The sequence below is a fragment of the Haemorhous mexicanus genome, chromosome 9 (assembly GCF_027477595.1).
Source record: "Haemorhous mexicanus isolate bHaeMex1 chromosome 9, bHaeMex1.pri, whole genome shotgun sequence".
Classification (NCBI taxonomy): domain Eukaryota; kingdom Metazoa; phylum Chordata; class Aves; order Passeriformes; family Fringillidae; genus Haemorhous; species Haemorhous mexicanus.
Genome location: NC_082349.1, coordinates 16058903 through 16130991, shown reverse-complemented (window position 1 = coordinate 16130991; position 72089 = coordinate 16058903). Strand labels below are relative to the sequence as shown.

Here is a 72089-nt window from a genome sequence, read left to right as displayed (position 1 = left end):
GGTTTGGGGACTCTTTTGCACTCGAATTTAAGGCTTTGGGTTTGGTTTGTTTTTTCAAACTGAACATTATGGGTGTGTTAAGGCATGGACAGCACAGACCAGTAAAAAAAAGACTTTTGTGCTGAAGGCATGCAACTCTGCAATTTCCACTTTATTCCCAGTTTCCACCATAAGCACAGTGAGCAGTTTGCTGTGAGTCATGGCACAGATATTAAGTCCAGAAGCTGCCAGTCCTTGCCAGCAGTCTCAGCAGTGCTCTCTGTGGGAGGGGAGGTGGGCTGGCTCTCTATCCAAGCAAGGGGGAATATCAGCAGTAGGGACTCCTCCCTTTTGAGAGCTGTTGCAAACATCCTGTTTTAGTGGATGGAACCCAAAGGGATCTGCACTCCTAGCAAGCCTCTCCCATCCCCTTAGTCTAGGAGAGAGAAAGGAAGGTGTGAGAGACACCTGTCACATTCCCTCAGTTGAGACTGAGAGGAAACCAGTTACAGGGATCACCACTCCCCAAGGCTGGTGTAAAAGCATCCTATACAGCAGAAGCAGGACACTTGTACTGAGCTGCTTTCAGGTACCTCACCTGGGTGAGGAGACCAGGATTTTATTCTGTTTGCTTTGCTGAGATACAATTGCCTGGCTGACCACACTGCACCAGCTATGGGTGATTTACAATAGGTTTGGAAGCTCTTGGACTGAGCTAACTGATAACAAGCTACTGGCACTAAAGGCACCTTGAAGGACCAGCCACATTTTCCTGGAAAGACAAGAGGAACATCAGTCCTGAAGAAGCTCCCTGTGTTGACTCTGGAAAGAAGAAAGAGCATTTGATCCTTCTAGGACACCAAAGGTCTGGGAACAGGATGATGCTGTTTGGAACAAAATGGAGTGTTTCCACTCCTCCATCAGATGCAGCTACTGTTCAATAAATTTCTGTCCAAGAAGGACCACTAAGTACTACTACATATTTCACATGATCTTTGGCACCAAGGGATCTGGCTCTAGCTCTTTTCTCTGTGAAGAGTTTCCTCTGGCCACTCTGTTCTTTCAGTCACACCAACCAACCACAGCAGGCAGGATCAGTACTGGGAGCTGGCTGAATTGTAGCACAGCTCACAGATGGCATTAAACTCCAGTCTTCCTGTGCCATTAGAACAGCTCTGCCCCGTGTCTCATTGGTCAGCAATAATCTTTGTGGGGGTCGGACTGCAGGCTTCAGAGTGAACCGGTAAGATCATAAATTTTAAATTAGATGAAGACACAGGGTTGTGTGCCTGTGCCTTTGGTGTATGTGGAGAAACCACTCTCTCCTAACACCACCAGCCAGACATTTCTTATAAGCTCTTACCACAGTTAAAATGTAAAGCAATGGATTGTTTTCTTTCTGCTGTTGGGTGAAGACCACTCAAGCCCTGAGCTGACTGTGCTCTTTAGTGGCACCACGGGTTTCACTCACCAGGCAGCAACAGTTTAACCAGTCAGGATACACAGGAATAGACTGAAGTTTTCTTTGAATGGTCACAGGAAGCTACAGTTACCAGGGATGTTACAGATGGTTCCTTCCTCTTCCTTAATTGCAGCAGGTCTTGGGCAGAGACATCACATGACCAGATAGAAATATGCAATTGGGACAGAAGACAAAAGTATCTTACATTGTGCATAAATAAGGTAAGTTCTCTAAACATCTCTAAGCCATTTGTCAGCCCACAGACCTGCAAAGCTTCAAGACAAACAGGCACACATTGAGAGGTATTTAACAACAGTTAAAAAAATAAAAATGAAACAAAAATCCACCATTAAGAACAAAAAAACCAGTTTTGTCTTGAAGAACTGAATAAGTCTGTCTTGTGACAATTTATTCCAGCAAAAAGTAAAGCACATTTGCTGATACAAACATCACTTGGCCAGTGATTTACTTTGCTCAAATAGTCTTGAAGCACCAAGTGACATTTGTGATAATGTCATAAGGGGAAAATGTTTAGCTGCCTCCTGGACTTACCTGGCATGTGAAAGATGTAATTCTAAAGATAACAACAATGATATTCCATTTATACATCTCCTGCTATCCAAATGAATTCTTCTGGTTTTCTAACTACACAGGAGTGTCTGTAACCATAAAGCTACAGCCAGTACTGGAGACTAACAGCTTAAAATGGGAAATCAGAATTTCACCCGCTCAGCATCCAGTATCTGAACCACACGAGGTGCAATGTGCTTAACCACAGCTCAGCCTCTGAGCTGGGAGAGCCCTTGGCATGTTTATTGCAGGCTGAGCACACACATCCTCAGGATCAGGCTTTCACCTTGCCTGTGCAGACAGCAATCCCAGCAAAGATGTCATTTACAAAGAGTTCACCTAAGTCAACGCCACTTAACCTGGGAAGAAAGAGAAGTCTATTAAATCACCAGAGCTTCTCCCAGCAGCATAATGGTTCCAGCACAAACCCTGGCCATATCTGCCTTCTGTTCACCAGGGAGAAGCATTGGCATCACTGTTAAAAGCCACCTGTGTGGCTGTGGAGTCCAGGTTACACCCCATCACTTTAGACACATACAAATGATATGTCTTATCACTCAAATGCTTTCTCTAGAGCATGCACATCTCCAGAAGGCATTTCAAATCTTAGGTCAGTTAAACTGTCCTTTTTAACAATCTCTCCCTCCCCCACAGCTAGAAAGCCAAGGGTGATGTAGTGTCCTCGAACAGATCCCTAATGCTTGGTGGCAGAAGTCACTTTTCATTTGATGCCCCCAGTTCAGAGAAGCAAAATGGCATTTCTTGGCTAGTGATGAATCAGAAAATACCTGTTTATCTAACCTTAAATGCCAACTCACACCTCTTCAAGGGTTCCTGTGTGATCAGCCAGTCCAGGTGGGCTGCCTCCTGGCCATCTGCATCCCTGGCCCTGTGGAGGCTGCAGGGAGCTGCTGGCCTGTCCGAGGCTGCTGGAAGCCCTGGCAAAGCCAGGGCAAAGCCTTGCAAACAATTGAGAACCAACAGCAGCACAAGAGAAGGTTTTGCCTCGAGCACCATGACAGGACTCCACAGGTGCCCAGCCATACAGATCTACTGAGACTCTGCAGCAACAAGAGATTTTTGCCAAATAAAATACTAATGCTGAGATGACTGCTTGAGAATCAGTAGTAATAAAAAAGAAAAAAAAAATAAAAGAGAAGGGCTAATAGACAAGTGAACCTATTCATGTTTTATTCTTTTGCAATGATATAAAATTTAAAATATTAATTTATGTACATTCAAAAGGCTAAGGATAGAAGATGGGGCTGCAGGGTGCAATTTCTGCAAATTTGAAATAATATATCCATCTCACACCAATTCATATTCATTGGTGGAATAAATCCTTACATTTCTTTCAAAAAATTCTCATCAACTCATACATTGTTCCAGGCCCCGGACCAGCGAACAGATCTGCCAACTTCAGTCGGAGATCGCTGCTGGCAGGGTCGGAGGGACCCGCCTGTCGGTCCGTGCGTGCGCGGAGCCCGTGCGAACATTTGGTCAAACGCTGCCCTCTAGCGAAGCTCTGGCTCCGGGGAGCGCAGACCGCGCCGGCCGCGTGGTCTGAGCGAGAAACTTCATCAAAATAACCAAAGTGCTCACCAGCCCAGACAAAGGAGTCCAAAGTGATGTCTCATTCATTAGTAGAAATTCTTGCCTTGTTCTATCATTGCTGGTGATTTTTTGTCCGTGACTATTTTATGAGCATCTGAGTTAAGTGCATTTAGCCACTACTATGTGTTCTGTACCCTCCCTGTCTCCAGCACCTTGCTGTCAGACATTTGGATTTCTTATCTTCAGTTTTAAAAATATGTTTCACCATTCTTGAGACTCTCCAACAGCCTGTTCAGAGTTAAAGTCTGAACCTTAAATTAGCCTGCAAGACAGCAGAGTTCAACGGCATTATGTAGAAACAAATGTGTGAGGGAAACAAATAACAGTGAAAAATGTCTACCACCATGTCTGATTCATATTATTTTTTCTCCCTTTCTCTTGAAAGGAATATCTCCCACACTGCACTTGCTTACACAATTTAGCTTCTGCTTCCTACCCATTGATGAAAAGAACTGCACTGACAGAGTCAGAAAAAAAGAATGGGATTCTCATAAACCATAGGCATAATTAGAAAAACCCCAAAACCCACAAACTACACCTCTCCAGCTCCCACAATAACATGCATTTAATAGATTCCAACCTGTCAACATTGACACTAGCTCAATATTTTAGTAGTATTGGTTTTATTTCCCCATCAAGTACTAATATCACTCATTAAGGGTAGACTTGGTTGCCTTATAGTTTATGAGTAGCATTTAAGTCAAGGGGTTTGTTTTTCATGGGATAATTTTCTTTTAAGTGCACACTGGTAATGTGCTCCAACACTCAGCTTTCCTCCTTTTGCATATTGCTTATGCTAAGTAAGTTCTTTCAGCAATAAAATAACAACCCACCACTTATCACTGCAGTCCAAAACTCCATGTGTAACAGGGTCATAAGCAAGCATTTCTTTGAGGTTGTGCCTCCCAGTATTTTCTTGAAAAACAGAACACTTGTGTTTCATTAGAGGTATATGAAATAAAACATGTAACATTAAAAATTACCTTTCCAGTCACTGCTACCAAATAGATATTCTGCCCACTAGAGTGGTAGGCAGTCATGTGAATTAGTTTGAAGCCTCATCCTCCAATCCATCTTAGAGATATATTGATTCATAAGGTGGGAGGTTTCAAATCTTGGCAGCTGCTTGATTTTTTTTCTTCCACAATATCAACATGCTGAAGATTTTCACTGCAAAGGAAAAACAATGACAGATAATGGCAGGGCTTCAGAAGAACTGGCAGCTCTAAGGGCATCCAGTTCCGGGTGGCTACCCCCATACAGCTTTGGGACATCTGCCTTTTAGAAGATGCTTAGCACTTACCTCTTCAAAAATAGGTTCTTTTTAAGCTTCTCAGATGAAATACTACCCAACAGAGATGCATGGTGGCACAGCACATTTTTGAAACTGCTGGTGTGGCAGCTTTGATTTTAGCTTTATATCTACATCTGAAAAAGCCAGGAATGATGAAAATAACCTCAACAACAAAAACAACAAACTGGAAGAAATAGGGAAAATATATTTAAGAAAATAGAAAATTCAGGTTTTTGTTCAAATTATTTCAGGCTAAATATACACCATTATCATGTAAAAAGATCTGCTACATGTGTCAAAAACCAGGCTTTCTATAATGCAAATATCTGTGGAAGGTGATGCACAAAAATGCAGCACTGGCAGTGCCTGCTCCTTCATGACCATCATGGGCCACTCAGTCCTTAGACCTCTGACGTGACTGTGTTGAAGGGATTTTTCAGGAGGGTAGGCAGTAACACAGCTGCATGACTGGAATAAAAGCAGGAAACAGAAGCCAAAAGACAGACCAAAATACTATCCAAATACATAAAGTTTCAATAATCTGTTTTATGTTTCTGTAAGAGTGCAGAGCAAGTGTAGGAATCATTTTCAGTTTTGACAGAAGACTTCTTTTTCCTTTCTTTCATCCTGCCTTCTAGGCAACAAGAGAGCCCTCAGCAGCACTGCAGCCTCAAAATGACAGCTTGCTCCCTCTCCAGTGAATGTGAGTGTGACCAGGAGCCAGGGACAAAGATGCCTGGATGGATCATTAGCTTTGCTTGGTAAAGGCCTGGTGCTGGCAGGGAGAGCAAAGAAAAAATGGATCCATAGCTCCCCAAACACCCACTAAAAGGAGCTCATGGACTGCACTGTAGAATTAAACAGACCTAATTATGGCATAGGGAGATTAATGAACTCCATAATTGGTGCAACGTGGGATGTGCTGGCATCCCACACAATGAAGAAACCCTGGGTGAACAGGACTTTGCTCTTGCAGAAAGACTCCCAGCACTGTGTGTGGGATGCAGTGCAACAAGCCTTGGCCCCACCTCACCCACCTGAGTGGCTGGCTATGACCTGAGCAACACAATATGCAAGGCAACTGATCCCTAGTGCCAGTTCTTGTGGGTTTATTTCAAATTACATCAGTTTTAGATAATTTCTTGCCTGTGGTTCTCTGTCAGCACAGAGGGGTTTTACAGAGACTGAATCAGAGCTGAAATGAGGGCTTTGCTGGAAATGATTCTGCCCAGTTGGTGCAGTGGCTCGTTAAAGTCTGCCTCCAGCCAGCTGCAGCCCCCTACCCCTGCTCCTTCTGATGCCCAAGCTGTGTCACTTACACAGAACTTCTGCTATTCCCCCCTGCCCAGCCAGGCATGGATCTGCCACTGTCCATGAAGCTTAGTGTCATTGGTTTGAGGGGGGCCCTGGGCAGAAGCATGTACCCAATGCTCACCCTCCTCCTGGAGCATGGGGAGCTGCACAAAGAGCTGGAGAGCTCTGCTCTTTTCTACACACTGTTTCCTGTCTGACCAGCACAAAAATTAACAATCCAGTTTGTGCTGGGCTTCTGGGCTGGCTAGACACCTGGTAACTCCAGGACCTCCCTGCCCACCAAAACTTCACTGCAATTAGATTTTTCTTTCCTGAATGTCACCAGTTACAGGTTATGCCACTACTCACAAAACACCATTCTTACCCCACAACTAAGCATTGAAATGCTTTGCATGTTTCAAAGCAGCACATTACAACAAGTACTGGATGCAGTTTAACCAACCTTGAAAAACCCACACCAGCAGCCATAAGTAAATTGATTTTTCTGAATATTTCCTTGAGAAGAGTGTCAAAAGGAACATTTCTCCACTTGTACAGAGACAACTTCCATCCTGACAGCTCTGCAGCACGACCCAAAGGAGGTTGAGGGATCTGTCTTCCTCCAAGGTCTTTTGAGCACTGAGATCACACATCCCAGGCCTTTCAGTTTTCACATTTACTCAAGACTCCTTAACTAATCTGTATTCCTGTAAACACTGGAGATAGAACTTCCTAATCCACATAAATATGAGAAGAGAGAAGTCAAATCAGGGGTTAAATTGTATATGGGTCAGATATTCGAAGTAAATCAAGAATGATTTTGCATATACCGTTTCCAAAGTTTGTCAGTAAAACCTCCCAATACAGCTAATTATTCCATTAGCTAACCAAAAAACTTCATCCTCCCTCCTCCTTTAAGGTGGATTTTCAGTAATGGCACAGGTAGTCAAGCACCTTATAGAATTCATTGCTGACCCTATGCTTCCACATCAGTTCCTCTGCTGTCTGTTGCCTGTTCAGAGTGAAAATCCATGATCCACCTCACAACTGGCAGCATTCTGGCAGGCATCAGACACACTTGGCATGGTTAGGAGCAGCATCCCTTCCATGAGTTAGGCTCATATGCTTTTCTTCCCCTTAGGGTACACAGGTAGATGGTTTAACTCTATTTGGACTAGGCTGTAGGTTTCAAAGATGGAATGTATTTGTACATATGGATGCACGTGCATGTTTATAAAACACAGCTATTGAAGTCATATAAAAACTCTGCATAAAGTCTTTTTCTCCTGCAAAATGATATTTAGTTAATATTAAAATACTAAGACAGTAAAATCATCACTGTCAAATAGCTATCAAATGGAGTACTGTCTCCTACTTACTCTTCAAAGAGTGACAAAAATCCCTTGATTGCAGCAGAAGAAACAGACATCTAAATAGCCACTACCTGCCAAATATGTTGTCCTGTTAGCATTTTGCAATTAAAAAGAATTAAAATAATACAGAAAGAGCAATTAGATCTTATTACAGACTCTTTTTGGCTTTGTTTATTAGTTTCCATTATTTTCTGAGACCTGTTAAGAAAATTATGTAAATGTTGAGTGTTGTCTAATTTTTACCAAAGGAAAACACTGATTTGTTTGAAAATTTACTTAAGAAAATGCTTCCAGGTTAAGACCTTGTATGCCAAGTTTCAGCCCAGAGTGAATTTTTATGACCGAGTTATAAACCTTTGAAAATAAGAAACTAATACTGCAAGGATTTAAAATGATAGAAAATGTTTCACATAATATAAATCTATAAGCAGAGCATTATATTTAAGTCTTAATATCTACATAGTTGGATTATCTTATATCTTGACAATCATACTAAGTAATCTTGCCTCCTTTCCCGTTCTTCTGATTCAGTGTTTCATTCTTATGCATTAACAATGCTCTGGGCCATAAAATACTGTATTAATATTAGTTTGTCACAGTAGACTAAATTTAGAACAACTCATTAATATGGGAGAGTAAAAGGCATTCTGCCAGGAGTGTGAGTGACTCTACAAGCTCTTAAGGCTATAAGTTATGCAGATATGCCACTTGAACTAGAGAGCTAGCAATTCCTTTTGTTATTAATAAGAGATTCTATTAGTTGAAGCCATTTCTATTTCTAATTAAGAAATGTGGGAAAAGGCAATTTTACCATTGGATGTATCTCTGATGTGCAGCCAGAATAAGCCACACACCATCTTTCTCTGCTTTCTGGGCAGATAGGATTAGCAGCACATGCACAGAATGGATTTTCCCCTGCAGTACACAGGAAAAAACAAATGTACTGTGGTATTTTCTTTGGTACAATCTTAATCTGTGCATCAGGAAGAAAGTCCAGTGAGCAGAGCTGTTTCAAAACAGATCTGATAATGTTTAGAACTGCCCCAGTGAAGAAAGTTTCCATTTTTCACAAATACAGTCTTTCATTCGTATAGTTTCATGCCAGTAATGCCTTCTCAAAGGTTGTCAAATATTAATTTTTTTAAATTTAGTCCCTTGCTAAGCTACAAATATTCATGTTTAACACCAAGTAGCAGTTCAGGGGCTGACAACAGTATGTACCTTTTGAATGATGCATAGAAAGCAGCAGTTAGCACAAAGACAAAGCCACCAGATTGGTCTCAGGGAAACCCAGTGCCTGAATTTTTCATGATTCCTCCAGCACTTAAAGAATAAGAAACTGGCTACTACTGTTGGGAGATCAGCGTTGTGAAGGTCAGAGCCCAAAAACATGCAAGTGAATCAGGTTTTGCCTGGGGAAAGTGAAAAGGGATTTAAGCTGCTTAAGAGAATTATAAAGAGTTTTTTAATGCATTTTACAAACACTGTGGTAGCAAAACAATAGCTATAAAAATGAGGAGAATCATATCCACCTACCATTCATTGCTTGTAAGTCACAAAAGACAGAGCAAAGACCTTTTCTTTATGTCTGAAGGCTTAAAACTTCCGGAGATGGTTCTTTTACTTACAGACTGCTCTTACCTTTCTTTTGCCCTTTAAGGCCTGTAGCAACTTCAGATGAAAATTGATAAATAGGAATTGTGAAATAAATTCAGTAATTTATCTATGCTTAAAAATGCAGTAAAGTGATGTCTTCATTACCCCACAGCCCCTCTGTCTTGTGTATCTGTTTATTTTCCATAGCAGACAAACTTTACTTGATCTCATAATTATTTCTAGATAGTATAAATTGATTCCGGGGGGAATTAAAAAAAAAAAAAAAAAAAAAGAAGAAAAAGAAAAATAACAGAAACTGCTTAGAAAAACATTACACTGTTTAAGCAACTGATGGCTTCACCTGTCATCATCTAGTTAAGCTCTTAATGAGTTATTTTCTATTCTTGGTCACATCTGATTTTTTTTTTTTTTTTTTAACACAAGTCCCTTTGAACAGCTGGGAGTTACAGCATCCTTTGATCACAGTATTCTGAATTTTCAGTCAAAATGAGGACATTTTTGTCCTTACTTGGGCTATTTTTACAAGACTATTTCCTCAAGTATGTTTTTGGACATTACTTTGCGGGCATACAAGGAAGCAGAACAATTAATGTATACATTTTTACATAAATGTTTATAAATTTAGTAAAGGGAAAGAGCTTTGCCACAAGAAACCTCAGCTCTTTTGAAGGCAGTTTTCTAATGATGACCCTTGGCATGCTAGCCCACATGGGATTCCTCTGAGAAGAGTCTGATGAAAATTAGTCTATTCTCATTTCAAACAGAATTTTGCTGAAGTCCTGATCAGAGCATCAGCATGGAGTCCAGGGAGACAACACACGCTACTTGATTCACTCCACAGCCTCCCTCTCCTGGTAATTGTTGCAGGAACACATAGTGACAAGACTATAGGATGTGAGGGGTCTGGATGTACTCAGGCTGTTACTCTCTGTTTAAAGATTTAAACCATCAGGGTATGATAAGGCTTTTTGATGTTCATTGAACATGGAGCTTGGGTACAGAAGAAGGGGAAAGGGCTTCACCGGAAGGCAATCATCTTTCAGAGCCACAGTAAGACTGAGAGAGGTGGGAAAATCTCAGTCTCAGCATAGACATGGAACAAAGGGAGATGAAAGGGCTAGGGTGAAGAAGGGGCCAGATCTGGCTGTGAGGCAGAACTTGCACTAAAAGATAGTTCGATGCCTTAAAAATCAGAAAAAACATTTAGTGTTCTTGCTCCATTAACATACACTTTTGGCTAAAATTTAACTATTCTGCACATTTTTTACAGTTTATGTTGACACTATGTTTAAACAATGCCTCTGGCTTATTTTGAAATTATTTAATGAATGTACTTTGTCAGATGAACATCATTTCCTAATTATACAGGGAAGCATTAAGTGAAGAGCTATTTTAAAGCATGGATAGGATCATTTCTTTCCTAAGGGACAAACCAAAACCAGGCTGGTGCTTGCATCACCGTGTGATGGGAATGACTGGGGAGGGGAGTGCACACACAGAAATTTTCCTGGTATTGACAAAGCAAGGCATCTTAAGACAAACATGAAGAGGCATCACCATCACCAGGTAAGGCTGGTACAACACCGTTTCATCATCCAGAAGAGAATGACTATTTCTGAGGATAATTACGGGCCTAATCCTGCACCATGAATGGTGATGAGCACTTTCGATTCTCATTAGCTTTAAAGGGAGATGAGAGGAATCAGTGGGTCACAGGATCAGGCTCTAAAATGAAAGAGAGATTTGAAGGAGTCATCTACACAATTTCATAGACTAGGAGGAAAAGAAAGGCAGTTTGATCTGAGCATCACTTGTATGCTCTGGGAGTTTCACAGCACCTCTGCTGTACAGCACAGTAATTTTGTAGGTCCAACAGGCATTTGCCAGCATTAGCTGCTCTGAAATAAGGGAGAAGGTAAAGGATTCACATAGAAAGCTGAGTGTTAAGCTGATCAAAGTTAGAGATACAGGGATTTATATGCACCTTTCTAGCTAAGAAACACTACCTGCTTTTTTTATACTAATCTCAGTGGGCCAAATTTATCCTGATGTAACTCAAAGCATATCAGAAGAACTACTGCAGAGATAAAGCAGACCCAGTCTCCCTGTGATGTTATTTATAATCTGTATGTTTTGCTCTATAAGAGCATACATACTTGGAGGGTTGCCTAACTGCAGTCACTTACAAGGGTGCAAGAGTCTATTGACTTCAGCAAAGCTAATTCTGAGTTTGATGAAGGAGATTCACATCAAAGGAGTAACACGGGCTATTCCTAAAAATCATTCCTATAAATTCACTGATGTTCTTAACTTGGCATTAAGGGCTGCATTGATGCTTACATAGGCTGTGCATTCCCCTTCAAGTCTGAAGTCTGACATCCTTTCTCTAACAGCTGAATGCCTTGTATGCATGTGTTCTGAAACTTGGTCCTGCAGAGTGGACATACTGTGACCAGTCTGCTTCTGTGAAAATGCTTAGCACACATTTGGTTGCCTTTCAAATCCAAGGCTGGCATTTTCAGAAGCATTTAAGAGACTCGGGCATGTAAATCCTACTGAAAGTCAGTGAGATGTCTTCCTAAATCAGTTAGGTTTTCTGAACACTAGATCCTCTTGCCCTTCAGTAAGAGTTGGCTGCCTCCCAGCTAAGGCTTTGAAAAATCTAGCCAACAAAAAAAACACTGACACAAAATCAGCACAAACAATAGACAAAAGTTGTGTAAACTGAGTCTTTCCATGATCAGTCCACTTAGACAATGGCAAGATATCTCAGAAACAATTACCTTCTATCCAGGACCCTCTCTAGATTTTATGAGGAAAGGGATGTCCCAGTTCATCCACAGATGCTTCACGAGACTGTCCAGACAAGGCTCCCTGTATTGGCCTCCATGCTGGCCAACTTCCACTCAGAGAAATGAGACATTCTTTGCTGTCATCAACCAAAGGGGCCAAACTTGTCCATCCCCTCCTACGAGGACTTGGTAGGAAAATTTTGGTTCATTCTGGAAAAGAGAGGATGTATGTTCACCTTCTGTCATTATTTTGATCAGTGTTATATGAACAGCAAACCTGAAAACCTCTCAGGAAGCTGCACATAAAACCAGAAGATGCTGCTGAGCCATTCAAGCCTCTATGGGCATATTTGATGTGGTGTTTGCATAATGGCAGTTGCAGGAAACAGAAGATGAAGAGCAGTTTTTGGTATTGTTTTTTTTTAAAGGCAAATGTATTCCCTTGCTTTCATTTTCCCATTTGCTGCCATACAACATATTCATCTGCAGCCATCAAAGAAATTATGCACAGAGCAGCAGCTCACCCAACCCCCTGTGGCTTCAGCCAACACTTTGGAAGCTGGGATTCAAAATGCAGTCCTAGACCATGGAAATCCTGGTTCTGCCATACAGCACTCCTTCCTCAGACAAGTTCAAAATGCAGCTTTGTACGAGCTGACAGCCAACAGCACTGAAAAGGGCCAAAGTTTGCATGATTCATTGAAGTCACCACAGGAACAAAATTTATTGGAAGCAAAAAAAAAGTCACAGTGATTTTCACAACTTCAGCCCAAGGCTACACAAAGACATTACTAGAAGCACAAATTCAATTTGATTTTTTGTGACACACTCAATTGTTAAATAAATGGACATCTACTGCCACAAGAACAAAAAATAGCACCAGTTGCTTTTGTGTTGTCATACTTCCGTGAGCTCTCACAAAAACTTTCCCCAGAAAAATCAATAAAGCAGATTGTGCCCAGCAGTCCCCATTACAGAATTAAATCCATATGCCAACAGAAAACAATGAAGAAAACAAAACTAACAAGGTATCCATTTGGCTTTGTTTGACTTTGCCTGCCAGAGAATAAAATGCAAGGCTGGGTGTAATTTAATGCAAACCTTGGCCTATCCTGGTCATGCATATGACTGACCCTCAGTGCAAGACCATCAATTTTCTATTAAAGATCAGAGAGTTGACATATCAAAGTCAACATCTAGCTGAATAACTGCAGTAACTTGATAATAATTCTTTTGTGGATTTCAGAGTGGCTTTTCGGTAAAGTATCAGAAAGGTAGCAGTTTTCAATCCTGACCCAACAAGATCTGAATATGAAATAAAGGATTTGAGCTTGATCTCCCCATGATGTGAGGATGAATGTTCTGGTAAATGTTAACTTAGTGCTCTGAATAGCTCAGTAATAGATGGGTTTAGGCAGTAATAGGTTTAAAATGTCAACTTATTGAATAATAATTTCATGTTGTACAAATACTACGTGTAAGAAGGGATTTGTTTTGCAAATTTTGAAATAAATGAATGGATTTATGATGTCCTTCACTGTTCTGTTCAGAATGTTACACAAGAACAAAAATTAGTTTTGCTTCAATAATATCCCTCATTGTTTCCCTACATTATTCTGAGTGTGTGTCATAATTCACAAGTGTTGTTTACTCCCATTGTTTACCCTTAAGTAGCTTGATGTGTGTTTTGGCCCCAAACAAGAAACAATTATTTGTTGCAAAAATAAATTAACAGATAAAAAAAACCTTGACAAATTTTCCTTAAAGTTCTGTTATCCAAACTAAGGACAGTGTTAAAGCATCCTTACATCACTTCCATCCAAACAATTCCTACTGACTCTTACTGAAGGAAGTTCTGAAGCAATGACAATCCCATGCTTCTGACTGCTAACACAGGGATGAAAGCATTCAAGCTGCTCCCTTTCTCATGCCATGCCATTTCAGCCATTGCCTCCCATCCAGGCACTGATGGCCAGCAACCTGTAAAGCGTTGCTGACACACTTGGGAAGATGATGCCAAGCAATTGACCATATGGCATTTTGGAACAGAATAGCATTCTTGGGGCCTTTTTATTTTTTAAATACGTTTTTCTTTTCTTATTTCTCAGCTTGCTTCCCTCTGTGTACGCTTTCACACTTACGTAAGTGATTCTCGTCTAGCTCACGTAAGCCTGAATCCACTATGCTTAAATTGATACCAAATTACCAGGGCTTGACTCCTAGCTGTTGTATTTTTCTGACTGACCCTGCAACCCATTACTTGATGTTTAACTTATTAATCAAGAACCAAAGCTACAAACTGTGCCAAAGCTGTTCAGAAACTCACTCTTTATGAATCGGGAGGACGTGGGACAATGAGGAGGGTTAGCTAAGCTTAGTTATTCCTTCCACCTTCTCTTGATGAGTGCCAATAGAAAGAACCCATGCAGCTCAAAGCCCAGCGTTCCAGACCTGCTGGAAGAATGGCAGTTGCACCTGCTGTACTCAATTATTCCATGGCCTATTTTGCACAAATAGCTGCATGCATTCAAATTTATTTAAATATCCCAAATAAGCACAGGACTTTACATCAGTGGGCAGATTTCCCTGTCCCAATTTCAGAGTGAACCAGACTTCAGACACTCAAATGATCAGAGCACACCTCAGTTAAGCATGGTGTTGTTCTTTGCTTCTTGATCCCAAATTGCTGAGTAGTGTGGCCACAGGGATAAATATGTGTTATGTTTTAGTCCAGAATAACCAGCAGTTTTGGGCATAGCACTTCCATCTAAACTATCCTAAGCTGAAAGGACCAACAGAATAAATTCCTGAGAAGACATGTCCCAACCATTAATTTGTGAAAGTGGTAGTTTAAAAGGTAGATCCTGCTGGGAGACACAAAACTTGGGAGCATCCAACTATTTCATTGGAACTGGCTGTGATACCATAAAACAAAAGGTGACAATTCCTGTACAAGATCAGACGTAAAGAGGAGAGGGGAGGCTAAACTGTGAAAAGCAATTCCTCACTCTCAAATATCTTGAAGAACAATACAGGGATTACAGGAAATCATAAGCCAAGTAAACTGCTTTTTGGATAAGTATTTTCCGCTTACAAGGGTGCCCCAAGGCAAAAGTTGCTCTTTAAACAGAATTTGATTTTAAGGGCAAATTTACAATTATAATTAGCTGCAACAAGCAGACAAACCCAGAGGGAGGGCTGTGTTCAGGTCCTGAGCACAGATCCTCATGGTCTGGCAGCATGATCAAGAGCCCTGCCTTGTCGCCTGCCCCCAGGAGCGCCCTGCAGACAGCGACAGCTCGTGGGCTGTGCTGGCACAGGGCTCCTGCCCTCCTGCAAGGAAAAGAGACTGCAGCTAGGGATACTGGCACATAAATAAATTAAGCATTCCAAAGCTGATCACAGAGGGGACATGAGCTCTCAAGGAAACCAGCAGCACAGAGTTATTTGAAAAGTTCCCAGGCTGAACCCCCAGTTCATGCTCAGCTTTGTCTGGAGCCCCTTTAGGTCAGTGCATATGTACAGCCCTGGGGAAAAGGAGGCAGCAGGCAGAGGAACACAACCAAAAACCCAAACAACAAAACACAATAAAACAGCCCTGAGAGACTCAAAGAGGGGTCAGTTCTGAGAATACAACACAGTTTTAGTCCCAGGTATGACAAGGTATACCATCAATTATAACCTTGCAAAGAACATCAAATGGGAAGCAGATGGCAAAGTTCCACCCAGACAACAGTACACATCACACAGACACCATGTTGTGTGGGTTAGGAGACATTATAGGTTAATCCAGTCATCCTAACAGCACAAACCTCTAACAGTGAATGGCAAACTGCAATGCTAGGAGTCCTGAGAGCTTTGTTTACCCTTGGCTGCCCATTGACTTTACTAATTGCTGTGAGCACAAATGAGCTTACATTTCATCCAAAATGATTGCAAACGCAGTTAAAGTTCAAAAGCAGACCATTAAAAAATAAAAAAAAAAAAAAAAGGAAAATTCAGCTTTCTTGACAAATACAGGAGCAAAAAGATCTCTCAAAATCTCCCTAATTTGATCCAAAAACTGTGATGGCTGCAACTTCCTTTGGAGTTTTTTTTTAGTTTTTCTATATTTCTTTGGAAATATAGAAGCATCACTAAAATCTCTCCTAATAGCATCACCCATGAAACCTTTTCTCCTGACTTCTCTCCTGCCTGATGTACCAGAGCAGTTTGGCCAGGGAACAAAATCTGGCTTCCAGAAGCTGTCACCATCCTTCATGTAAAAATCATGACTTGTAGAAGGACACAGCTTCCCTCAGGTCACTGGCTTGCAGGTGCTGCCTTTCCTGCCCCCACGTTCAGATGAACCCTTCTTCCCACACTTCACAAAAAAACCCCCAAAGGCTCAGATCTTCCACAGAAGGAAAGATTAGCTGGTATTATTACTGGCAAAAGTAATAATAAAAATAAAGCTTCTCCTTCTTTCCTTAAACATATGAAAGTCAAGCTTCTGGACAGATAACTAAATCAGGCTGTGGAAGTGCTATGCCACAAGAAGCTAAACAGCTGAACCTGGAGCAGCTGGTGGGTGAACCTTAGGGCAGGACTGGTAAACAAACACGACTGATACTATCCAGAGTGGTCACATTAACCTCTGAAAAAGCCCTAACAGGCTTTGAATTTGGAAAGAACTCATGCTCTAGCCAGTGCTTTCTGAGAGCCCAAGCAAAGGGCTTATAGTTAACTCGAGTACAAAGACAAAATGACCTGAAGCTTTCTCTTCAGGATTAAAGGAAGGCATGAAGGAGGTAGCTGGGTGCTAACAGTACCTGAGTGCTTTGCAGGAATGTGCTCCCTGAGGTCAAAGACTGCTCTTGGAACTAACACCAAAGCTTGCACTATCTACAGAAAAGGTGATTTTAAGGCACGATGCAGTTTCAGTACCCAAAAATCAATACTGCTCAAGTAATTTTGAGCCAAACTTAAGAAAATCTATCCCTTCACTGACAAAACCATCTGGATAGCAGGATCTGCTTGGAATAGGATCTTTCATATGGTAGTTCAGATAGTGCACAAAAAAACCAGACCCCAGAAAGAAGAAGAAAATCAAATTCACATCATCATGTTAGCTCCTCCATAGTTTTGTGTTTTCCCTAGGGTTCTGACTTCATTTTTTCATGTCAAAATGTGATTTCTTTTCCTGTTAGCAAACACCTTATTTTCCAAAGACTAAAAAGGACACCCATCATATTAGAAAATATTCAAAACAAAGTCTCCTAAAAAACAGACAAGAACCTGTGTACGTAAGACAGCAGCTCTGTGAGGCAGATAACATTTTTGGAGAATGCAGAATTTGGACCATGCAACCTTTCCTGGCCATGTGCTATAACCTCCACAAACAGGTCTGGTTTGTAACAGGGCAGCCTGCCACTTGAAGATTAGTTAGGATTCAGAGGCCTCCCTGTATTGCTCATATTACACATGCAAGGCCCATCCTTTGGCAGAATCTAACCTTTATTTTTTTCCACTCTTGAAAATAAACCTTATGTCGAGGGGTCAAGGCCTGCAGAGCCATCTTCCCCCTCTCTGCCTACCATATGCAGAGCCTAGGGGAGCACTGGGAAGAGCCAAGGATTTGCCCTTACAATGAGAAGCACCACAACAGCTCAAGGCTTGCCCCAAGGAGGTGCCTGTGTCACACTACAAGTGCCAATTTGGGCACATCTGCCTCACCTCTAGCTCAGGGAAGTACAAGGCTGTGGCATTTAGCCTGCTTCCTTCAACAGTCCAGAGATATTGAACAGCATCCTTGATGGGATATGAAAAGCAGGTACCAAGAAAGGCAGAGTTTATAGAGGATGCTACACAGCTACCAAAAGAGCATTCAGGATACAGAGGGACACAAATTGCAGAGCTGAAATCAAGCTGTATTTTTAGCTGCAAACTTGTTAAACCCACATTCATATGCCTCCACCAAAATATTTCATTCTCTTTGATTAACAAATCTTTCTTAAATGAGGTTCAGTCCTACACAAATGTAAAATGGATGTGTGTTTTTTAAAGCACTGAAACTGATTTGCATTTCAGCACATCGATGTATCTATAGAACAACTTTAATAAAAAGGCTCAGCTCTTTCAGATTATTTGGTCTGTGTGTTTGTTTTTCTGGTGCATATACAATTATCTTTAAAAATGTAGGCAAACCAGGGATCCATAGGTAATCTAAGAAGCACAACATTCATGCTTGTTTATATCTGTAGTTTCAGCTAGTACATATCCATGATTTATTTGCAAACAAATTAATTAATGTTTCAGCAGCTGTTTGCAGCCAGTCTGTGATCTAGTTTAAACAGAGATGACACTTTTTTTTATTCCACAGGGGCAATTTCAAGTACTCGTAGATTATATTCTTACTATCAGTCCAAATGATAAAAGAGTAGTGAATCCTGAAACAGCATAGCTGACTTTATAAGATCACTGTGCTTCCACATATCCAGTTATTCCCTAATGCCATCTTTCCTGTGTTATCTTTTAATTAAGGCTGCATAATGCCAGTTTATAAACAAATCTCTAAGTAAGATCAAAAACTGACATATTTTAAATGTTTTTCATTCTCTAGTTTGTGGTCTCCTGAGGGTGTTATTCTAAAATGTACATCCCTGTATGAAATTACTTTTTTATCACATTGTGTATAATGAAAAGAAATGTTTGAATATTGTTCTGTAACCTGACAATGAACAAACAAATGAAAGAACAAGTGCTGGGTGGTGTAAAAGAGGAGCACAGTGTACAGTAGGTAGATAACTGCAGAAAACATTACTGTACTTTGTGATTTTATTTCTCTTGATAAAAAAAAAAAAGAAAAATACAAGACAAAATCCCCAAAGCCTCGCTAGGCTAAATTTCCTCCTTCTTCTTTGAACAGACTACACAGATTTTGTTGACTAATTGAGATCAATCCCAGTTGTAAATCGCCTTGCTATCCTACAGCTTTAATTAAGCTACCAGAGGGAGTTGTTTATCAATTAACACTTGTTACAAATTATTAGTAATTATATGGACTTTGTGTATATACATCAGCCAGTAAAGACCAAGCCATGCTTCCCTGTCATTTAAATTAAGTCAGATATGGTGTATAATATTTTTCTTACCAAAAAACAATCAGCACAAGAACAGATGGAAATTAGACCGGCGCAGGAAGACCCAAAGTAATCCACATACTAATCTTAACTAAATGCAACAAATTTTAACATATCTTGTGCATAAATGTAGGCAATTACACTAAGTAAATTAAGTTAGTCAAACTTTTTAAACAATGGTAGTGTTCTTTATTGCATTGCATGCATTCCCATTTTCAGTAACAAACATCTTAAATAAGGAACATTAGGTAAAAGTTGATAATGTATTCAAACATTAAAGCTACCTATTGCTCTGTGCACTACATTCTGTGATAATTTTAATTGGCTTAATTGAGATGCACAAGTCTGATTAATGTTTAATTCCTTTATATTAAAAAAGAGGGAGTCAAGTAGTTAGACATTTCTTCAATTATGTTAGATCTTTCTCGACTTCAAAGGAATGTTACAGTAGACAGGCAGATACTGGATGAACTGATTAAAGAATAAAGACTGCTCATTATAATCTAAGAGTACAAAATTGGTTTGTGTAGCCTTTGAAAGTTGAAATTAAGAGCTGTTGAGTTTAAACTCAAGATACAGTAATTAACCCAATTTATAGCCATCTTCACTTACCTGGTTGACTAAGATTAGTCATTTGAAATGATCCAGTAGATTCACTGGTTCATTTATTATTCATTCCATGACCAATGAGATGTAATTTCACCCTGATGAAACCTTCATTTATGAGACAAAGATTTAGTGCCTCTACTTAATTTGTTTTTAATTACTTAGGATAGAACCTTCCTCATTCACATTAATGAGCAACAACCTCTTCAAAACCTGCTGAGGAGATTTTGGTTGAGTTTTTTTTCTCATTTTCTGGCCATGTAAGAAATAAAAAATTACCAAAATTTTTTTTAAACAATGCAAGTATTGCACTATAGAAGTAAGTACATTACAGTACATTTCATATCAGTTCCACAGTTGCACTTTGCCAGTACAGGTTACTGTCTGGCAGAAAGGGATAGTCTGTTCCTGCAGAAGGTGGGTGGATAACACAAAACTACCAGGTACCAAAGGCATAACTGAGCTTCTACTGTAATATTGGAAAAGGGGGCATTGAAATTTCTTTGAAACTAGCCTATGTTGGCAGGAGCTTAGAGTTTGTCTCTGCTGGCAATAAACACTGAATCAATTGATTTTAACAAAATCTTTGTGTTTGACCAAAATAACAGCTCGAAAAGTGACAGCCCTGCACTTGACTGAGGACAGATTCACACAGGTCTCTAGTTAGTCACTGTCTGCAACCCTTCATAAGGAGAAAGAGAAGGAAATAATCAAACAAATTTTATAGTAATAAATGGGCTTATGGATAGAGCTACAGTGCTAAATTAGTCACAGAAAGTAGACTGTGAGCACAAAAAGAAGTGAATAAAGCAGACAGGTAGTCTGTTATGCCAAATGAAATTAACTGTGTTACTGAGTGTATTGATTGCCACGGTAATGATTTCAACAGGACTGCTCTACAGCTGGGCTTAGATGAGAGCCCACACCCAGAAACAGGCACATGAACTGCATGAAAACACTCACCCCAACCAGCCTAAAGGTCTGCAAAACCAGAAGTGATAGCAGAGGAAAAGAAGCTTTTCAAATGGAAGCAGTACAGTGGCCAAGGGCATGCCAGAAGGCATTGCTGGAAAGCTCTGAACAGTATTTTTTGACAATACCTAGTAACTGTAACTGAACATGGGAAGACAGCAACATCTGGTAATTCTTATCTGGTGAAAACTCTCAAGAGTTCTAGTGACACTAGCTGGGGCAAAGGTAGTTTTCATTTTCTTAGAAGACATGCCTAGCAGTTTGTAGTACCTTACTAACACTTAGTTACATTAGAGTGTTACCTACAGAGAAATGTTGCCTTGTGATCCATTCACCCCAGGCAAGAGGGGTTTTCCTATTCCCCTTTTCCACACAACCTGGAGTTATTGCTCAGAGACTGAAGTGGCCTCTTTCTGTAACACATCATGGTCCCTTTCCCTGAACTATCAGATTTATAGTTGATTAAGGAAAAACAAAAACACAAAATATATCACAGTTTCAAATCTGTAACCATCTATCCTGCCATTACAAATACTTAAATATTTTTTTACAGAAATTCAAAAGCCAGCTAATCTATCTCTATAAAAAGAAGACTCTCTTTATTTCTGAAGGAAAAGGAAACAGTACTGAGGCAGATTGACAGCCCCAAATCTCAACTATTGCCACAAAAATGCTACAGGACATGATTACTTAAACAAGATTATTTCTTCAACAGAGCTAGAAGTAACTATTTTTGACAGACAAATTATTTCAGAAAAGTTTTCTCCAACCTCTGGAAAAAAAACAGATGGAAAATTCCTAGAAGCTCACCTTGTCTGCATCAATGTGTGGCAGCACAGAACAAGGCAAGCAGCACACTGAGGAACTGGCTGGTTTTGCTGGAACAATGCCCACCACACACCAGCACACTGCTTCAATCTTTACCTGCCAAGTCCCACAGCCACCCATTCCCGTTTCTGCTGCCTCTCTCAGCAACAGCAGATACCACCAAAGATAGAATTCCACCCTGCAAGGCTATGATGGCATCCACATTTTCTGAGATCAGAGAAAATGTGCTAATTTTCTCCATATTGAGAGGTTCTCTCACAAGTTAGGACAAGCTGAGATCTCCTGTCCTCTTCAATACCACTGCTATTTCATCCCCTCACCAGGGAGCCTGTCCCCAAGCTCCCTGTATTGACTGATACTTTATAGATATACAAGTAGGGGTCAAGTGGCAACCTGGAACCAAAAGTCTTCCTTTAGACAGCTGTGTTTGAATCCTCTAGTGTAATTCTGCAAATGGAAGCCAGGAAAACTCTGAAATCCTTTTTCCATCGTGCTCTTCCTATATATGCAATAAAAAGCTTCCTATATACATTTTGATGACGTTTTCCTATGGCATTAATAGTCTCTTGTTAAATTACACAACAATGATGGGGTTTATGTTTTTCCATAATACTCTTCTTTCTTTGGATGAAAGACCATCACTCATCCAAGTGGCAGCTACATTTTATTGAGGGGAAATACCAAATACAGTAATTTTTTAAAGCAATGGATACCCTTTATAAATTAGGATACTATTTGATAAGTTCATCAGCATCTACCCTTGTTTTGTCACTACCTGATCTGCCAAATTAAATGTTGCAAGAACAAAAGGAGCAAACTTACAGCACCTTCCCTCCTATTCTGTATGTCCACTGGATAATGGGAAGCTCTTACAGCCTTAGGAGTGCTCACCCGAATATAGGGCAGAGAAAAGCAGCCCAGGTTATGAGTTCTGCTCTCCTCCACCTGCAGCAGGGAGCTCTAGCAGATTTCACATCTAATTGTGAAGTTGCTTGATCTGCTCAAAAATGTTCCTAAACTACAGAGTACCTTTGAATTTTCATTGTTGGCTGAATATGACAAAACTCTGGGTATCATATCTTACTCTCACTCATCTTGAGCAGATCTTGTTAGTGCAGATTAGATCTTGTTAAAGATTAATTCTTAAAGCATCCTCAAGCTTTCTTTTCCAACAAAGGAAACATCAATTATAGGCTCACACATAAACTTTGCCCCTATCTTGAATACTTGCTGCCCTTTATAAATCTTAGATTTCTTCCCCTTGTGTGTGTTCAAAGGAGAGATTTTATTGCCTCCAGGGGTTGTTAAACTGATTGCAATACCACGTATTTAGAGCAGTTCAGTGGGAATTAAGCTGGTTCAATGCTGTCAGACCTAGAATATAGCTGTCAAATAGCATTACAAGTAAAACACCCTTGATAAGAAATAATGACCAAATGTCAATCTGTTTTTTACCAGCAGCCCTACAGACGTAGCCTTGCCAATGAAAAATGCAATATTTTGCACATTAGAGTGGCTGTGCTTTTGTGATGTTACATAGTAAAGGGTGCTTCAGTCTTTCAAGGTAGCTTATTTTTAGATGACAGGATTTGATCACAAAAATGTGTGTCTTGGACTTACCTCGGATTCAAACCAGCAATGCCTTAATTGTGGCTTTACCCTCTTTGCAATTTCCTACTATAAAAAACACACAAAACAAAACAAAACAACAACAACAACAACAACAACAAACACAAAACCAACACATGCATTAAAAATTCATTAATCATACTTCCTAAACATTAGCCATGCAGAAATTAAAACAGCCAATTTGCTTAGAGCTGCTTTAAGCTCTTACAGCATAAAGGTTCATGTAACTTCAGACTACAATGCAATACATTAGCTCATGTTATTTTTCTGATTTATGGATTGTTGCTTTTTAATAACTATATTGTGTACAAAATTAATACATTTCTTACAATTTCTTCTGCAGATAAAAATCTGTCACCTACATGAAGAATTAATATGCAATAAATGTTTTAATAGTTAAATACACACTATTCCTAATCCAATACTTAAATAGTTCTTACTTTAATACAGTGTTTACAAGTGTGTATTCATTTTTTATAATACATTTTCGATGTATATGAAATTGTTACCATAAATAAATAACAAGACTTTTAAAACTAAAGTAAAACCATTACCAAGACACAACTTTAGACTCATTTATCCAGATGTGATGGGGTTCAAAGCAATATGCCTGAAAATTTGGTTTAGATAGAGCAGGAAGTATTTAAAAATATCTGCAATAATTTGGGGTAACAGTTTCAGCCAGAATAAGGTTTGCAAAAGTGCTTTTTTGTCTGGGAGAGATTCAAGAGGAATTATATCCAAAGGAAGGGCAAGGAAAATTTTATACAATGTCCTTCAAAAAGGCATTTTAGAACTACGAACAGTACTAGTTCCCCAGGAACTGATGGATGAACAGAGAGGGAAAACAAAACATGATGCAAACTTTCAAGCACAGTAAGACTATGAATGTGAATGCCAAATTGTGCTCTCCACAGCATTCAAAGAAGGCACCTGTTGGCAGCAGTGAAAGTCCCAGCACATAAGATTAAATTATTGCAATATGCTTAAAACAATTACACTACTTTGACAGAAACCTCCCAAAAATAATTTAAAATATTTGAGTGGCATTAATATTGTCTCAACTTAAATCTGCAAAATGCTTTTCACCTCTGCAATATGCAATTAAGTACAAACAGCATCTTTGTGTTTACACCTTTCAACTCAGACTTAATTTTTCCATTTTGCAAAGGTCTTCCCTACATTCATTAATCCACTACACACAACGAAGTCACATTAATTACTAACTTGCACATGGCTGAAAGTACAGGTTTCAAGAATGCACAACCTTACAGCAATAATCAGACTGCAGAAAAGCTGAACACTTCATACCTGGTGAGCCACTCGAAGTCCTTACATAGCTGGGCCACTCCCTGTCCTGGACTTTATGTGCCACAATCTTTGTTGGGGTTTTTTTTCACAGATGTATTTCAGACAGTAAAGCACATTGCCAGCTTCTGACCCTGATCTTCCTCATCAATCCAGGGCTTTGAGCTCAAGCTCAGAGCATACCCACAGTATGTAACAGGCAGGAACTCCTGCCAGCCAGCAGTACTAGATGAACAGTACAACAACACAACCACTCTGAAAGATAATATGTATGTTCCACTGCATTTAACAGTAAATTCTACTTTCTGCATTAATCATCAGCACTCATTATTAATGGCTGAAGCAATGCACAGGGTAGTCCCTTTTGGGGGAATTCATGAGAATTAACTTCCACTTGCAGTTTTATTTCAATGCTTTTTCTGTTCCTCTTGTGAAATGTTTACAGCTCACACACTGAAGCTGGAGGAGTAACTGATTTCAAACTCAATGCCATCATTTCATAACTACTTTTAAGGACTCACAGGGGAATTGAGTGTCACCACTGAGTAATATGAATAATTTCGCATTGTGAGATAAATGAGGCAAAGATAGGGCATTTATCCAAAAATCAATCCAGAGCTGCATGCAAGATTCCCTTTCATTTTTTCTTTCTTAAGTGAAGTGGGAAATATCTGTGGGTGATGTCATTTGGCTTCCAGTTAAAAAATTCAGCATGCAGTGTGTAATTGTAGATTTTAGCACAAACCAGCACAAGTTCCTCACTATGACATCAAAAAGCCAGCCCTTAATTGGTCTTGCAAATGATTTTCTTTTCCTGTATTGTAGCTATTTCACAACCAGTTAAGACATACTGCAGCAAGGCTCTTTTATATTTGTATTTTAGCAAATGTTTTCAAATGTAGTTTTTATACTTATTTTGAGTCAGAAGAGTACTAACCAATGCATCAAATTGACATAATCATCATTTATCTTGTTAAAAAAACGGGTTGAACATTACTTTAAAAAATAGAACTTTGCTGCCCTCTACCTGTCAACTCCCAGATTGTGTAACAAGACAGAAAAATCAAAAGTGGGTCCAAAGTCCCAGACTCAACCAAATATTAAAGAGAGGTCAGAATTCAGCTACACTTACGCAATCTGTCTTGATCAAGCAGAAAATTAAAGCTGCAATTGCTGTCCCCATTGATAGAATTTAAATGAGGAAGTAGAACCATAGCATATTTTGGATGGGAAAGGACCTGGAAGATGGCAGAATCACAATCACCAAGTGGGTAAGGTTGGAAGGAACAAAGGCATCATCTGGTCCAGCCTCCCTGCTGGAGCAGGCTCTTCCAGGAGCACACTACACAGGATTGCATCCAGATGGTTCCTTAGCATCTCCAGTGAGGGAGACTGAGATCACAGAGTTCCAACACCCCCTGCCATGGGCAGGGACACCTTCCAATAGAATAGGTTGCTCGAAGACCTATCAAGGCTTCCCTGGACAACCTGTTCCAGTGCCTCACCACCCACACAGTAAAGAATTTATTTTTAATCCAATCTAAACCTACTCTTTTTCACTTTAAAGCCATTCCCCCTCATTCTGTCATTACTTGTCTTTGTGAAAAGTCCCTCTCCAGCTCTCTTGCAGACCCTTCAGGTACTGGAAGGGGCTCTAAGCTCTCCCCAAAGCCTTCTCTTTTCTAGGTTGATGAACTCCCATTCTCTCAGCCTGTCTTCACAGGAGAGGTGTTCCAGCCCTCTGATTGTCTTTGTTGCCCTCAACTGGACTCATTCCAACAGGTCCATGTCTTTCTGATGTTGGGGCCCCAGAGCTGGACACAGCACTGTCTGTATTGTCTCATGAGAGCAGAGGGGAGAATCCCCTCCATGCACCTGCTGGCCACGCTGCTTCAGCTGCAGCCCAGGGTGGGGTTGTTTTTCTGGGCTGTGAATGCACATTGCTGGCTCATGTGGAGCCAAAACCCCCAATCCTCCTCAGGGCTGCTCTCAATCCTTTCTCTGCCCAGCCCTGTTAGTGCTTGGCATTGCCTCGAGCCAGGAGCAGGACCTTGCTCTTGGCCTGGCTGAACTTCACGAGGTTCACAGGGGCCCACCTCTCCAGCCTGTCGGTGTCCCTCTGGGTGGCATCCCTTCCCTGCAGCGTGTCAGCCACACCACACAGCTCAGTGTCATTGTCACCAGTCAGGGTGCTCTCAATCCCACTGTCCATACCACTGACAAAGCTGTGAAACAGAGCCAGTCCCAATATTGATCCCTGAGGGTCACCACCAGTTACTCCTTACTGGTTTCCACTTGGACATTGAGATGTTGACCACAACTCTTTGAACCTGGCCACTCAGCTAATTCTCTGTCCACCAGGCAGCCCATCCATCAAATCTATGCCTGCCCAGTTTAGAGACAAGGATCTCATGTTAGAGTAGTGTAAAATGCTTTGCACAAGTCCAGGTAGACGACATCAGTTGTACTTCCTTCGTCCACCAGTGCTAACTCTCTATGTAGAAGGCTCAAAATTCATCAGGTATCATTTTCCCTTAGCAGAGCCATGTGGGCTGTTACCAGTCACCTAATTTTCCACATGCCTTTGCACAAATTTTAGGAGGATCTGCTGCATGATCCTGCCAGGCACTGAGATGACACTGACTGGTCTGTCACACTGTAAATGCTTTATAAATTCTCTAAAACTATTTGGAAAATATGATAAAAACCGACCAATGAACCAGTTCGTGATTAAACATGCTAAGTGCCATTGGAGGAATGATCACCAAATGCTTTTAATTACATTCAGCTGTAAGACACTATTTCAAAATTACTTATTTAATCATCCCTTACCAAAGCTACCAGCATGGTTTCCCACAGGCCAAAGACACTCCATTTCAGTGCATGAAGGACAACAGCAATGTTTCTACCTCTGCTTTCTCTCATGGTCTTTTTCTTTTTACAAGTTATATTCCTCAAAAATTCTGAGTTTGTTTTGCTGTCACATAAGGCAAGAGTTGGACAAGAAAGCAGGAACCAGACTGCTCTGATTTTCTTTCTGTTGCACTAAAAAGTGCTGAATATCTATGACTGAATCACTGAAACAGAAGAAGAAAACCTCTCTTCATTACTCTCCTTTTTCCATGAGAAATTTAAGTTTCATTTGTGCTAAATACTTGTGATCACAGAATCAATACAATGATTACTACACTCAGACACTGTTAATTTAGATGTCAACGGTTTTATCCCTCCTTTCTAAACCTGTAGTTTGTTCACTGCTTCCTCCTAATACTCCCCTAATTAAAACATCAAAAGAAAAAAAACCTCCTCTTTGAATGCCATTTTCTGCCCATCCTCCTTTCTCACTGAAGAGTAAGAAGAGCTTCCAGTGAATATTTCCAATGTCCCCAGTGGTTCTATGAAATCAAGAGACAGACAATGTCCTTAATATCATGACAGCTAAAACCAAATAGGAATAAAGCAGCTCTTGCTGATATGAAATTCAGAGCTAAGGAGACACCTTCCACCCTGTCAGCTCAGCTTTTGTTACTGAAGCCACAGCCCAAAGTAGGTGTACATGGAATACAATGAACACCCACTGTATTTTAATGAAGTCCTAAACCAAGGCAGATGACTCATGCTACTTGTACTGCACACTACAGCACACCAGGGCAAACATCCAGAGCAAGTCATTAACCTTCAAATGTAATGAAGCATTTGCATCTACTGAGTGTAAAAACACAGGCTGCATCCTCTAATTGAGTGCACCTTTTTTAGACGTGGTCTTGGTTTGCTCCAGAGAAAAGCCCTCCTTCACAGTGAGACCCCACTAACAGCTGTCTCAACATGTTTTATTCCAGTCATATAAGCAGCCCTTCAGATCTGATTCTTACTAAAATCTAAAAATCAGGATGGTGAGTAAAAGTTACTTTTTGTTAGGGTTAATGGCAAAACTTCTGAGACAGCTCCTGTTCTGTAAAGCTTGTAAAGATGTAAGAAGAGCAGACACTATCCAGTGAGTGAGAAGGGGCAAAAAGGCCTTTTCTCAGTCATGGTCTAGGTTCCACTCCCTGACAAAGCTAACAAATCAACACTGATCATCTCAGGATTACACCAGGCTCTGCTGTCTACCACCACAGAGGATAAAAAGCCTCCAAGTTCACTTGGGATCTCATTTTATTAACCACACTGCTGCACAGAAACTACACCAGTGGGCTCCATTATAAAGTCTAAAGACAGATAGCCAGACAGACTCAGCAATTCAGACTTTGTTGGGGTTTCTTTTTAATCCTGAGCTTGTTTTAAAGAACAACTCCTTTTTTTGTGAACTTCCCAGAAAAGAAAAAAAAAAAAAAAAACAAACAAACCCCAAGTCTTTCAAGAGGACCTGAAAACCTGATAAGCTTCAAATACAAGAATAACAAGCTTTTGAATGGAAACCATGGAGAGCCACTTTGGAAATTCAAGGACTGAAACACTGAGCCAGCACATGAAAAAGGAATTAAATTTTGCTCATGAAAAAGGAATTAAATGAAAGCATCTTCTTCAAGAAAGAACAGAGAAGTCCTGGGGTTATTAAGTCATGGTAGCAACAAAATATGTGAGTCTGTGGTAGACTCTCTCACTTGGAATCTCAAAATATTTTTAGCTGCTTTATTAACTTTAATAATTTCCTTATCCAAATGAGAAGATTAATCATTACTAAATGAATTCCCACAAAACATCAGAAGTGCTTGGAAGAGCTAAACACAAGCAGAAAATCCTTGCTTGACTCTTATTCAGTTACTTCTAAAGCAATGCCTCACTGTGATACTACCACTCATTCAGGACACTTTGGTGTTCTGTTTGGTCTTGTTTTGTTAACTACCAGTGCTCCCAAATAGCAGGCAAACAAATAAGAAACTAGAAGGGCCACAACAAAACTTCAAAGTAATCCTTTCCCAGCCCGTAACAGCTCTCCAAACTGAGGTCAAGGTAAAGGACCACACAACTTTAAGAACGTGGTTTACCTCCACTGATAGAACCAGAGGGACCTGAAGCCTGTTCTCCCGTGAAGGGTTATGTTTTCTGAGCCCCTCAGAGAAAGGAACAAGTTCAAGTTTGATGAGGACAGTTAAGGACTTTCAAGTGGTATCATCACAACTGTACTCCGTCATGCAAGTGCAACAAAACTAGGAGGAGAATGGTACTAGTGCTAGGGAATATCATTAGCAAAATATAAATATTCTGCATTTGTATACTGTTACTGTAATGTTAAAAAAGGCTAACGAGCTTGAGCTTATGACAGTCTGCCAAAATGTCCAAAAGAATTTTAAAAAATATGAATGTTGGTTTAAACTTAGAAAAAATAAAAATCAAGCCACTTATAATAGGGATTATTTTTCTTAAGTTTGGAAAAAGAATTCTCCAATAACTTGGGGGAGGGGGGAAATTATGGCCAAACTCCATTTGGAACGAAAATACAATTCTCAGGAACTAAACAATTAAAAACCTCTTACAGGAAGTAAGTAGGGGTCTGAAATTAAATGAAAGGACTCATGAAACATTTCATGCTTGTTCTGCATTTTGTGTGTGTCTTATTTTAGTTACTTGAAATCTCAGGCACTTTAGTTTTGAAATACAAAAGGTGCACTGAAGTTAGATCTATCTGAGCTTATGTGTTCAGTGCTACAATAGCATCTGGATTTAAATAAACTTTCTACTATAAATGCATAGTAAACAAAAATATCAGAAAGTGGACAACTCCTTTTTGTGCTTTTTCAAAGATTAATACTTGCCTGTCTGTCCCTAGTTACACTTCCAGCAATATTTATCATTGATTCAAGTTGGCAAAAGTAGTGATAGTGTGGGATAAGCAAGAAATCAGTCTGGATAAAATATCCTTACCCCTTTGATTTAATTTGGGAAACTGAATTCTTTGTTTGAAATAATGTTTTATATAGGATTTTTTCCCTCAGCCTTGCTGAATTCCCACCTAACAAAGGACAGGTAAAAGACCATAAATGTAGAGCTATCTTTACAAAGGGGACTGAAGCACAAGTCAGATATGAGTTGCATGGTTTGTCCTCTGTAAGTAAGCTATTCTTTCACCTTCTAGCAGACCAGTGGTGCATTACCTTTCTGGAGGAATTCCAGAGAAAACTACCAGTTCTTAAAAATTTGCACAAGAAACTAATGCAAAATTACAGATGAAAACAATAAGAGAGTCCATCTTTTTTTAGAGATTAGCTTCCACAGAATATTTATGGAATAGTACTTCCATAGTATCAGCAGAACCATCAGTTTTGCAAGAGTAGTGCTGATGAGCACTCAACCTTGCTAAAGCAGGCTGGGAGCTGCCCTGCCTGTGTGCTGCTGCCTTTGGCCTCCATGCAGGGGGGGCCTTGGCACAGAGCACACTACTTCTATCAAAATGTGACTGCTTTCCATATGTTGAATTTATTTTTCTGGCAAATAGGAAAGCACTAAACTGAAGATGTTTCAGAAAATAAAAATAGTATGACAATTTTGTCAGCATTAAAGATGCTTGGATAAACCAAGTGCAATCAAATACTGATAGCATGTACATAACTCCTCACACTTAAAAATAGCCTTTTACACTTCATTAATCTCAATGTTTAAGCAGATGATGGAGGTTTAGGAGTAAACGAGTGCTAGCTTTCAAGTAGATATGTCCTAAATAATTTATAGTTAAAATACATGTCACTGCTGCTACACAGACATGAATGTTGCAAAAATCATACAGCTGAAGTGAATATACCTAGAGATTACAAGGAGATAGCAACAGCTATAGGGCAGGGATCATCTTCTGTCTGTACTCTGAAATGCCTGCCAGGCTTTTAGGTGGTGTGAAAACAGAGTAAAAAGTAACATTTTCATGAGGCGTATGTAGCATAAAGGTCAATCATCACATTTTTCAAACTACGTCTCTTTGTTACAACATAAATGTTGCTATTTCACAAGAGTATTTAAAAACAGATGTTATTTTAAAAGGCCAGTGTTGTATTCTCATTAAATCAATAAAAAGCCAGGAAATCCCTGGAATTAGAAAACCTATACAGCTGTCCTCCTTACCTCTTATCCGTGTGACATAGAAATGCAGATTGTGACTGCATTGTGCAGATCTTAGCAGTGAATGCAGCTTTACAAGGTGCTTAGATTGAGTCTATTTCTTCTCACTTAAAGTTACATTATGCTAGACTTAAGACATGCTTTATTTACATGCATTCAATCTCTAGTGGGAGTTTATATACTGTGCACTGGATAATTCTCTAAGTGAACAACAGTCCAGCATCAAGAAGAGTTTCATGCAGAATACAAATAGAAAGCATTAGACAACTACCTCCCAGGGACAGTGAGTTCCCTGGGCTTACGTTGGGGATGAGGATTGGTCGATCTGTTCACCCTCCGGGGCTGTCTGGAATTACAGATCAGGGACCTTATTGTCATCCCCCAGCTGCTGCACAAAGCCACTAGAAGAAAGGAGATTTACGAGTATTTCAGCAGCACTGAACAAGGGATACAGCAGCTATACAACTGGGAGTACAGTGGCTCTAAATCTGTAGGCATTATGCAAAAAGAAAATGCAGAGTTCGGCATCAAGGGAGCTCTCCCAGAGCAATAGGACATCTTTGTAAATTCTCTAAAGAATAAATTTAACAGTTATTAAAGAACAACACCCTGTTATTGCAGTCACTGAACTTTACAACACAAGGAAAGATGCAAGGGATTTTCAGAAAGACATCTGTCATTTAACAGTGACAGTGACCTCAGCACAGACAAGAAATTCAAATCCCCAGTGGTGGAAACAAATTAACCCCTTGGTACACAGTGGGCTGAGAACTCCAGCATTAGGACTGCTGTGCACTCTAACAGCAGTAACAGGCTACACTAAGTTTTACATTCAGCCAAGCAATAGATGGAATGAGGGATATTCTTTAAATTATAATTGTTGTACACAAAATGTTATGACATTATTTAACATATGCTACTGACAGTCACAGAACATCACAAAACATTTAGGTTGGCCAAGACTTTTCAGATCATTGTGTTCAACCACTAGCCTAACACTGCCAAGTGCACCACTAAGCCATGACCCTAAGTGCCACACCTACATGTCTTTTTAATACCTGCAGGGATGGTGATTCAGCCACCTCCCTGAGCAGCCTGTTCCAAAGGCTGATAAACCCCTCAGCGACAAAATTTTCCCCAATATCCAATCTAAACTTTCCCTGATGCAATTTGAGGCCCTTTCCTCTTGCTTGTCCTACTGCCTGTGACCAGGGAGAAGAGACTGACCCCTGCCTCATTACAACCCCCATTCAGGAAGTTGTTGACAGTGACACAGTTCCCCTCGAGCCTCCTTTACCCCAAACATCCCCAGCTCCCTCTGCAGCTCCAGACCCTTCACCAGCCCTGTTGCCCTTCTCCGGACATGCTGCAGCACCTCAATGTCCTTTTTGTAGTGAGGGGCCCAGAACTGGACACAGTATTCAAGGTGCAGCTTCACCAATGCTAAGTACAGGGAGAGAGCAACTGCCCTGGTCCTGCTGGCCACATTGCTGATACGGGCCAGGGCCAGGCCTTCTTGGCTACCTGGGCACACACTAGCTCATGTTCAGACAGCGGCCCCAGCTCCTTTTCCTGTGGGCATCTTCCATCCACCTTCCCCAGACCTACAGTAGGGCATGAGGTCATTGGAACCCAAGGGCAGGATCTGGCATTTTGTGTTGTTGAACTTCATTCCACTGGCCTCAGCACCCCAGCCTGTTGAGATTCCTCTGCAGAGCCTTCCTACCCTCCAGGAAAAAGACCCCTGCTCAATTTGGGCAGAAAGCCTGTGAAATGAGGGTATACTCATTCCCCCCATCCAGATCATTGATAATGATATTAAACAGAACTGGTCCCAATGTGCCCTGGCCTCCAGTTACTGGAACACCACTTGTGACCACATACCAACTGGATTTAACTCCATTCACCACCACTTTCTGGGCCCAGCCCTCCAGCCAGTTTTTACCCTACAAGGAGTAAACCTGTCCAAGTCATGAGCAGCCCCTTTTTCTCAAGGAAAATGATGTGGGAGACAGCATCAAAGGCCTCACTGAAGTTTAGACAGGTAACATCCAGTCTTTCCCCCACTCACTAAGCAGGTCACTGTATAAGACACAAGCAGCACCTGTGTTTCCTAAACCCCTGCTGGCTGGTGCAGGTCCCTGCTGTCCTGCGTGTGCTGTGTGATTGCACTCAAGATCTGCCCCATGACCTTCCCCAGCACTGAGGTCAGGCTGCCAGGCCTGTAGGGACTCACCCTCCTTTCGCCTTTCTTGTAGATGGCGAACGTGACACCTAAATTCCAACCACGTGGGCCTCCCTGTTAGCCAGGGCTGCTGGTCAGCGATGGAAAGCAGCGATGAGCACTTCTGCCACCTCCCTCAGTAGCCTTTGGTAGCTCTTGCTGATCCTTTACTCACCATTTACCCTTGGATTATGGGGGCTTCATCCTGCTGCCTGTCCCTGCCTTCCAGCTCAGGAGGCTGGCTACCCAGACAATAACTGCTTTTACTATTAGACTGAGGTGAAGAAGGCATTAAATACCTCAGCCTTTTCCCCATCATTCGTCATTGTTTCCTCCTATATTCAATAGATAATGGAGAGTCTCCTTATCCCTCCTTTTGTTGCTAAAGTATTGATAGAAGCATTTATATAGAAATATATAGAAATCTTTATACTTCAAAAGGTGCAAATTTCAATTACAGAAATAAACCCTTCATGGAAAGGCATCTATAATGCGGTGTTCTAGGACTAGACACAAAAGTAGGAAGGCACCATCCTCTGTATATACCCATTTCACACAGCACTTGGGTTTGACCAAGAGGGCGTTCAGTCAGTCAGATTCAGAACTGGGATACCCTAGAGATCCTGCAAATTCTCTCTTAGGAAATGCTACAACACTGACCCGCAACCTGGCCCGACTCCAAATGCTACACATAGTCTGTTAGATAGTTAGGGAGAAATACAAAATCTGACCAGAAATACAAAATCCAGACACTCAGCTGATGTCTGCAGGACAAGAATAGAGACAGGCCAGAGACATTACTCCATCCCAATGACTCTAGTATGCCATGATACATATGGAGAGCAGGCCCAGATAAGAAGCTCTAAGGAGTAAGACATTCAGCACTGCTTGATGCAAACTCTGATGGTAAGGCAACTGTTAACAGTCTACTGCCACATGTGTAGTAGTTAATTAGCTCAGCTGTGTTCTAAGGCATTCAAACAGGCTCCATAGTGTTTCAGTGTGAAAAGAGCAAGATTGATTTACAGGTACATTTGGAGGAACGACTGATGGTTAATGATGCAGCAATCTTACTGATAAGAAAATAAAAGGATATGGACAACCATTTTATTAGCTGGTGATGAAGGACATCATCTTAAGACCTATCTGAAGTGAGAAGATTGAAAAGGACTACACAATAAACAAGATGTTCCTTTTAAATGGGCCACGTTAAACACTTGTGGCCCTTTTAAGTCCATACAGCTGTTCTGCTCTTCAAAATCTTTGACAAATATTCACTTATATACACAGTAGGTTGTGCTTATTCACAGTACATGCACTGCTCCTGCCACCATGTTACCCATCCTTAGCTTTTCTGATGACCCACAAAAACTCCCAACATTGCTGACTTACCTTCACAGTTTTGGGTATATAAAGAACTGTACAAACACAGCAACAGTTTGGAACACATGTCCTAGAGTCCACAAGGAAGATGTCCAAGGTAAACAGGAATGAAGATGGTAAGTCTCCATAAAAAGAACAGCCACGTTTGTTGCAAATACCCAAATGTTTCACCTGCAGGGGACCAGAAAGGCAAGCAGGTTATTTATTCCTCATTCTCCTGTAACACTTGGTAATCTTCAAACCATGGGAGAAGAAAAAAAAAAAAGCAACCCACCACAAAAATCCCTCAACCACACTTCTGCATACAGAAAGGACTTTATTTTAAATCAGAATCAGAGGATAGTAAGGGGTTGTGGGGTCTTAAGAAGTCTTCTCTTTTGTTTTTGTCTCAGCAGATTCTGATGCTCAAATTTACCCTCTGGGTATTTACTCCTTTCCCTGTTGGCATCAGCTTTGAAGTAACAAAGAATGGGATGAGAAAAGCTTAGATTTGCAGAGTAAGATCAGAAGCTCTTTTGTATTAGATGTTGGACTTCAGTTTATACACCTTTTTATTTATACAGAAAAGATTATTATTCATCAGCTAACTTTACTTTAAACCAGACAAATCTGTTTCACTTGAGGTACAGGACTTAACTTTAAAGAGAAGTACACTATCATAAGCCTATAAACGTGACACAATTTTAGAAATTAACTTTAAGAAATTTAACAGATGGTATATTACTCATTTTTGCATTTAAGTCAGATTTTAGCAGGCTTCACTGCTAAATTCAATGTAACTTTCTAATCATCTCACATGATTTGAGGGACTTCACTGCAGGCTTTTGACTCAAGAGGATGTGGGATTTAGCAAGGGTAGGAGAGATCCAACTCCCTGCTTGCTATGGGCATTCCTTACAATAAAGTTTCTCCCTACAATCTTAAATCTGAGTGGGCGAGGAGTTCAGTTAGTAGGATAACCAACTGAAGAAAAGCTCTGGATCCTCTATTTTAGGGCTACTTAGAGCAGAAGACATTCTAGAAGCTGAAAAATACATTTAAAGAAAAGCTTCATTTTTTTGTAAAAGTCTGATAGACAACAAGAAGAAAATGTAAAGCTTCTATTCAGCAAGCTGAAAACTGATTTCACTCTACAGACACAGCAACAGTTTGGAACACATATTCTAGAGTCCACAAGGAAGATGTCCAGGGTAAATAGGAATGAAGATGGTAAGTCTTCTTATCTTTCACATCCTTAGCTGTAACAAAAACAGGAAAAGCCAAAGCAAGAGTATCTAAAGGCTTGTTTCAAGATTTCAATCCTTCACACAGCATGAAATCAAGTCAAGTATTACACAAGTATGATACTAATCATCCTACAGTTATATTATGTAGCAAAAAATAATTGTAGGTAAAAACCTTAGCGCATTTTGGCTGCAATACACGTAAGAGCTTGCATATATGGCAATTAATTCCTGTGAGCAAACTGCAAGGATTAGGGCCCATATTTCTTACTACTCTACTGGCTACCTTCCAAGTTCAACCCTAAAGAAAACGGTTGAACTTGGAAGGTAGCCAGTAAAAAAACAAACAAAAACTCCACATAGTATTTGTCAACATTTCACAGAGCAAAAAGACTGAAGTTCTAGCTCCTGACATAGGTAGAATGTGAGACAAGTTGTATGTACTCTTCAGCACAACTATAAACCAAGAACACCATCCAGTCCTACGAAAGATTAAAAATGTATCAGGATGTTTCCAGCAGAAATAAGAATAGCATTAGTATCATCATGCAAGTCAAAACTTTGCCACTCGTGTGTAATGCAAATCACCACCTGAAACATTCCATACCATCATGACCACTCAGATGAGAGGCACCAAACCTCCTCTATTGATTCCACTCAAGACCCTAAAAAGTTATACAGCTCATGCTGTTAATTCCTAAGATAGACAAGAATACACCACATGTAAACACAGTAAAAGCACACTTCCCCCAGGCACACAATGAGAGCCCAAGTACTTACCTGTCCTGGCAGGTAGAGTCTGAATATATAAAAACTCCATAATAAATGAGTCACTTAAACTACAAACTTCAATGATAGTATTAATCAAGATTTAATTTGAAACCAGTTTAGTAGTCGGCATGGGGAAATTTTTGAAATACTTAAAACTACAGACATTTAAAACAGTAATACCTCTTACGCATTTTATTGCTACAAACTGGTACATCTTATCACAAAAAGCTACAAGGCATATTATAAACACATACTCTATTATACAGAGTGCAATGCAGTCCCCCAAACAGCCACACTCAACAGCACAATTTTTGAAGTTACTCATCCTGTACTATGAGGTAAGTATTTATAAGCTTACACCATAAAGCTTTTAAAATATTTACCTCAAAGACCCACCCTCCTTTTCGACTGATTAGACCAGAAGTAATTCTATCCAACTTTCAGTACACACATCAAAAAAATAAGATGCTTAAAAAAATATACAACACAATGTTTTGATCAGCTTTAACAGTCAGTTTTCTATAAAAAGCTCAACTAAAATAGTCTTAATTTCTTTTAACAAAATCAGAAACACAGAGGAATTATATAAACAAGTTCTCCATGGAATGGAATGCATGCATATGGTGGGGAACCTTCAGATCCATTTGAGACTATTAAAAAGTCTGAGCCACTTTAGAGCAGAAATAAAAAGCCGGCTTGACCCCACTAATTTATTTTCATTTTCTTGCACTTAGTTATCTTCAGTGTGGTCTAAAGTGAAGTCAGTTTGTTCTTCAGTTTCCTCCTCCTCTTCTTCCTCCTCTTCCTCCCCCTCAGCTGGCTCATCAGCTTTTTCTTCTTCTTCCGTTTGCTGCTCCTGAGCCTGATCATTAATTTCAAAAGGATTTTCACCCTGAAGTAGAAGATTGAAAACAAACACGTTGATATTTATTTCAAATATAAAATCATACTCATCATTTCAGTGAATGAAAGGGGCAGCCACTAGGAAATGCTACACTATTTTATACAGCTTTTTAATAGTTGTGGGTTTTTTGCAAGAAAATCAAAACACGTTGGATTTAAAACTAGCAACACCACATCTTTATGCACATGGGAAATTGGGATCCCAAGAAACTCTTTCAATGAAAGTGGAAATGGCACTGAGAAAAGCCAAATAAGCTAAACACAGATTTCACTTCAACATTCAGAAATCAAAATTACATGCTTAAGTTTCAACATGTTTTAATTAAGAACTACAGCTGCTTCCTTTATATCCCCAATTAAAACCAAGTGGGAACAGAAGTGTTTTGTTCTGCTTTTCCTTATTTACAGTCTTCATGCACTCTGAATAATTCTATGAAAAAAGGCAAACTCCTCAAAAAATGAAAAAGAAATCTAGATTTTATTACACTGACTATCCTGAAATTCATTCCATTGTCAACCTAGAAAAATAACCACTTTTCTCAGTACATTAAACATACTGGCATTCTGGGTTCATATTTTCTCCATTTCATACAACTGCTCAGCACAACATACCTCAGCCTTCCTCTGTTCATCTACTTAAGAACTGTGAATAATCAATGAATAATAACAACATGAACTATTAGGAGTTTCTTGACTAAACCTCATTTCATGTTCATACATCTGATAAAACAAGTCTGATCTGAACATATGACACTAATCACCAACTGCACCAGGACTAGGATTTTAAGAGTATTATTTAAAACAAGATACAAAAGAAAAATTGAATGCTATGCCCCTTGTCCTTTCTTCTCCACGCCAGTTAGATTTCTCAGGTAGAATCTTCCAGGTGGCTACTGAAAAATTAGACAGCTATAAAAATATTCAGCAAATGCCACGAAACAAAAATTTGGTTTCAGTATTATTCTAAAAACCAAGAGAAATTTTAAATTTAGATTTATATTTAACCCAAAGAAAGAGAATTGAGACCATGTTTTTCCTGGAAGACTGCAGGTCCCAAATGCATGAGTGCTCTGCTCTATCACATGCTGTATAAGAAAACTGAACTACTTCAGTCTCAGTTAATTATAAATTTGAATACAGATGAAAGAGATTTGCACAATCAGGAGCCAGATACATCTCACTGAGAAGGTTCTGGTGAAAGTGTATTAAGTTCAGTCCACCACAGAAAACATCTCTGCTAGGCATTGTGAAAACATCAGTGGTCTCCTTGTGAAGACAATCTTGCAAGTTTTCTCTCCTCAGTTTTTGAACAGATGAATGGCAAATTTCCATTCTCCCTTCTACCAGTCTCTCACTAGGGGGCTGTATTGGACAAGGCATATACCAGGCACAAGGAACTGGGAAGAGGTGGCTGGGAACACCAGCAGGTATTACAGGCTCTGCTATCTGGCCATTTACAACCTTTCCTTAACAGATACACAACAGTTGTCTGAAAATGATTCACACACCCATCCATACATAATTTTTCAGCACAACTAATCTGACATCTTAAATCACAATTAACTTGGGCACTGGCTTATACCTTGCCATATTTCCAAAAGACAGTATTGTTTTCTCTGAAAGAGTCCTATTGTTATGGCTCAGGCAGAATCATAAACCAATTAAAGGTAATTCAGAAATAGCTAACAACAGTACTACAGAGTCACTTAGCAAAGTTGCCCAACAGAAAAAAAACTCTCCATTTTGCTAAAATGAATTCACCTGTTTCTCATGCCACATATCTGCAACATAGGCTTCCGTGCCTTTTAAATTCTTTCATCTCATCAACTACCATTGCAAGCTTTTGTTTTTGTCATGAACCCTAAAAATTCTACAGAGTAAAAAGTAGTTGAGTAGTGTGCACACTATACTTCAGTGCAAACCCACATGCTGCAGCTTTTGCCTCTAAATGTAAAGATGGGAGTAATTTCTGTTTTGTGCTCTGCAGTTAACATCACATATAAAGACACTGCTGATGTTTGCTGAAGTTTGTTCTGGTTTTTTTTTATTAGAGAATCCAATCAAAAACTGCCTAGATACAAGTTTTAAATGACAACCAAAAGCTGGTGAATCTGATAGTGGCAATTTTTGCTGCAAAATAATTTATCTGAGACAATGATTTTTGATGGAATATATTAAATCTGTGAGCTATCTAAAAGACAGAGGACCAAGGTTAAACTCTAGCAACATGGAGAAAATGGCAAACAATTATTTTCTTTCCATTTGCATCTTACCTTCACATACAGCTCGTATCGTGCCTTGACTATAGGATTATTCAAGATGCTGGTGGCAGTAAGAACACTCTCCCTTTTTATTTGTTCTCTGTAGGCCTAGGAAACAAATTTGACAGTGAATAACTATCACGTTCCTATAACAACTGTCACATGAACTTGAATTCACGGTCAGTTTCTGTAAATAAAATAATGAACATATGATAGTGTGAACTGCTTGTTCTTAGCATCTAAATCCAAACCACATAAACCTAACCAGTTAGGTTGTGTTTATAGCTTGTTGCTTTAACTTGATCAAAAGATGTATCTTGCTTATATAAGGGACTAAAAGCTGCTATCTGTTCTCATCTACAGACAACATCCAGGCTTCTCCATCACTGTCTAGCATATTGTTGAAGGTGATCCTGCTCATTGTCATGGTCCCTTCCAACTCAAAACATTCTACAACATTCCACAATCACAGAAGCTCATATGAAAAAACCCATAACTTTGGCAATCTTGCTTACTATCATGCTCATGCTACTCTTTCAACCTTCCTACCAGTCCTAAAGCTTATCACTATAAATTTTAACAGAGACGAATACAACACAACTGCTAATTCTAAACTGCTCTCAGTTGTCTTCAAATTAAAAAGATAATGGCCAAGAAAAGAGACAGTATGTCTATCTTGCTAGAAACACGTGTTTTGCTTTTCAATCTGAGTAACAAAATGTTTCCAGTATTTAAACTCTGTAAAGCAAATCCTGATCAAATGTAGAACTGATTTCTAGTAACTCTCTCATGATTTTCCACTGGCAGCTATTAAGCACACCAATATTTCATTAGCTGGGGCGCTTAAGTGCTGGCTACTTCCTGAGGTGTTAAACTTACAAAGTGCAGTAAGGACATTACAGCTTCCTAGAGGAACAAGCCACATGAACAAGAACTTAGAAATTACTTGCACCAAGAACTAACACTTTTCACCTATTTTTTTTAATATGTCGTATCTTACTTGTTTTCCTTTTGTGTGATCAGGAGATTTTAAGTGTTGCTGAACAGAACTGTGCAATGCAGGAACATAGACACTGCAAGCACTGCAGTGAACAGTCTCAACTTTCATCATATGGTCATCAGCTGTAACCCCTGCCAAAGAAGATGCAACAAATCATTAACACAAAATGTGTTACTTTAGGCAACTGGAAAAGTAGCCTGTTTGTTTTTTACCCAAAAATTAGGAGCTCTCAGTTAAACATGTCAAACTGAACCACTAAAGAATATTCACCTAAATTCAGGCACGAAAATTAGGCTCTCTGAGGGCAATATTAGAAGAGGAAGTTTTTCACTTCAATACTCCAACTTCACCTTTTCACAGACTACACGTGACCCAGGCAAAGCACAAAAATGGCATTGATTTTCAATCAACAATAGCTAATATCCTTAAAAATACAAATTTTGATACAGCAAACAAAGCTTGACTGAAGTAACTGTACTTACTTTAGCCCTTATAAAAACTGATTCATTCCTTGCCCTCCCTCACCATCAGGAAGAAGCACATGAATCCAACTCCTCTTGCAATTTTAAGTGTTAGCTTGGTAACAGAACATTCTCACCACAAAGGAAAACAGGCCCTCCAGTACTTAAGGAAAGTACAAAAGAATTTGTGGGATTGTTAAGATGTTGCCTATATCCATTTTTAAGTAGTTTTTAGTATTTAAGTTCAAATTAGGTAATACTGCAATAGTCATTGCCTAAAATAAAGATGTCTCGTTTGGTTGCAGCCTGTAATCTGAAATCCCTCAAGAGAAGGGGAGGATATGGCACAGCAAGGCAGGGACACATTAACTGCTCCAGAAAACTGCCTGTAGGGCAGCCAAGGGGAAAAAATTCCAGGCCGAGATGCATCTTGGGTAACCAAAAAATGCTCCAGCTCCTCCTTTTAGCACTGTCCCTCCAAACCACAGCAACTCTACTATTTGCACTTTTCCAAATCCTTGTACTTGACCACTGTCACCTTATTGCTTTATTACTCTCTCTTTCAGTCCACTGCATCCACCTGCTGTCACTCCTCATGCCTTATACTGAACAAGACTGTGGCAAAGCCCACAGAATTGTCTGTCAAGTACCCAGCACAACGTTCTCACCTTCTGACCAGGCTACCTGGATACCCAACAAACAAGGATTGCCATCTCCTGCTGGGCTTACATTCCACTGGGGTCAGAAACGGAGCAAGGAGTCTCAACCAGGTACAGAAAAGATGTGAAAACTAACTGGTTTCATCCATTTTATCAAATTCAAAGAATGAAAGGAGAAAAAGACCAGGAGAGTTCCAAATTACTCACCTTCCATTATATCTTTTTCAGCAGTTTGGGAATTCTCCGTTTGGTTACTTGTCTGCTGCTTACGCATTGCTGTCTTCTTGAATTTATTCACCATACATTCCTACAAAGGGGAAGAAAATTGTAAATACCTATGATGTACAATTTTTTGCATTCCAGTATTAACCCAGTTTTTAAGAATTCAATAGTTTATAACAAACAGTACATAATTGCTATTACTTCTTAAGGCACTACTTTCAGCTGTAAAAGTAACAGTACTTTAGAGACTTTGAATTTGCTTCATTTGCTTGAACGTGCAGTAGTATGTGCTGCACCAAAAGTCATCTACAAAATGATTAATGGTAAGTAAAGTGTATTTTGAAAATAAATGGTAAATTGTAACTATATTCTCATGTAGAAGTATTATACAGATCAAAACCAGCTGTCTTACATGAAGAAATTCCATCACTACTTTGTCAAATTTTGTTTGCTTCTGGATATGATCCAACGTCTCCTGGTGAGCTGCACTCTCCAGATGTGACTCAATTTCTTTTTCTTCAAACGTTCGAAACTTGCAAAATGAGCAAGTAAATGCCATTCTATCAAGAGAAATACATTAAATATTACTATTAAAACTCCTCAAAACAATGACACTTGACAAACCCAATCAGAAAGGAAACAGGAAAAGCATTCTTTGAAGCAGCCTAAGTGAAAAAGAAAGGAAAAAAAAAAACCTAGAGCTTTTCCATTACGAAGGTGAAGTGCTATATGAATCAAATATAAATCAGGCCAGTGTCAGAGTAACAAATTAGCTATTTAGGAGACAAAAATCTACGGAAATCAGAAGCCAGGCATTTAAAAGCCACATTATTCTGTGACTTCATCTATTGCAGCTCTCTACTTCCTGTCACCTTTTGTAGTACATCTCGTAGGCACAGAATCATAGTCCAACCAGGCCATGAAATCCTAATTTTAAGTAATTAGAAGAATTCATTTAAAGCTCTATTTCCATACAAAAGCTATATAATCTTTATAAGTAAATATAAACTCCTCAGTACAATGAGGAAAACTCACTAACACTAGCTACAATCATATATTGCACTGACATTGATCAGTTTTGTACAGTGCAGCCACTGGGCAAGACTAAGAAAGTTACAAACCTATGTCCTTATTTTTGCTACAAAATAGTTGACCACAGATACATATACACACACATATATAAAACTGGAATCAAACCAATTTCTAACAGCTTTTTAAGTCAACATGAACATTTATTTCAAAAGCAGTACCATTCTAATCTGCTTAAGTGTGCACTGATGCACTTGTGGGGAAAAAGGGGTTAATAAATAGTGGATTTTCTGATAGAACAGTGGTCCAATGAAACACCCAGTCTTCTAAGCCACTGAATTTGGGTGCCAGGTTTTGGCTTGAGGTTTTTTTCTTTATTTGGGTTAGCTTTTTGCTTTTTCTGGGGAGCAGGGGAAGTTGAAGGGTGTGGAAGGAGATCTTTCCCTCATTTCTTTCTTGCATTTTATTTTCCTAAAATCAATCCAAAGGAAAAAAAGATGTGTTCTTAGAGAGGCATTAAGGGCAAGAAAGACACTGTACACAACACAGAAGTTACATCACAAACCTGTATCCATCACCATATTTTTCACTGTTTTTTTCTCTTCTACGCCTTTGCTTCTCTCTTCTGGCCTCAATCCGCCGCTTTTCTTCTTCCTCACTTTTAACTTCTCCTTTGCCATCTTAACATACAATTGAAGGATTAAAAACCAAATTCAAAACAAACAAACAACAGCAGAACTACCTGTCCTCCCTGTCTCCTCCACAAACACTTCAAAATGCAGACAAAGTCCCTCTAACAACCATCAATGGTTTGATGGCTTTCTCAAATGTTCTGAAAGTTTTGCTTTGTTTTCCCCCTCTAGAGACAGCCAATTTAAACACTTGCTTTCAGCTCTCCAGCTAAGGTTTTACACTCTAGTTTACAGTCATAAAAGAAATTCTAAGTTAAAGCAACTCCTTCCCTGTTGTACCTAGCTATTAAAGGCGTCTTCAATAAGTGACCAGAAAAAGGTAACTGGAAACACATAGAGAAAAACACAGTAAAACTCTCCCATGTTTTTAGAGCACCACTGCTACAGTCCCCTTACATAAAAGGAAACTATCTAAAGGCTGTCTAGTCTACTGAGAAGGCAGTTCCCAAAAGTGAAAGCAAAGATTCTCATAAATGAGACAAGACAGTGTTGCTTCAAGGTGTGGCACCTAAACCAAAATTCAACAACTTCATTATTTTTACCCACTAGATTTCACTTGGTTTCACAGAAAAATATTAAAAAGATTTTCAGCCAAAGAAATAAACCAGTTAATGGGTGCAGGGGGGACAGAGAGACAAGGACAGACAGATTCACCACACAACAAAGCACCCAAGCAGGCCTTCAGAGAAGAACTTGATTTAATTACCACCTGGCATGTAAGTAAAAGTATCAATGAGTAAATTAACAGAATTCAGTTCTACAGCTTTGAAGACTTCCAAGGACACTAACTTTTTGCATAAGTGCCTTTATGTTATGTCTTTAGTAGTCTATGGACAAAGAGAAACAATTAGAATATTATCCACTGGGTAGTTTTAGACCAAAATGAAGAAGACTACTTCATTTTCTTTTACAGTTCAACCTTTGAAGAGAGGTCAGCCTCCAGGAAATCTACCTCCACCCAAACAGCAACAGAAAGGAACATACAACAGCATCAGGCACAAACACCAAGACTGCAAAACACTCTGTGGATCAAGAAGCGTCACTGAATACTGAAAACATCTTCATGACTAACAGCTCCTGATTATCCCAAGGTTTATCATTTTGTAGCAAAGAGTTTCAAAATTTACTGTGATCCAGAGAGGAGAAAAACTCTTGTCCATGAGACTATTTTTAAAAAAAATCAAATTGAAAACAAAAAAACACCTACCTACCCACAGAGGCAATTCCCATACTGATCACAGGATTTAAATTTCATTTAGTGCATTACCACTAACCCTGGAAATATTCAAAGGACCACTTGTTTTACTGCTGTAAAAACCATCTGGTATGATATTCTGTGGTGTGAAATGGCCTCATAAATTGACGTTCCTGTCCTGTGAGAAGCTGGGGAATGGAGACCTGAATCTATATATAAACTAAAAACTCCCTCTTTCCTTCAGTGCACTTATGCAAACTTTTAAAACAAAAAGAAACTCAATTTAAAAATAAACTCAAAATATTTACTATTACTTCAAGAAAAGAAACACCATTTGGCTGCAAACTTCCAGCCCTCCTTGCCCTCAAATGAGACTATGCCATATGCAACAGGGCAGCATACAAGGAAAGGGGAACTAAAAGTAATTTCAGCCTTATCACTGGATTTCTTTTTCTATGTGTCTGGAATCACTACAGTTAATACACACTTGAACTGATTTTTGTAAACTAATAATAAACCTGTTCCATTAAAACTGTACATGAAATAGACCCCACATTCCTGACAGCAGCTCTCCAAGATAACTGAATTCACTTTATTAAAAGTGACTCACCTAGGGTTTAAGGGTGAGGTTGATCAGCTAGTGGGATAAATAACAGGATATGGGTGAGGAACCAGCGGGATGAACAACATTCAAGCAATGGAATGGCAGCAGGTATAGAAAACCACAAAATTTTTTTTTTTCCCCACAAAAATTTTAAAAAAAAGGCAAATGACAACATTTTGAAATAATCAGAGAGCAGAGACACAGTAAGCATGAAAAAACCAACCAAGTTACAGATGGATATTACAAACAACCATATTTCCACAGCCTACATTTTTAAACTCTTTAAACAAAAAACAGGCAGCCATGCTACCAAATAACTACTAGAGGTCATATACAGGCTTAAAAATGTAATCTCTCAAAGTCTCACAAACAGAATACCTACAATACCTTACCTGACAAAGCAAACTGACTTACCTCCAAAAGTCTGATATCCAAGATCATAAGCATCTCTTGTGAAGTCTTCATATATAACAACTGCACCACTTGTATCAACTTCAATTTCCTAATAAATTCAAATCCATAAATTAAAAAAAGCCATATATTCTAAATCCAGAAGGCAGTGTAATTTACATTATTTCCAATGATCTGTTACTTGCTAATTTTTAAATACGACAACAAAAGAAAGTGAATTATCTTGGGGAACTCCATGTACAAACACTTCTAGCTCTGCATTTCTCTAAAATGCCTTACTAAATCATTTTCACAATCAAAATAGTTTTCTATATAAATATTTTGACTTCCACTCCAGACTTTTACTTAGTTGAGAAGGTGTTAATACCCTCACTCGAAAAGAAGGGAAATGCCATTCCAGTCTTGCAACATTAAACCAGGATATATATAGACACATGCTTAGCTTACTAGTAACATTCTCACATAGTGTTGCAACTGATCTGTCTGGAAGGAAGGGACTAATCTTCCCATCCTAACAGAGAGTACCTTTTAACACTGACCCTTTTTTATTTACTCTCTCTCTCTTTGATGAGTCTAATGTCTTAGCCATTCCTCTCACTTCTGTTTAGTGATCTCCTTTGTACCCACCCAAGCAGGCCACAGCTTCATGAGCTCAAGCTGTCTACCTGTGGCAATATGAGAAATGTTCATATGAGAGCCCTCTTGTGCATTACACAAACAGGGTCTACAAATACACCTTAAAATTCACTTTCTAGGCTATCTGCACAAGGTGTATCTTTCACTCAAAATCAACTGCCACCAAAATAAGACAGTTTTAGATAAAGTGAAAAAAAACCAAAATTATGTTCAGAAAATCTTATCTAGTTTCATGTTCAATTTGGTAACTCCAGTTTAAGAACTGTGTGTCTTCAGGTATACTATGCAAACTTCTCAGAGAATCAAAGCATTTTCCAGTTCTGGGAATCTTTACCTCTACAGCAGAATCCTGGTAAGATGTCTTCATGTCTATTAACATAAAATGAGAAACAATGCAAAAGTGCTGTCACTGACAATTCATTTAAAGACAGTAAGATATTTAGGAAAAAAAATCAGCTTGTTATGCAAGGAAGATTGTCAACATTTACAATTTAACATGGTTTAGTAATACTGTTAAATGTGAAACCAGTTACCCTTAGAAATACAAACTAAACACTTTTAGAAGCAATCACCTATATCTAACTCCAAAACAAGAATTTCAAGGTTGAAAGGACAATACAATTTTGAGGTATATTTTCATTCACACAATAGATACCAACTTCAAAGTTTCCGTTAGTTGTTACCCACTTTTTAGTTTTCAACTACATGATACTGTTTAGGTCTTTCAGTTCAAGTTTCAGAAACTGTGTTAAACTACACAACATTTTCTTCCCCCTAATCTCAGAGCCACAGGACATGCTGCATTCTTACAGGCACTATATATTCCACTCTAAAGTAACCCCAATATTGTGTATTGGTCTTTGGATTGTGGAAACCAGTGAGGGGGACAAAATTATAAATTAGAAGTCTTGTGCCTAAATGTAGCTTAGAAAGGAGAATGTACAAAAGTACTGAAAGAACTTGGATGTGCATTTTAGAGACCCTTTTCATAACAACCAAGCTGATGAGACCACCAATAAAGTTCCCTATACAAAAGGCAGAGCAGCATGTTCTATACAGCCAGTTCCTGGAACTGGTACAGTACACTTGACATTACAGTGAAGGGAACAGTTATGTAATACATAATAAAGTAACCAGAATAACGAAATCAAAACCAGAATTTATGCCTCCAAGTCTCTGCCAAGTCTGTGAATTTGCCTTGTAAGCTATGAGCTATAGCAACTTTAAACTACCTTCATGGGTGATTTAAAACCAAACTACATAAAACACTGCACATCAGAATTACTAGGAAATCACAAGCATAAAAACTAAAATCTGACTACTGTACACACTGTTCACAATATATAATACTTAAGATCAGATTCCCTCAAAGCGAGTACTTTATTCAAACCTCACTAGTGACTTTTTTTCTCCAACTTTGACTGCAATATAAAAATTTAATATTAGAGTTGTAGAATATCTTTATAAAAGTTAAAGAAACCAAGCATCACTAATACTGTTTGCAGTTTGCATTTAGTTTATCTATCTCATTTACAATTCTTCTTGTCATTAGAGCATTTCATTTACAAGTGGGAGGCATCTCTTTCTGCCTCTCGAATTATTATGTAACAGTTTTTGCCGTTTTTGCAGTTTCCCTCCTTTTCCCTCTCCTCTTCACCCACGCCTTATATCTTTATTTTAACTGCACTGCAGTTGATGCTACTTTTTATATCCAAAGCATTTGGACAGCATGGCCCAGGCTCATGCAAGAGCACATTTTAGTATTTGTCAGGCATTGTCTCTTCAGACAACCTGAGCTCTGACATGATTTTTAGTGGTGAAAATTTGCCTCCATGAAGTACCGTCATGAAGTCTCAGTGTGATAGTCTTTAATGGTACATATCTGAACACACCAAAATGTTTAGTATCATTTAGCAAATTATCTTTGCTGTAGGAAAGTTAGACACATAAATTCCTAAAATCCACTGTGGACTGTTTGAAAGGTAGAAAACAAAGAATTACAAAACACCACATACGGCCCTCTTCCTGAATATTAAAACAAAGTAATTTCTAATGAATTAAAAAAATCAGTAATTTTAACTTAAAAATTTTGACACTTGCTACTTACTAGGTGATTTTTTCTGGCTCAGCTTCAAAATAGGCTTTGTCATTTTGGGTTTCTTGATAAATGTCCCACCAGGTTTGTTATATGGCTGTGGTATCATTTTTCTTTTTATTCCTCTTGCAGCAACTGCTGCAGGACTGGGTTTGTTATGATAGTCAACGACAATTCCAGGTCTGTGCATTCCGCCAAAGTCTCCCATATGCTGAAAATTTGTGAAATCAAGAGGAAGGTATTAGTATATGAAAGCAATGTCAACAAAACAACTACTTGGTACAGTATGACTGTGACCTTAATTAAAATCTGTGTTCTAGAGCAAAATGCAGGAGGAAACTTAAGCTCCTGGTCTGATGTTTGTTTGTGCAATGGCTTTGTGGGTGTTTGTTGAGTAGAACTAATACTTAGGTATAAACTCTGTTTCTGCTTATTCAGAACCATTGTCCAGGCAATGAACATATCTGTCATATCTCAGCCTAACATCTTGGCTCCTCTCTTCAGATTCTCTAGATAATGAATTCCATCTCCCTCTGGGGAAAATAAAAAAAAATTTAAAAAAAAAAATTAAAAAAAAAAATCAGAGCAAAAGAAAAAAAAAGAAAAAAAAAAAGAAGCTTTAAAAAAAAAGCTTCCTTGCTTTGCATCTTACACAAAATGATAAATTAGGGATCTGAAAACTGAGTAAAGGTTGCCCACTGTGGAATACTGATTAATTGAAGGAAGCCCATTCTTTCACTTATCTATCTTTCCACTGAATTCAATAAACCAGAAATTTTAAGTTGGGCCTGAAGAGAGTGAAAAAAAACCAATGCAGCGATAGGAATGAAAATTCCATTGAAAGACTAAACCTTTCCACTATTTCTAAAATCATGTACAGTCATTTGTGGATACTTGTATATGAAAGTTACCTCTCTGAAGACACAGAATAAATGAGTAATCTGAAGAGGGGATATTTTCAAGTGCTAACATACTTCTTAATATTAACTTAATTACTTGATTAATAAGGGCAGAAGAGAGCCCACAGACTGGATGAGTGACTTGGATAAGCAGAAATATATCTCTTTCCATGAGAAGAGAATTAGTATTACACTGTCAAAAGAACATAAAGATAGCTTCAAAACCTTTAAGGAAAGCATTACTTTTTTAAAGCAGATTTTAAATGACAGACAGAATGTACCAAAACAGGCACTTTCCATAATCAGAAGTCCATGCACAAGATCTTCATGTTAATTTATTTAGCAGAGATAGCTATAGACTGCCTAGCATGTACATTTACATCAGATAGAAATTTGACGTGAAGTACACAATGGATAATTTCAAGTTCAGGTTTTTTTGAACAGACAATCTACCTATTAAAGGTGCAATGCATTTTACATATGGTAAGTAGTCTAGCCTTTACATTCTCCTTTATTACATAAAAGACTAAAAGGATAAATTTCAAAAGCAAATTAAAAAAGAACTCAGTTGTAACTCTGCACAAAGCTTTCAGATCCAAATGAGTTCTGAAAGAACAGCATAAAGGCTTAAGAATGTAACATTTTCAGCTTCACAAGCAGAGAAATGAAGATTAGAATCTTTTTCTCATACCATGCTACATGCTAGCTAACAGCCATGTGCAAATCTGAGCTAAAAGTTGAAGATGGCAACTACAATACTCAAGAATGCTGCAAAGTAGACTTTCTGCAACAAAACCACCACACATATTAAGCATATAAAAGACCCAGTAAAAAATAATTTTCCTCTACACTTCAAGCTGTGTAATTTAAACTTAAAGAATCACTTCCCAAAGAAATAGAGCACGCTCAGGAATTTTAAAAGGTAAGTTACACCTAGAGGCACAGGCAGAAAGGTGTTCACTGAATATTTCGTGCTTAAAAAAAAAAATCAAAACTGGGATTATAAAACCAAGACAAAGGGACACCATCAACCTAAAGTTAGTATTTCTGTGAGGTTTGGGGTTTTTTTATTCTCTTCTGCTGTATTTTTTTTTTCCCCCTAGGTCACTTAACATTAAGCATTACTTCCTCAAACTGATCACTCTTTTGCATACAGTTAATCATGCTGTTTCTAGGACATACACTTTTTACATCCCATACTGCAAAGGAATCCACTGAGAAGCACTTAGAACTTCAGTCTTCAAAACGAATACAAGTAAGAGGGCCAGGCACACTGTGCGGAAATTAATTTCAGTTCTGTGAAAGGACTTGATTTCAAGTTGATGATGCCCCTTTAACCATGCTTTAACTCTGAGAAAGAGTCACTGTAACTGCTAGCCACTCACCTTTGCCACTTCCTCCCCATCACCCTTCCAGTAAACAAGTCAGAATAAGAATTAAGCTTAAAAGAAGACTTGATGTTTGATAAAACATGTACTCCACATATTAAAGAATTAGCTCAACTTTTCCCTTTACATGAACCAAAAACTGCTCTAGTGTTCCCAACCTGGGTTTTATTTTTTGCTTATACATTGCACCTTTAACCTACTCAAAACTTCAAAAGACTTTGAATTCAACTTTCACAATATTCAAAAATTTCCCCACCAGCAGCAGAGATGCTAGTGTTTGCAAGGAAAAATGAAAGTCCTTTTAATCCCTTTTAGACCAAACCTACTACTTTTATCTTCACCTTTCAAACAAAAGGAGAGATTTAACAAACCTTATCAACTAGTCTATTACTCATTACTTTCAGCAGAAAGAGGGACTGGGTTCTACTTGAAGACAGCTTCAAAGGGATAAACAACATTGTCAACCACGATCGTTTGCTTGGACAAAACCCCCACACTGTACTGAACAGTGCATTCATTTTAAAGCAGTGGTCTTGAAAGGGTTTAAAAGAGTGTCTAGTGAAAAGAATCTGAAAAGATTCTGTACTTACTCCTCGGCCTCGGCCTCTGCCTGTTGATGGTCCTCCAAAAGCATCATAGTTTCTGCTTCCAAATCCACTTTCAGGATAAGCAGGCGTTCCTCTCCCCCGAGAGCCTACAGGTGCAGGCTTCATATGGGGTGAAGAAAAACTGCTGTAGGAAGAGTAACTCTCTCTTCCTCTGTCCTCCATAAACCCAGGCCTCAATTTTGAACGGGAGTAAGGTGCTTCCCAGCTAGACCCGCCCTGGTTTCTACCTCCGAAAGAGTCAAGGCTATTCCGGTAGGAGTTGTCAAATCGACCACCATAACTACCTCCGAAGCGGCTTTGTTCGGGTTCATTATAACCATAGCCAGATCTGTACAGATCTCGCCCACCCAGAGAAGACCCGGAGTCGTAAGACTCATAAGGTCCAAACCTGGAAAAGTTGCACAGTGAGGAGAAAAAAAAGTAAGCTTACTAATGTTATACATTTCAAAAGACAAGTTATCAGTTGACATTTATCAACTAAAATCAATTTATTACTATACTGATCTGTACAGTTGTGTTATTGTTTAATCTTGATTAGGGCTGGGCAATTCACACTATGACCAGACAGAAAGCTATCTGAGCCATTTTTGCGACAAACAATTCTAAAGTTCAGTATACCTGAACTTTGTTTACTTAAATTTTCAGCAACATTTATTACTACAACATTATTGGAGCCCAGCCCTAGTCTCACAAAAATAATCACCTACAGACATTCAAAGCCTAGTCAAACTCCCCTTTCTTCAAAATCATACCCTCACAGTCTAACAGTTAAACAGCAGTTAAGAGGCAGCTTAGTTCTGAACTGAGCAAAAAAAAAAAAAAAGAAAAAAAAAGTTTTGGCTTTTTTAGTGGTACAGTTGTGAGTTCCAAGTATCCCACAGTTCTCACTGTAAAGGAAAAATACATATGCTCTTCTGTTCACATTTTTTTCTTTCTGAATTTTTTTTCCCTATAAAATTCAGTCTCACAATCAAAGAAGTTCATGGTCTTCAGCGTATCCAGCTTTCACTTGCAGACCATTAGGTCTAGCAACTCGAGACTTTCAAAGTCTCCCTAACGCATGCACAGCGGACACAAAAAGAGTCCTTGGAATTTCAGAGTAAAGCAACAAGGAGCTACAATCTTCAGCTATTTATCAAGAGTTTGCTTTGCCTGGGACATGGGCAGTGTCAGGCTAGAAATCAGTATCTGTAACTGCTTGGAAGGGAAACACATTAGTGTCCCTGCAGGGTTATAACAGGGTGATTGAGCAGTTGGGAAAGACAATCCCCTATCTGATAAAATACAACCTACAAGAGACTCAACTTACTAACTGTATCTACAGTAAACTGAATGCCTTCATTTTAAAATCTGTTCATCACAGAAGACTCACAGACACAGGGAAAATGACACTAGAAAAAGTCCATGCATAACATTAGGTTACATAGCAAGAGACACTTTGGTGTCCAAGTAGTCATTCAACCTCCATCATAGGCAGATTACTATATGGCAGGTACGGCTCATTCCTCAATCTCTGCTCAGACTTGCAAATCAATATTAATGTTCATTATTAAACAAGTTATACTTAACTAAAATGCTTAATAGAACAAGCAGCAAGACACAACACTTCTCCAGCCTCCCTCTTTAGTATTGTCCTTGCCCAGTGGCACCACAGTGACTACAGACAGGAACCACACAGTAATCTGGCAGCAGCCAGACAAAAATTCAAGGATGCACACAAGAAAACCATCAGATTATCTACGTTTTCTTCACATTTTATCTCCTCCAAGATAGAATCACTACTCTGAAATGCACGCTTCTTTGAATGCAATTTTAAGACCTAAATCAAATCAGCTGCTCCCTATTGTTTTCATCTGAAAGAGCAAATAGTACCCTAGCATTAAATACACAACTTTCAGACCACTGCATCAGAATTTTTAGTTTTAGACTATTCCATCTCACAAGGCAGCCCAGAACATGCACACAGTTTCAAGTGTAATCAGTACCTTCCAATGAAATAATCTGGACATGACTTTCAGATTCAATACCAAGACCACTTGAGCACTGCACATTTAAACCAAAGAACACATACCCTAAATGTTCCTTGAAAACGGAATGTTGATAGATTCAGTCTAAGACACTAAACCAATTAGGTCTAGTCTGCTATGTCAGAAATGGTGTGTCAGGCCAATCAGCTGCAAATTGCTAGACAATACTGGAAAAAAAAACCTTTGCTATTTTCAATCAGACGCACTGTTCCGCTATCAAACTTTTCCACAAAAATGCTGATTATTACAAGAATCTAGCACTTACAGTTTAGTATTTGCCAGTATTTATCAAACATGAAGACTTAAAATGAAAGTGTTCATACGAAATCGTAACAACATGCCTCAGGAACACTTAAGTTAGAAGAATGATTTAAACTTAAATTGGATTTGATCGATTCTTGGGACAACTGAAGGATTATTTTACCTGTTACCACCACCACCACCTCCTCCGCCTCCACCTCCATGACTCTCCATCCCATAGGATTGGTTAAGGTAAGAGTCCATGGATCGTGGGCCACCATAGCCTCCATGCCCATAATCCCGGTCCATGTCTAAAAAAAGAGCAGAAAAATGTTTATAAAGAAAGCAAGTGAGAATTCTTATTAAGTACTCTAGCTTAAATTCTTAAGTAAGAGGTTTACTCATTGCCACAGTGCTTACAAACAAAATACAAAACTGACAGTTGCAAACAAATTTTGACACTATGATTAGAGAAGCCACGTGTTTTTGTCATCATCTGAGCACCTCTTGACTGGAATAAAGTTCCTAATTTTTCCCAATAGCAGGTAACTCAGGATTATTGTTCCATCAGTTGGAATCGTCATAAATTAAGAGAATTAAATGAAGATACCTGATGTAGAATATGTCTGAAGTTGTAGAGAATTAAGACCACTTCCAACCCTTTCATAATACAAAGAGCTCAGAGGCTCTCTCTATCCAATGCCCCAAGAAACCTTTACTCTCACTGAGAGACCCTGGGTCAAGGTTACAAGCTGTCATGCTGCAGTGCAGTCTCTCTATATAGGCTAGAGTCAAACAAAAGAATTTTCTGCCACCTAGCACAAACAACAATCCACCCAAATCAGCACTGAGCCACAGCTCACTAACTGCGCTAAGGTGCTGGTATTTCACAGTCAAACTGATGTCACTTCATGACATCTCAGCATCTTGTAACGAAGTCTGGCAAAAGAACCAACTTCCTCCTCAGCACTGGAAGGTCTACATAAAAATTCTGGGCAAATAATCACTCAAATTCAAAGCACTAAAACAATGCTGCACATCTGCACAACAATTATGATCCACTGTCTTCCTGTAATGTACACAATCTGCACACTTCACTGGCATTCTGGAGACCAAAACTGCTTCCCAGTACAAACCAACACCAAGGTTTGGGTGATACCAAGAAAACCTGGCAAGTCAAGATTCACAGGAAAATGTAACACAGAGAAGAAATACACAATGAACACAGGAAGGATAAAAACAAAACCAAGTAGCTGTTTACTATGACAAGAGAGAATATTTTATACATTTCAGTATCTCCACATGTTAATCACTGACTTTTCCAGGACAGCTAGCTCTCCTGAAGTCATAAGAAGCTGTCCTATTTAAAGAAATACTGTAAGTTTCTGTGCATATCATTCCATGAAAATAACTGTAGTGCTGAAAATACAAATATAAATGATATCCCATTTGTACCTAGTTCTTGTTAGCACCAAGTCATTGTAATTTATTTTCTTGTATCTGTCAACAATGAAAATTCTGCAAATTATATTAAGATGACTGTATCACTTTTACATAGATATTCTTAGCATGCCTGAACAGAGACTCCAACACAAAGATCTACTGCTAATTTTTATTCTAATGATGATAGGCACTTTCTAAAAAATTAAAGATGATATTTCTGGGAAAAGAAAAAAAAACTAGAAGTCACACTGTACCTTTTCATATTCTGAACATACAATAAGGATTCAAAAACCAAAGCACTAAAAAACCTTTTCAAAATACTAATCATGTAGCACCACCCATCATCAACTTAAATTGCAAAAAGTTACAGAAAAAATAAACTGATGAGACTTCTAATAAAAACATCTAATGCTCCTCTCTGGTTCTTCTGAATAATCTGCCACCTAATCTAGTACATTACCCTCAAGACTGTATACACAAAGATGCAGACCAGCAAAGAGAGAAGATAGTCAAGAAAATGAACAGAGTTTCACAAAAATTAAGATTGACCATGGGATCATTTAATCTCAGATCCAGGTTGTTAGGTTTTTTAATACAGGACAACTAATCAAAAGACATACATTCTGAAAACTGACATACCTGACCTGAAAGCACCCAATAATTTACCTTAGTTTCACTGGCTCCCTATTATCTACAGGCCCTAAGATGGCACAAAATCAGTGAGGTTAATAGTTGAGAACTGAATCAAGTCATCCAACAAGGAAGAACACAACATTCTGTCAAGATCCTTGCCACTGCCATGCAATTCTAACACAGCACAGGAAGTAGGGACCAATGTTATGCATATGGAAGCAGTTCAGTATTGGAAAAACACAAAAACTTTTATGTACAAAAAACTCTTCTAAAAAGAGGTTTCAAAAGCATCATTTTGAAATATATTTTTAGTCTAAACTTTTTAGCATGAAAGCAAACACTAAAATACAATTTACAATCACAAGATAACTTCTGACATCCACACTTGCTCACCACTCCTTACTCAGTTCATGTTATATAACATCAGCAGTCTTGCTACAGAGCTATGCCAGTCCCTAAATCCTCAAACCCCTGCCTTCAAGACATCAGCACCATCTCCTTCCTACCAGTGAACAATTTATTCATCCCTTTCCAGACTCACTGCCCTGCATTTACCTACATTATAATATACTCACATTTGAAAATGGTTAACACAGGGTACAAAAGGTACAAAGACATGAAGAGGGATGATCACTTGAATGGTTTACAGCAAGAAACTGGAGGGAGCAAACGAAATTTACAAGTAACAAGCTAAAGAAGGATCCAAGTCACTTTTCACAAAACAGACATAAAAGTCCCAGAACCAAGCCACAAGTAGTAAGTTACTAATGATTAACAGGGATTTAAGACAGAATTTGAATAAATCAACTGACAAGAAATTCGAAGCATGTCAAACACAGACTATGACTGGGAAACTCCTCAAGGTGCAAACCAGTGAAGGCATATAAATATACCAAAGGAGTACTTGTACTATTTGTTCCATGCCTCCAAACAGAGAGTGACATACAGGACATTGGTGAGGTAGGACAGACACTTTTGACCTAATCTACTGAAGCTGACCTTATAATCTCCTTCCAACTATTTCATTAACTGTTCCACACTGCTGATAGTTAACCTATCATTCCAACCACTGCCCTCCTGGCTCAGTCATCAGCTGTAAACTTTACCAAAGATTCCTACATTTTATATTTCATGCCCAGAGCATGACAAAGAAACTGCATTCAACTTAACAAGTACACTATTTCTTCAGGTATTAAACTTTCCTCTCAAAGTATGTTCTTCAGACAGGCTTTATCCTAAAAAGGAGGAAACATACAAGATAACAGTAAATATTCACTTAGATAAAAGAAAATAGAAAGGACCTTAGTGTAGTAACTAATTAATAATCACTGCCACCACCAGAAGAGATACAGAGAAGTTGCCTGTCTGTGCAGGCAACAATTTCACTAAATGTGAAATTGTTTCACATGCTGAGAGAACCTGTATTTAAGCACTAGAGAAAAAACACCAGGAACTGCATTCCAGTGTCTTGAACCAAAAATTCAAATGAATAGTAGTTCATTTAAGTTTAAATAGTAACTGCATATTAAAGAAACATTATATCTGTGTATCTATGAAAACCAATTAAAAAGAAATTAAAGAACAGTGGTCCATATTTGCTCTTAAAGCTTAAAAACAAGAGAGTGAACCTCTGAGATGAAGGCATTATCAAAGCATCTGAAACAAAGAATTCATTAACAAAATAAATCAGGTTTTGGCATCTGCAGTTTCTTGCATAAATACCCTGTGGATCGATGAGCCATTGAAAGTAAGTAGGGAAATAGTTCTTTGCAAGTTCTTCTATCTGGTTTTTAACTTATCAGTTGCATTGAAAAGAGGGGAGAAGAGCTACATCAAAGGTGAAAATAATATATTATCTCTAAATTTTAAAAATGGTATACTAAAACACAAGTTTAATATAAAAATTAAAATGTTAACATATATGTATTTCTTCAGATTAATGGAAAAAAAAAAAAAGGCCATTTTTGGTGGAGAGTTCATTTAAGATATCTGCAAAATACATCTCAATAGCCAGTAAAGAAAAACCAAATTTTCCAAAGGAAGAGAACTACAAAGTAAACAAACAGTAGGTAAGACTCAGAATCTCTTGGTACAAAGAATTCAATTTAAAAGAAAAATCTTTAGAGCAGAGAACATCGAAATAATTCACAGCATAAAGAAATAATTTTAAACAGTGAGCTCCATGTGAAGCATATGAAAAGGCAAAGAAAATGAAAAAGATCTTGCAAAATAAATGATCAATTAAAAAAGCTAAATTTTGACTACCAGAAGCTTAAGGGTCTGCTGTGCAATAGGAAGCAGTATTCTTTCCAGGCACATCACATTTTCATAACACTATGTCTAGGTTGTTAGCATCACAACCTTGTCATTAGGCCATCCTCCCTTCCAGACTAAAAGGACAAGAGCTGCAGTAACAAAAATATTAACATGAATATTTAACAATATTTCTGCTAACAATAGTAACAATTTATTCCAAGCAGCATGTCAATTCTGGGCTCAAGCTGAGCCGTCAGGAAGGGACAATGGTGCAATTACAGGAGTCAGACATACAAGTGAAAGTGCTTCCCACTGGCTGAAAGTTTCCAACAGGAAGAACCTTGCCAAGAGCCCAAATGAAAACTAGGCAACGATGAGAATTCCCAGCATTTACCCTCTGCTGCCTGTCTACTGAACCCCACAAAACAGCCTTCAGCCCCCAGTACAGAACCTGGGTAAAACAATTCTTATGCATGCCTTGCTCATGTACATACAATGTATAAACAGTCATGGCAAGTTTCAAGCTGCATACCTCATAATTAAACTTCTGTAATAACTACAAATAACACAAAGCTTAATTAACACAAAGAAAACTATTATTACAGAGGCACATGAAAGGAACACTCTAATTGTACACTACACATTTGATTAGTTACTTCCTCTACAATGAGCCTGGATTCACTTTAATATTTGTGTCATCAGACTTCAGAAAAGCAAGTTCTGGTTAACAGTTACAGTGAATATTCCAATAAGAGACTTAAACTGGCACTTAAGAATAACTATTCATTCTAAAAATCAAGTGGATATTTAATTAGTACTCAATACAGAAGATGAAAACACGGGGCTATATATTTATTTATTCACTATTTATTAATTTTACTATGCAAAAAGATAAACGTAAAATAATATAATTGGGGAAAAAAAAGCTAAGACTCGAGAAACGTGTAACAAAAATTACTACATTGCAATCAAAGATGTATGTATCTGATTCAACGTGTAATTTCCATGTAACAGCCAGCAAGGGTGTCAAGAGAAGCAACAGCAAGCACTTACTTGACAGGATCTGTAAATGCAGCTTGGATACAGTATCAGTAAAGGTTTTATATTAAGATCCTTTTAACACTTGCTTGCACGCTGGCAAGAGATGTCAAAACATTTCTTGAGTCTTTTCTAAACTCCTAACTTTAATCATCTTACCAAAGTATGTGCACTCCATTTTGGTTTATCCACATAGTATTTTTGACAGTGCAAAAAAAAGAGGTAGCTTTTGGTCTTGGCTTTGCATGTTTTTTCTATACTCCTTTCCAAACTGTTAGTTAAAGTAAACTTTAGGGGGGCAAAAAGTAAATAAAACCCAAGCAGTTACAGGTTCCAGTTTATATAAAAAAGGAAAACAACCTTCTTTTCAACAAAAATAGCACTCTGTAAGAATATACTGGTTTATGTAAAAAAAAACAAAAACATCATCTTAAGAAAAGTCTGTATTTCTACCCCACCCCCTCCATCCCCACTCCTTTATCTCACAATTTTTCATTTGGAACGTGCAGTTCATGTTGACATGCCCAAGATGAAAATCAAGTCTCACTCCCAGACAGTTACAACTCGTCCAGAAAACAACATGAGCACTTAAACCATGTCACGCACTTTAAAAAACCCGTTTCCTTTTTTGCTTTTGTTAACACTGATTGTTCAGCCCCAACTCTTTTTACAGGTTAGACGTATTTATAGCTCATACCTGAGACTGACCCACTGGGCATGTTCACACCACAATGCATGGGGGTATCTGGGAATCTCCAATCTCTGTCTTCAGCTGGAGAGGATGGGTCAGTGAGAATGACTTAGTGCTTAGCAAGAGCTGGAGGGGAGAGACAGGGAGCCGCAACAAGAGGCGGCTCTCTCTCCTGTCGGATCTCCAGGCTCCTGACACGACCCCCTCAAAGAGCTCGCCCCGAGCTCCCCCCGGCTCTGCCCGCTCCCCCCACCCACCGCCGCCCCCTCGCCCCCCGCTCGCCCCGCGGAGCGCCGCCCCCGCCCGCGCTGCCCGCCCGCCCGCGCCGCCCCCGGGGAGGGCCCTCCTCCCGCGCAGCCCTCCCGCCGCCGGCCGCCGCCGCAGCTCCCCCAGCCCGGCAGTGGCGGCGGGGGAGGAAGACGAGGACGTGGGTGAGGGGGGTCCGTCCTACGTGTAACAAAGCGGCCGCTGCCATTTTGAGTCACGGCCGGGCCCCGCAGCGGCGGCGGCGGCCGGGCCCTGCCCTTGCAGCGGGGGAGCGCCCTCACCTTCCCCGTAGTCCATGGCGGCGGCGGCGGCGGGCGCTGCTGGCGGGAAGGTGGCGGCGGCTCCGGCGGCTCCCAATGGCGCCTTCCACCACAACGAGGCGAGGCGGGACCCGCGCGCTGCACGCACTGCCACGGCGCGCGGCGATTGGCTCAGCCGGCGCGTCACGTGACTGGGCCGGCCTGCAGGGAGCCCGGGCCCGGGCCCGCCGCGTACGGCGCCGCGCACGGGGCCTGGCTCGGCTGGGTCACGAGGGAGGCTGCGCGGCGGCCATTTTGAGCCCTGGCAGCCGCCATTTTGTGTTCTGGCGGCGGGCCCTGTCATGCTTGAGGTCGCTGCAGGACGAGTGGCGAGACATCCACACCGTCACCCTCCCACACATGCTCCGCGGGCCCTGGTGAAGTAGTTCAGAGTACGCTCCGCTGAAGTCAGGCAGTGCCCTTGGTGGCACCCCTGCAGCTGCACAGGCCTGGGCATGAGGTGCCCTATCCATGGGCCCGGACTGTTCCCAGTGTGAGCCGCTGCTGTGTTATGCAAACCAAGCGGCTTTGCGAATAAACCGTTTGTTTAAGAAATGCCCTCTGTGATGCCCCCTTTGATGGACCTAACACCACCGGTTTACCTAAGAAACAAATTCTTTACTGCATGGATTATTTAACTGTCAGGTGTGATGTGTTCCTGTCCTTGAGGGAGGCGGAGGGTTGGGACTAGATGATCTCGAAGATCCTTTCCAACCCCTTACCAGTCTGTGATTCAGTGAATCTGTGATGCATCAGTCCCCAGGCAAAGCATTTTGTGTCTGTAACAGGCTGCGCTGTAACACTCAAAATGGCTGATGTTAAACACAGACTTCATTTGAGGTTAGTTGTAAGGTAACACTGTGCTCCTCTATTCAGCCAAAAGATTTGAAGAAACAGACTTCGCCCAGACACATGATCATGAAAAAAATCTTCAACGACCCGTGTGAAGATCACATGAGGAGTATGCCACTCCTTAGAGTTTCTTAATGTTTTATACAACCCTGAAAGAAACAAAAAGAAGGGGGGGGAAGAAAAAAGAAGGAAAATACATGGGATGGTAACGAGCAGATCTGGTACATAAAACCCGGGAGAATGTCTCTGAGGACGGGCTGTGGGGTGAACTTTCAGGCTGTAAAAGCGAGCAAAGCCACTCTCTCGTGGAGTTTGATTTTGCGGGGAATCAGGGCGTCCTTCAGTTTTGGGTGGCCGTAAGAGTTTCTCGCCATCCGCGAAGTGATAAAAGCTCCACTGCAGGCACGCATGATTTCATTCCCCGCGGCGGAGTGCGACCGGGTCAATGGGAGCCGGCTCCCGGGCGGGCGCAGTTCCGCCGGCCGGGCTCCGGAGGGCAGCAGAGGCGAGCGCATGGCCCCGCGCCGGCAGCGCCGCCATCCCCGCCAGGGGAGCCGGCCTTCGGCTTCACGGCCGGCTGCTCCGCCAGAGGTACCGTGTGCTGGGGCAGAGCCATGGCTCCGGTGGTTGGTCGTGTCCTCTGTTCTGTGTTCCATGCATATGAGCTGGTAATGAGCTCCAAGCCAGTCGGCTTGGTGAGTCGCATGAGCAGTCCGGGAGATAAGTGCTGGGAGACCCTTGAAGGATGTTGCCCTATGCACACGTCCTTAGAAGCTGGATCAGGCTGTGTGCTGCCTGCATGCATGCTGGGGGTCTCTAAAGACCAAGACTGAGAATGGGCAGAAGCAGGTCCACGGCACCTAACACTTCTCATTCCTAGGAAATTATCAAAAGACATATTTTTGTCAATCTCTCCACTATTCTCCTAAAGCACATCTATTCTGTGACTAATCATCAGCAAAATTACTCATTAGAGTATGCTAGACTACCAAGGGTCACAGGGTTAAGTCTCTATAGTTTTTCATGTTAAAAACCTGTATTCAAAAAGTCAGAAGCAGCCCCTGAAGACATGAGTGATCACTGAAATCAGCAGTGTCATATGGACTTCAGAAGATTCTGAATTGGGCCCATGCAAATCATGTCAAGACTACTTGAAATTTGTCTGCAGTTCTCCAGTGTTCCTGTGAAAACTACTGCTGTCCTGTGTGTCCCTTTCGTGGTCTGAAGAACTTACTGACAACAGAGATGGTTGTTATGGGGACGGGCATCTGGCAAAGAAATGTGCCAAAGAGAACACCTGATTATGAAAAATTTGGTTTCATACAGAAGAGGAAATACAGCCCTGAAAACACAGAGGTTTATCTGGGCTTACTGTCCCACACCCAGAAGCTCAAGGAGAAGAAACTGGATCTGGGGGCAGATCAAGACTACAGCAGGTATAACATACAATTTTTTGGATTCAATACAAACAGGTCAGCAAAAGCGTATTATTTTAGACTTAATTATGATCAATGGGCCACTGTTGGTTTCAGACTTTTAAAAACAAAGACTCCTTCTTTCCTCCCTGCAGGACTCCAAAAAGGAAAAAAATCTTAGCTAAGCAAAGTAAAACAAAATGGAGACATAAGAAGAGAAGGGGAACAGACCAGCATTGTACTTCATTTGTTCTCAATGATCAAAACATGAATGTTTCAGTTCAGTGTAAAATCTCCCTGTACAATTACATTCTGCTCTTGTATTCATGTTCTAGTGTTTCCTTGGGTTTGTTTTCTCAGTTTTTTGGGGATTTTTTTGTAGATTCTTCAGAGCAGTACAGGGATAAGAGAACAATGAGTGATTTTTTCCAAGAACAAACAGCAGCACAGTTACTGTGAAATACAGTTCTTCTGCAGTTCAGTACCATGACTACCCACACCCTCTCCTCCTCTTCCCAACTACTGTGTTTTCCTCTGCCCTTCCTTTTAAAGCTTTGTCTAAAACCTGAAGAAATTCTGTCAAATAACTATCAGTCGCTGCTAACAGTGGTTAGCAACCAGGTACCAACAATTGTGGAGGCCTAACACTAACACAGTTTAATTGCAGTGGAGTTGATTTACATCTCACTGAAAATAAGAGAGAGGGTTCTTCTGGCCTTTGATGGAAGCTGTCTGTTAACCCTGTTCAGAGCAGGTGTGGCTGACATAATGTTCAAACCTACAGGAGTACATCTCTCCAACAGCACCTCTCTCCTGTACCATTAAAGCAGTGTTCACAGCAGGGCTATATATATATATGTGTGTGTATATATATATTTAACATGGATGTCCACTGACACTTGACATTTTCAGGAAGTAGCCTTCTTTGCATTTTAGGATGACGGAGAGTAGGGCAGGAACATGAAAATTACATTGATTCTTTCTAGAATGTGAAATCTAATCCCCTTTGTTTCTTTTTAGATATTAACACAGAAACAGATCCTTCCATCCCAGCTTCACCGAAGAACCATGGTAACCATCCAGAGCCACACTGATTTCAGGGCTCTTATGTCTGTCATCACAGCATAAATCAGAGCCATAATGTGGATTTCCAAAGCTCAAATATGCTCTCTGAATGCATATATTGGGAACACAAGCATAAAAGATACCCTAAAATTCAGCAGGAGGGAGTGGAAACATCCTAATGCAGAAACTAATCATATTCTCCTTTCCTCCAGGGAAAAAACCCCACTTATAATATGGATGAAAAATCAACCAAACTTAACAAACTTCTTTATGTAGCTCCTTTACAGGAAAGACTAGAAGCCTCCAAATGTGCTGAACACAGGCCTGCAGGAGCTTGCACGCTGGCTGGCCCTGCTGGAGCCTCCTCAGCATCCCACTGGCAGCAGTGGGTACTTGCCAGAGACAGTCATTGCTGTAACTCTTGGGCCACAGTAGAACACTGAAGTTAGGGTAACAGAACCCATCTCAGGTTTTGGGTTGGTTTTTGGCATGCTTGCCATCAACTGGTTAGTTGGGAATAGAGACAAGCTACCAGATTCATTATGACACAGCCCTAGAGGAGAAAGGATCTTTGCAGAACAACTTTCTAATAATCATCAAATTATTAGTGAAGTGCTTTACTTTTCTTGAATGAAAATACAAAAAAAATTAGCAATTATGGTTATTGCCTTTTATATTTGCAACATGCTTTTACTTTGCATTCCTTGACCTCCAGCTCTAGTTATTATCCAAGCACGCAGAGAAGTGCTGCAAGAGGTGTGTGGGACTCTGGCCGGGCTCTTTGCCCTGTAGCCTCCCCAGTGGGAGGCAGAGCTGCATAGGTGCCCTGAGCAGAGACAGAACTGGAGCTGTCATTGCTCTTTCCTTCTCAGTCAGCCCACTTATGCCCTGGAGCATTTCTTTCAGTTGCTTACTATGTGCCCATTTTCTCCCATGTTATTGATGCCTGTGCCATAACCCTTCCTAATTATCTCTTTCCTTAAAAAGAAAAAAAGTCAAACAAGACAACAAACTAACACTAACATACATATTCATTGTCAGTATTTTTCAAACCTTCTGTATCGGTAATTCTGTATCAGAAAGAGCACTAACCCAGTTCCTTTTCTTTCATGCTGCAGTAGGCTTGGATGTGGGTTTCCTACAGGAACTGTTCACAGAGGTACAAGACTGCCCATGCGCCTGTGCTTCCTTCCTCAAAACTGCTCTGGAGTCACCGAGACTTTGAAAATACATTTTAAAAGGTGGGGGGTCAGGGGACAAAAAAGGTTGAGCGTATATATACACTTGCAGGCCACTTCTGAGTCTTTGCTCTTGAGTTTTATTCTCGGACTTGTCAGTGTGACTGAGCAGTATTTTTCCCGTTTTTAATTTATAGTTTTTATTGTTACTTAAAGCTCAAGTTTTCATGCTGTCTTGAGTCAGACTGCAGAGGTGTATAGCAAACACTGTTACAAGACTGTGATAGAATCACCAGATTTGACATCACATTTCACTTTTTTTTATTTTTCTTCTGTGTTTCCAAAGTAGTTCATGCCAGGAACAATTTCCACATGGCCCAATATATCCTGCTATTAGAGTGCTCAGCATTTTTTCTCTTAAATTGTGTTATGTTGGTGAGTATTACTGAAGGACTAGAAGGGTCTTTCTTATAGTGCAGGAAGAGAAAATTGCCCTGTGTTTTTGCTGGGTCTTTGATACATGTAACAGTTTATTTCCAGGTTACTGACATTTTATTGGCAACTGCTGCATAGTTTTATGAAAACAAGGTACATATGCAAAACCCTTCAAAAACTGTAAGAGAAGAAAACAGCTAGAGCTTCTTTCTCACGCTGCATTCATGCTTACTTCCCATGCACTTCAAGGATGACAGAAGTTTCAGCAAACCCTTGACTGTTCAAGGCTCATAAAACTTACATATGCTGCACATGTTTCTGAATACGGATTTTTGTATGTAGTGCAACATATAATTTAATGCTGAAAATAATGATTCTCTGTGCTTCCCATTTGTTTTGCTTTGAATTAATGTACAGTGAGGAGCCTCACATACAAATATTGCAATTTCTGTGAAATGTCTGATGATTACACACTCTGTTAGTTCAATAATTGTGCTGGTAAACTTACTTTGGAGTCTTGGTCTGGAGACAGGATAGGTTTATTCACTGCAAAAAGTGGCTGCTGTGCCACCCTCCACGTGTCAGCAGCCAGGGCAGCAGCTCTCAGGGTGTCAGGGATATGAGTGCCTTGGCACCGACGGAGGTTTCGCATCCCCCCAGCTCTTCCCTGGGAAAGAAACTTCTCTTTATGTCTGAAAATGACTTGTGCCCGGTAACTCTACCTGCTCTGCTCTGCAGTGCAGCTCTGCCTGCCAGGAGACAGCTGCTTCTGCTGAGGCCAAAGCAGCTCATCCAGAAAATGATAAAAGTATCTGCTCATTAGCAGCTTTTCCTTCCTCCTCCTCTTGCACTTTACTTGTTACTCTGGGTCTCAAGTCCTGGCATGAATGTAGAGATGCTCTACAGAGCCTGAGCATATTCATCAGTATGAGTACTGCAGTATCTGTCAACATTTCCTCCACAATATTTGAGAGCACTTTGAAAACAGTGCTGGCTGTCTCTCAAAAATCCTTGTGAAACATGGATTTCACTCAGCTCTGTGCTCCAGGGTCATATATTTGTTGGGCATGTGGTTCCAGTGAGATTCATCATCTGTGGTCCCAGAAACATTTTAAGAGCAGATAACCACAACTATAGATCTTAATGTGGATGCACAACATGATTTTTCTGCACAGATGCACAACTTCCCCCTTTTTGAGAGCTTTTGAAAATCTCATTCTTTCATACAGTTTGTGTGCAGTCACACAAATAGCTGAATCAGCACTCCTGAAGGGAATTTCTGAGAGAGGGCAGGAGTGAGTATTGTGGTGATGGGGGATTCAAAGGCAGTTTTTCTCACCTAATTTTGCTACCGAGGGACATGTACTGCTAGGTTAATGGGTTCACCCCCTTCACTGCTGAGATTCCCCTGCACAAATCCCAGAAGTATTTTAAGTAGCTCTGGGAGGCAACTGTGAAGATTTGTATTTTAACCTTCTAAGTGGTGTACATTAAGTATTCTGAGACAGAAAGGTCAAATCAGGATTCAAACAAAAAAGAGATACATACACTCCCCCTCCTGTCAACGATTCTCACCCAGCTCAGTTGTCCCCAGACAGAGCACTGGTAAACTGGTTTTGTTATGGGCTCTGAACCAGATCTAACCTGTGGCTGAGATGCACCTCTCTTCCTTTTTCTTCCTCCTTTCACAGTAATGACTTCAGCAACTACAGGCAAACTAACAGCTACAGTGTGAGGGATATCTGTTTATGTATTTTTCTGTGAGAGGCAATAATCAAATGCAGACATATACATCTAACACAAAGTTAGGCCCAGAGACCCAGAACACCAGGGTTAGTGCTCCACGAAGCAATGGGCTTGCCTTGCCTCCTGCAGCATTCCTGCACACAAGATACCCGGTTTTGGAAATGTACATACCGTGGGCAAAGGCTCCCACTGGCCCCAGGCACTCTGGTTGCTCAGCCCACGCCCACAAGCAAAGGCCAGCTCAGGCTCCCTGTGGGCAGACTCCAGGTGGGAGTTGGCTGCCCCAGGAACTGATGCAGGCTAGGCTGGCCGTAGCTTTATCCTTGTATTTCGTTCAAGGAATTCTTCCTGCATTGCACCCGTTCGGTGGAATTTGTATGCAGAGCAAAAGACTGCTCCACAACCACCTCAGAAAAGTGTGATTCATCAGTTGGCATTTGAAAGGGACCATCCCAGTGTCTGTCCCCTGGAAAACCCCTGGATGTACCAGCAGAATTCTCTGGTGGCACTGCTTCTGGAGGTGGAATCCTGTTTTGGTGGGCATTCCTAGCAGACACCCATACACTTATATTGTCTTTTCAGTGTATTACTAACAAACACTTTTAATTTACTCATCTAGAATAGGCTTTCAGTATTAGAGAAAAAAAAAAAGTTTTTTGTGTTATTTCTGGAGGCTTATATAATTTTTTCCACTTTCTCCTTTCCTCTGGTCATCACATCCCTTTCCATAATTGCATTAAGATGTATAAACTCTCCAAGATATATACGAGGAGAAAGAGAGCAAAATCAGCAATAACAGAAAAAAACACCAAAATATCACTTTCCATCCAAGTTACACAAAAAAATTAGCAAAATTCCTTGGCACCAGAAGCATGGGAAATCAGAGCCACCCACTAGCCAGTGAAGGTGGGGTTCCTGTGTGTACAGTCAGCAACAGTAGGAAAGGTATTTTTACAGACATTTGAAGTAGAAAGTCTCAAGACCTTTGCTGACATCCATGTCACTGCTGGTCAAACCAGTAAAAGGCACCAGCACTGGAACTGTGCTGGGATCATACCCTGCCTTATCATGTAAGTGCAGCTCAAGCGAAAAGGTCAGAGATCTCCAGGTATATTTTAAAACACAGAAACCAAATCAACCTGTTGTTAAATGTGGGATGCCTAGGAGACCAACTGTAGGATGTGGGGTTTTGGATTAAAACTTCATGTGTTCTTTGCCTGAGGACCTAAGTAAGAAAAGGGAAAAAAGAAAATTAACGTTGTTTATGAAGTCCTATAGCCCTGTCAGGTATGATTTCTTCAGCAAGTTAAAGAAATTTGGAAGCTGACCAAAACCAAGGCAGTTTCCAATCTGCTCAGGATTCCTCCAGCCTAATGAGGCTGTGCCAGAGCAACTATCTCTGCATGAACTCTCACCAGTTCCCTCCTGAAAGAAGACATACAAGCTGTTAGTTTAAAGCTACTTTCCAGATGCTCTAAGTCACAAGAAAAGCAAAGCTATATATCAGCAACCATGGATATGGCATTGTCAATTCCAGCTCTTGGATTAAATCGATGCGCTCGCCATTCATGGGAATTGAATTGATGGCCTTGGATCTTTTCCCAGCAGGCCAGTGTCCATTGCTCCGTGCCCCAGAATGAATACACCATCTGGCTCTCCTCTTCAGCAAATCACACAGAGCAGAGCAAAGCAGTGACCTCCCTCCTCAGCTCCCTGTGTAGCTTTGGATCCAGGTGCCAGGGCAGGGCTGACCAGCCAGGTGCTCACTGCTATTTCCCTGGCTGAGCCAGATCAGCAAAGACAGGGGAACAACATAAAGACTGGACTTTCCTTTCAGCCACAAGCACGTTTCTTTAACTGTAACTTGTGTAAATATCTATCCCCAAATGGCATCTGAAGATCCACATTGTATACAGTGTGTTTTCTCTTGGTATGCCTGGAACAGTGAAAATCAATAAAACAAGGTTTCACTTGCAGGAGTGTGAAGCCATGGTCTTTCCCCAATAAACAACCCATACACAGTGCTTTACTACTTAAGAGAACTGCACCAAAGTAAAAACATTGTAGGTACAAATCCTGATCCTAGAGCTTGTAAAAAGATACTTACAGAAGCTGAAGAACTGAGTTGTACAACCCTCGCAGCACTGAGCACTTGCCTGAGCATAACCAGCCCATTGAGAAGGCCTGGCACAGAAATGCTCCCCACAATTTTGTGGTTTCAGTAAAACAGAAAATTAGTTAATGAAGGATGGCAGCATTTCCAGAACGGCCCTGAATTTTAGTGAGTGGGTTTTTTCTGATAAAGTTAGAATAAATGTACAGTAACATCCTTTCAGGAAGAAAATGTTCCCCACATACTAATAGGACGATGCAGTAGAATGGTTCCTTCAGATGAGAAGTTTTGCTCTAGATTTTATTAGGGAGGAAGAATTTAGCCAGAATTTTTCCTGTTCCAAATGAGCAGGGGAAAAAAAAAAAAAAAAAAAAAGAAAGAAAGAAACCAAAACAAAACCCACAGGGAAGAGAAAATAAAAACTGCAGATATTGTTGTCAAACTTTTAGCAGGTTGAAATCAGAGCTACCATGCACAATGGCTCAAGTCTGCAGTTTTCAAGAGGCATCTGGAAAAAAACATGTTTCAATTAATTTTGAATGTGAAGCCAAAGGAATTCAGAACAAACATTTTGGTAAAAGAAAAAAGTCCTTTAAGAGGAGTTAGAGCAGGAACAGTTCACCCCTACCCCAGTTAGTGATGAAGCTCTGAGAAGCAACCCAGGTGTTTTAGGATTGTTTCACTGAAGTTCATTCAACTATATGCTTTGTATGACAGAGCTTCAGGAGGTGAGGGAAGAGGCAGAACAGCCCTGGGAACAGTCAGCACATTGAACTGCAGGACTTCTTTGCTTTCTGTGATGTGTTAGGACCAGTTCCAAACTCCTCATAATCATTGCATTAATCTTACAAGCTGTGCCTCACTTCAACGCTGCAACATTAGAAACAGGAAATTTCCATCCCCCTGGCCTTTGACAGCCTCTTTGCCTTTGTGCAAAATCTCATGGAAGGAAACAAGAGCTGCATCTCCAAATGTGCCTGCTCCAGGAGACAGTAAGTGTCTCTGTCTGCTCAGTCTGAAAAAGCCTTTTCATTTTTAAATCAGCTCCAAAGAGCTCCGAAATGGTTGGCTCATTCTGCCCCAAGATCAGCACACCCCTCAGCGCCCCCCAGCATGCAGGTGAGGTGGAGGAGCCCCACCTGGGCCCTTTTGTGGACAGGCCTCTGGAGAGACAAAATCAGCAAAAGCCAGGAACCAGCCATCTATCCCTTCCTCTCCGTGTGGCAGACCAGAGGGACATGCCTGTCTTTAGTACAGATCAGGGACGATGGGGGCATCTGGCAGTCCCTTCTCCCCTCTGTGAGCAGGAGAACTCAAATATCCTCTGCCAGCAGTGGCTGAAGTCCCATCCTTGTCTCCTGCACAGGAGCCCACGCTGGAGCCAGCCCTGGAAGGCCATACAAGCTCAGCACACTCGAGATGGAGCATCCTGCAAGCAGCAGGGAGGAGAGGGGTCCTGCCAGGGAGGAGCCCCCAAACAGGGAGCATGTACCATTGGGTGGGTCTGTTTGTGTGACACAGTCAAAGCAGTATCTATCAAAGGCTGTGGCTTACACCAAGGAGTAAAGCTTCCCCCTCTGAGCAGGTGGTGCCTGTGTGCCCAGGTGACACCGCTGGCTGGTCTGAAAAAAGCAAAACAAGTATGTGCTCTGAAGGATGGACAAAGACAAGACAGAGAAGAACAGGGAATTTAGCTTTCCTGTCACAGAAAGTTATCCCAAGCAGCCTGTAATAAAAGTGTCATGATGGAGGAATTGAAGCCATGCCTGAGGCTGGTGGCCATCCTGTGTGCCCTGCAGCATGAGCACGGTGTAGTTGTGGTGCCTCCTGATGGGAAGATGCTCTCCACCAGGGCATTTTGTGGGAGAACCTCCCTTCCTGACAGGAGCTGCTGCAGATCATAGGGAAATCAGGGCAAAAGCCAGGGCCTACCACAGCAGAGGTAGTTTCCATGCATTTGTTAATCTTCCCTTGAGTTCTCTCCCATGAATTTCCTTTGCATCCTCTTGAGACCAAGAAAACTTGTATCATCCCCAATATCCTGCAGCAAGGCATTTCACATTAAACCTCCTAAACAGCACCACGGCAAAATACTTTTGTACTAAAATGATTGTTTAGAGTTGTTTTTCATCCACAAAATGTGTAATTCCCAGTTACTGACAGGAAGAGACACCCCTGCAGGCAGTGGGGCTGCTGAGGGCCAATGATCTTGGGGCTCA

At 40.1% G+C, this 72089-nt stretch overlaps 1 protein-coding gene across 2 annotated transcripts; it reads right to left on the bottom strand.

The window, feature by feature from the left end:
- Positions 1-37286: 37286 nt before the first annotated feature.
- ZNF326 (zinc finger protein 326) lies at positions 37287-61190 on the bottom strand. 2 transcript variants are annotated; one of them, XM_059854201.1, is made up of 13 exons: positions 61049-61190; positions 60507-60581; positions 54624-54750; positions 52155-52560; positions 49290-49488; positions 47517-47551; positions 46550-46637; positions 44210-44324; positions 43028-43175; positions 42601-42700; positions 41274-41404; positions 40286-40381; positions 37287-38001 (listed from the first exon to the last, which is right to left on the bottom strand). In XM_059854201.1, the coding sequence occupies exons 1-13, from the start codon at positions 61062-61064 to the stop codon at positions 37840-37842; spliced, it is 1698 nt and encodes a 565-aa protein (XP_059710184.1). In that variant the 5' UTR covers positions 61065-61190; the 3' UTR covers positions 37287-37839. The 2 variants fall into 2 exon arrangements, with proteins under 2 accessions (XP_059710184.1, XP_059710185.1); XM_059854202.1 differs by lacking the exon at positions 60507-60581.
- Between the last annotated feature and the right edge of the window lie 10899 nt (positions 61191-72089).

Bases quoted from the DNA above. Each gene is read 5' to 3' on its own strand.
- ZNF326 (XM_059854201.1), bottom strand. The intron at 47,552-49,289 runs GTAAGTAGCAAG...TTATGTTAATAG, and splicing joins GAGCCAGAAAAAATCACCTA to ACATGAAGACATCTTACCAG. The intron at 41,405-42,600 runs GTGAGTAATTTG...CTTCTTTGGCAG, and splicing joins TGAAAAAGATATAATGGAAG to GGGTTACAGCTGATGACCAT.